We start from the raw sequence: 71130 nt of genomic DNA, 5'->3' as shown, positions 1-71130 counted from the left end.
GGGTGAGATTGGGAAGAAGCATTGTTCCCCTCCTGTTAAAGGCAAACGCCCAAGATATGCCCGTGTGCATGGCCAGGGAATTCCCTGCTGGAGAAACACAGCCCTCTATCTGGATCCCACCTCCCAGCTGAGGTGTGGGTGCCCCCGGCAGGGCTCTGGGGTGGCTCAGGAGCAGCAAAGGCGTAAAGTCTAGCTCTGCACCCACTGGCAAGCTCACCAGCACTCTGCTCATCAAACAAAGGAATCGAGGAAAATTCGTAGAGGGAAGAGGGAGATGGTGGGGGAAAGACATGCAAAAAAGGACATGCCCGTACCATTCTTGCCCAGAGGTGCCACCATGCAAAGCCTCACCAGCTCCAGAGGAACAGACCTGACTCAGAAGACACAACACAAAGCTGCAATCCTCAGGATGATGTGACGACCTCTGTGCTGATTGTTCCTGGGAAGGACGATCAAGCTGAGGTCTCAGCTCCTGTCTCTTCCCCACCGTGTCCTTCTCTTCCTTGAGCTCTCTGCAAACCTTGTCCCAGGGCTCAGGCATTGCTCTGCCCTTGCCATCTTCTTCTAGCAGCTCCTTGGCATGTGTCCAGCAGCACATGAATGCCCCCTGCTCTCCACACTGTCCTGGGGTTAATAGCACTAAGGAGTCTCTGAAGGATAAAGCTGCAGCTCGTCTCTCCCCAGGGACTGCAGAGAAAGAACAGTGCTTAATTGGCAGGAGAATGAAACCTCTGAGCTCCTGGAAACTTTGAAAACTCCTCTGGCATGTGGCTCTCCCCATAACTCTCATTCGCTCTAAACCTGGGACATGCCCCTTTGAAAAGGAAACTGAGGCAGAGAAATCATCAGGACTCCTCCAAACTCCTGAGGAAAAGTCAGGAGGAGAGATCCCATGCATGGGCTTCCCCTCACCTCCCTGCAGATGACTGTCTGTTCACTGACTCTCTCAGGTTTAGAGAGCCCTAATGGCCTGAGCTGGTCCCCCAGCCTCCCATGATGGTCAGTGGGAAGGGAGAGGCCGAGTCACAGGCACTTCCTCCCAGGCATGCAGACTTGTGCTGTGGGACAGGATGAGCCCCCCCCCCTTCCCTTGGGTGCCAGGCTCTGCGCCCTGAGATGCAGGGGCCTGGCAGGTTGGGGGCTGAATGGAGCGGAGCTATGGATATGTCCCCCCCGGTTTGTGTCCATCTCTTGTGTTTGGGAGATGCCCATGAGCCTCCATGGCTTCCAGCATGTTACAGGGACCAGTAATGGGAATCACATTTGCACTGTGTCTCAACTGTATATTGCAATTGCAATGTTCTGCTAAGTTTAAGTTAGACGTGTGTTGTGATTTCAGTATATAGCTGTATCATTCTGCTAAATTCAAATCACATGTAATGTCAAATGTCTTTGGATATGTACATTTGATATTAAGCATTACATCCTCTCTGCATGGGAAAAGTAAGAGACCCTGGTCATAGAGTATTGGGCTCTGGGAGTGGGGCAGGGTGGAAACAGAGCGTCCCAGGCCCTGCCGGCATCCCCATCTGGCAGAGCCCACTTGAGCTCTCGCCAGACAGCCAGCAGCATCGGGAGGGAGCCTTCTCCTTCCGACCCCTCCACGAAGTGCTTGATAGAGGCCCTGGTGGGGGAAGAGCTGGCGGGCCCCAACAGCCCCCCAACGCCACGCTGCTGGCCACACTGCCTGCCTGCCTTGGGGCAGCACAGCTCACCTGCACACGTCTGTGCCTGCACAGCGGGGAACACCCCACGCGCCTACAGGGCTGCCCAGTGCCCCGGCACCTCTGGACACCAGTCCTGTGGGGTCCACAGTCCCCACATTGGCCAGGCAGAGCTGCTGCTGACCACAGGGGAAAGGGGGACAGTGGGGCAGGGTGAGCAGTCCTTCTCAGGGCCCTGTGGCTGGGCCAGGGAGGGCTGATGGCTCTGGGGCTGGCTGGGCTCTGGATGCTGCTTTGGCGTCAGCTCCGTGTTGGGAATGTCAGGGTTTCACCCTTTGCAGGGAGCAACCTGCGCTGGGGCCATGAGCGGGGCCCTATCTGGACCCAGGCGATGTCCTGCTCAGAGGCAGAGGAGGACAAGGAAGCATGGGGATGGCCAAGGGCTCTGCCTCTCACCCACTGGCAGAGCAGCCTGGGGGAACAGGCAGAGCCTGTCTCTGTGCCCATGGTCCTTCCATTCATTGAGTGGCAGAGGAGTTTTGGTGGGAAGGGACCTCTGGAGGTCTCCAGTCCAACCTCCCATGCCAAGCAGGGCTGGTTGGAGCCCTGTGGTCTTTTCTGGTGATCACTGGACCATGCCTGATGCTGGTTACCATCCCCAAACCTGCTCTGTTCCTCTTGCCTGGGCACTGCAGGACGGCACCTCTCGCCAGTGGGTCACTGCCCTGCCTGCCTTGCTGCCACACTCGGCTCCCAGATCCCCTTCCCGTACGCAGCAGCTCCGCTCTTGCTGCTCCTGACAGCATACACTTTGTAGCAGCAACCCAGTCACAAACGGTGCATAAACACTTGAGCTGTGATACAGAAAGCCCTGCTCTCCTAACTGCCCATCGTAAAACCAGACCCAAGGGGCTGCCTTCACTTTTTCATCCAGATAACACGCTGTGCAGTGGTACCTGCATAGCGGTTCAAACCAAATAACTCCTTTTGACTGCAGTGCACAGGTATGTCCGAGGTAGAGATGGGGAGTCAGGCCAGCAGGATGGGGACTGCGTTGGGTGAGGGCCTGAGAGGGGCAGGGCCAGGCACAGGCATGTCCACAGCGTAACTCAGGCCAGGCCCAAGGACAAGGGCAGCAGCTCCCCGGCAAGGGGGAGGAGGCCCCGCAATGACACCCATCACTCTCTGTCTCCCCTGCTCTTGTCTCCAGCAGATCCCCCTCCCTGTCTGCCTGCAGACCCTCCATGCCCACCCCGCTGACCAGCACAGCACGAGAGCCCTGGCCCTGCAGCCCCTCCGGCACCTCCTGCTGCCGCAGGGACAGAGCAGCCTGCCCTGAGCTGCGGCGCAGAGAAACCTGTTTCTCGTTCTCATTTTCCATCGCTGAATGCTGCCCTGCTTTTCTCCTGGGACATCCCTGCTCCCCACAGAGCCTTTCCCCACGTGCGAATGTCCACGCTGGCCTGTCCAGCCCTGCCTGCACCCTTCCCTGGTGCTCCCCGCAGGGCCCCACGCTGACACTGCTGCTCTGCAGCGTGAGCGAACTGTGGGACCATGGGACCACAGGGGAACTCCTGACTCGGCACTGGCCATGCTGCTCAGGTGGCAAGCGGGCCCAACCACACAGGCATCACCACCACTGACACTGCTGGCACGTGCCTGTGCTCATGGACAGTGCTCAGAGTGACCCCAAGGTGTTTGCAATGGCAGGAGATGTGTTTGGGTGGGCACTAACTCCAGCCTATGGTGTTTCACGGAGGGTGCATGAATCCCTCTCCAGGCCCCCTTCCCGGTGCCTCCTGGCTCCCCACTGCCTCTCCGCAGGTTGCAGAGCCTTCCTTTCCCTGTGCATACCTGGATTTAGTGCTGTACATTCTGGTTACTCCACCATGGACTGTCTCTCACTTTGTGAGGCTCCACTCACTGCCCACCCCCAGGCACACATTGTCCCTGGAGATCCCCTGAGCTCTCCTGGGGGCTCAGATTCCCCTCCAGAAGAATGGCCATCTGTCAGTGGCACTGTCACCTGTGCGATAGCCCTGGGTAGGCAACTCAGAGACCATTCTCCATCTCCACTGGCACTGGTCACTGGGGAATGAGCCCCAAATCCAATCTGTGGTTCCTAACAGATCACTTGGAGACTCTGAGCTTGTCCTCCAGAGCCCATGGAGTTCACAAGCAGAACAGCAGCCCTTTTGTGGTGCAATCCCTTGGGAGTATTCTTGACTCCCCCTTCTGAAGAAAGGCCAGACTTCAGGCACATCACAGAGGAGATCCCCTTTTATTATAGAAATGTTGCTCTGGAGACCAGCTCTGGCATAAAGGTGCTCAAAGCCTGCTCCTGCCTGTCTTCACAGGAATGCACAGGGAAGCACAATGCTACCACCACCACGTTAGGAGAGCGCTTAGCCCATATAGCCACACTAGAGCACAGCAGGATCAGGTGGAAATAGGGAGACTAGCCCTGAAAGGAGAAAGTCCTGCTGGCTTTGCTGGATGTGTCTCCAGGAAAGTTGCTGGTCCCATGCAAAGGCTGCAACCCAGAAATTCCTGCTGTGGCAGTGGGGGGATGGTTGTGAGGAGCACAGGGTCTGTCCCCACAAGCTGTGTCCAGACTCTCCTCCCCTCCCCTCCTCTCTGCTCCTGCTCTGCTTTGAGTGTTGCTCTCCTAATGGACACGGGACCCATGGTCTCAGCCCACCTGTGCTCATCCGAGCCTGACTCTGTTCCCCCGAACTCCCTCAGTGTCAGTGCTGAAAGCGACACTGCAAAGGGAAACTCCCCTCATTGCACTGGGGGCATCTGAGGGAGCTCAGACTAGCGGCCTCCGAGGTTCCCCCATCTCTGCTGATGAAGGGGGAAGCCTGGCTTCCTGCTTCAACACGGTCTCTGCGTCAGATTCAAATGAGAGTTTCCTGAGGAAAGTGGTATGAAGCAAAACAATTGTTCTTTTAACAATGATGTAAAAAAGTAGGAAAGAAAGACCAGAACACAGAGCCTTGATGCCAGATACCCTGTGAACGATGAGTGGATGCATGTGGGACAGTTATGGGTGCTGACATTGTCCCAGTGGAATCAATTTCTTCAGTGCCTCCTTGAGCTCCTTGTTCCTCAAGCTGTAGAGGAGCGGGTTCAGTGTTGGAGGCACCACCACGTACAGAACTCCAAACACCAGATCCTGAGCTGGGGAGGACATGGAGGGGGTCTTCAGATGGGAAAACATGATAGTGCTGACAAACACGGAGACGACAGCAAGGTGAGGGAGGCACATGGAAAAGGCTTTGTGCCGACCCTGCTCAGAGGGGATCCTCAGCACGACTGTGAGGATCTGCACATAGGACAGAAGAATGAAAACAAAACACCCAAAGAATAGACAGGCAGTAATGACAATAAGCCCAGCTTCCCTGAGGTAGGAGTCTGAGCAGGAGAACTTGAGGATCTGGGGAATTTCACAGAAGAACTGCTCCACGACGTTGCCTTGGCAGAGTGGTAGTGAAAATGTGTTTCCAGTGTGCAGCACAGCATGGAGAAAACCACTGGCCCAGGCAGCTGCTGCCATTTTGACACAAGCTCTGCTGCCCATGAGGGTCTCGTAGTGCAGGGGTTTGCAGATAGCAACAAAGCGATCATAGGCCATGACTGTGAGAACAGAATATTGTGCTGAGACCAAAAAGACAAGCAGAAAGATCTGAGCAGCACATCCTGAGTAGGAAATGGCCCTGGTGTCCCTCAGGGAATTGGCCATGGATTTGGGCACAGTGGTGGAGATGGAGCAAAGGTCCAGAACAGAGAGGTTGAGGAGGAAGAAGTACATGGGGGTGTGGAGGCGACGGTCGCAGGCTACAGCAGTGATGATGAGGCCATTGCCCATGAGGGCAGCCAGGTAGATGCCCAGGAAGAGCGAGAAGTGCAAGAGCTGCAGCTCCCGTGTGTCCGCAAATGCCAGAAGGAGGAACTCAGTGGGGGAGCTGCTGTTGGGCATTTGCTCCCTCAGGGCCCACTGTGACTATCCAAGGAAGAGGAGACACTGAGAAGACAGGAGACAGTTTTGTATGAGCAATAGTTTTGCACAGAACCCCCAAACATACACATTATCTCTCCTCATCTTGCCAGGACCGTCACTGAGCTCCATGGCTTGAGCTCCCCTCTGTGCTGCCTGAGTTTGCCGGGAGGAGCAGGGGCCTCTTCCCATGGGCTCCGGAGGAGGCAGTCCTGACCCACAGCAGTGGGAACATGGGAGCACAGGTGACTAAACTTTCAAAGTCACAGTTTTAGTCAGATTTCATCCACTCACAATGTTGAAGGGCTTTCCAGCATCTTCACTCTCCGTTCTAGACAATGTGTGCTCTTCAATAGCTTTAAGGATTCTTTTGTTTTCTTTTAGATTCCCCTGTCATCCCTGAGGAGGATTCTTGGAGACAGAGATCCTCAGCACTGCAGCTGCACTTCGAGTGAATAGCTGTGATTCCTGAGAGGCCAAAGGCTTCACTCTGTCTTTAGTGCAGAGCGAGGAGAGCTGGCGTGTCCATCAGTCTTGTTCCCAGCTGCCCTGTGCGTGCACCTCTGAGGCGGAGGACTTCTGAACTCATGTTACCATAAAAAGAAAAGACTCTGCTGAGAGCAGAGGAATCTGGTTTCAAAATGCAGATCACCAAGCCCAGGAGCCTTTCTCAGAGGATCCGAGGAAGGTCTCAGTACTCCCCTTTTAGCCAGGAAGACATCGGGGTCATGCCAGTTGCCCACATGCAGTATTTTCACGGCCTTAGCATCTAGGTGGCTTCTGCATGGGGCACCTAGATAACACACAGATGCAATGGGAGAACTGTGCCCTTCTGGAGGGCAGCTTGAAGCTCAGCCAGACACCCCCAAGAAACAGTCAGACATCCTAAAGATGGGGTGTCCTGAAGAGAGAGTTGGCTCCTTCCCAGCCCCCAAACGGCATTGCCCGGAGCCCCACAGTTTAGAGGGGCACTTGGGCACTTCAATGCCAAGGACATGTCTGCATGGCAGCACCTGCAGGATTGGTGTCTGAATTGCCTCTGAAATGCCCCTGCCCAGAGAGTCCAAGGGGAAGGACAAGGGCAGCATGGACAGGTGGGGAAACACACAGCAATAGCATGATATTTCTTCTAAAGGAAGAAGGGACATGGAGAGACAGGGGACACTCTGGAGTTTCTCCTCTCCGGATGTCCATCTGCGAGGAAACAGCCCATGCCCTGGACCCCACAGCCTTGAGGGCTGTGCTGGGAGAGGAGATGAGACATTGGAGCTTGTAGTTTCCTCTCACACTTTGAACGAGACTCTTATGCCTGGAGCTATCCCTGCAGGCAGCTCTTTCTCTGTGCCACATGTCATGTCAGTGCTCACAGACCCCATTCCACCCACTGGGTGCTCAGCTCTGCCCTGCAGAAACCTCCCGGGAGCAGGGCACTGCCCAGGGGCACCTCGGTGTTTGCAGGGGCTAAGGAGCATCTGAGAGAAACCTTGATGAAGCTGTAAAGGTGATGCTGGTTTTGTCTGTAGGCTGAGGGGTGCATGAAGGCATTTGTTCCTCTCTCACTGTCACTATTTTGCAGTCTCAATCCCCTGTTTAAACCTGACAGATCCCAACAAAGTGAATAAAACTGAAAGCAGAGACTCCTGATTCCCTTTCAGGTATGCCTGTCTTGACCTTGCTTTTGGAAAGCCCCCTCCAGAAATGTTCTCAGGGTGAGCCGGAGCTGAGAGCAGCCCTGACCCATGCAGCACCCTCTCAACAGGAAAATGAACATGTCCTGCTGGCAGTCAATCATCCCACCCAGAACTTCTCCCCACAGCACCCTGGGGAGTTCCCCGGGCAGGCTGAGTGCTGACCCTCGCAGGAGGCAGAGTCACTGTCCCGGACACACAGCACTCTGGGGTGCAGGGACACTGCTCTGAATTACAGCCCTGAGCAGATCTGTGTGCACACCCCTGCTTCACACCCCTGCAGCATCCCTGGGAGAAGGTAGCAGGACGCCGTTTCCCTCTGACGGAGTGGCTGGGAATCCCTGCTCTAAAGCATCTCCTGCCCCACACAGGAGGGACTGGGATACCCATCCTGACAGACCCTATCAGCCATGGGATGTGCTAGCTTTAGAGAAAACCTCAGGATGCCTCAGCTGCACTTCCCTGCAGCCAGAGACTTACTGTGTTAGGGGCTGTGAAGATTTCTCCTCCAGTGAGCTCTCAGCCGTCTACCCACTCCTGATTGCCTTGAACTTCTGTCTCACTCATCTTGCTCATCTTCTTCATCTCATCTTGGCACTTGCAGGTAGTGCCTGGAGCCCTGCTGCTCTTTGCAGAAGAGCTGCTCCTGCACGCAGCTGTCTCTCAGCAGTGCTGCCAGGTTGCCAGGAGCTCCCTCTGTCCCAGGAGCCTGGCCCCCCTTGGGAACAGCGGCCCAGCTGAAGATGTGACTTAATTTGTCCTTTGTACTCCCTCCTCCTGGGAAATGTTTATTGAGGAAGACTAAAATAAGCACTGATGATCTCTCTAAACACTGAAGACAGACCAATTTCAGCATTTCAGTTTGTCTCATCAGAGGACGTTTATCTGCAAGAGGTCGCAGTGTCTCACTCTGGAAGCCCCTATTCCCATCTCTTAACTGGGCAGGACACCTGGCCGGGGACAAGAAGGGAATTCATTTTCCCTAAGGAAGTCTGGACATGTAGGAAAAGCAGCATCCTTCATGTGAGACGTTTACGGCCAACCTTCCTCCTCACCTCCCCAGCCCTGCCATTTCCCTCATCAGCCACTGGGGGCTTAGAGCGCACCTTTTCCACCCAAGTCTGTAGCTGAATGCTACAGCTCCTATGTACTGATTCCCACCTACTTTCCTTAGAGAACTAGTTGCAGACACAGGAGGATTTTTCTTAACTGCAAATAAACAAATACAACAGGTGATAGAGTTTAGTAAAAAAATAAAATACACTCCCCAACTGTATGTTAAGGCCAAGCTGCCTCCAGTGAGGTGCACTTTCCACAAGAAAAACTTTTCCTGAGATGTTTTTGACAGATGATAGATAGGAAAGGAGAGACGGAAACACAGCTAAGGAGTTGGCTAAAGAGACAATACGACTCCTGAAAGACGAGGCAAGCTTCAGACCCTCTGAAGCTCAGAGCAGCAACCAGAGAGTTGAGAGGTATCTGAATGGCTAAAGAGTAAAGGGGGGAGGAGGAAAACTGGGCAGCTATGGAAAGTGCCTAAGTCCAGACAGTCTGATGCAAAGATGCCTTTAGAAATGATCAGTTGAATCAAGACATGTGCAACTATGTGAAAGATTACTAATACCACATCCACAGCATAACGGACAGAGCAGTGGTAACGCAGGTTGAGAGGGACAGATCAACATTTCTTCTCCTGAGATTAATACTCTTCCTGAAAATTTCCACTATTTCATCGTGGGAAAACATTGACGTTGACATTAGTCAATCATTTTTGCTGATGAAAGTGTGTTCATATTTTTGGAATGTTGAAAACAGTTCTTCACCTTTCCAGGCCTGGCTCAGGTGTCTACCCAAAAAACACCCAGCAGCACTTGGAGAGGCCCCGGTGTCTCTGAGGTACCTGCCTGGGCCTGGCAACTCTCACAGGGGACCTGTGGGAGACCAGAGCCCCTCAGGGCTGCAGAAGGAGGCTGGGCAGGGGGGACCAGGGCACCTACAATGGCACCAGACGTCCATGACCCTGTGACGGCATCCCACCCCAATTCTGAAAATCACTTTCCTTAACAAAGACCACCAAAATCACCTCTAAAGACCAGTATATTAAGAAACAAAATACACCACCAGCAACAACAACAACACAAAAACATAATCAAGGAGGGCTATAAGAACAAAGAATGTTAAAAACTGAAAAGTGTGACTAAACATTTCCTTGTTTACATCCTTTTTAAAATTTCTTTCTTGTTTCATTTTTATTGACATTTTCTAAACATTTTTGTTATAATCAGGCCCACATCATTAAAAAGAAATACTTTTATGTCTCGCACAGAGCTTAGTGGCCCAAACCACTGCCTGCCTGGGACAGTCCATGCAACTCCTTACTCTTTGGGCAGAGCCATTCCTGCTCTGAGGTGTCGAGCTCTCTCGCCTGATAGGGGGAAGCAGGGCAACCAGCTTCAATGAAACACTCTGTTTTTGGATGGCCAAATTTGCACAAATCTCAGCACACCTGTGTTGTGGTGATGTCTTAAAGGAGTCCCTAAACATCGAGGTGCACTCCCTTTGCATTCCCTGCACAGTAAATGAAGTGCAACTCCATTTGAGGTGACAACAGGGATGAGACAGGTCTCACCCGATGCCAGAGCCCTTCAGTGCAGCTGTCTCTGTCTAATGCAGTTGTCTGGACTTCCCTTTTAGTCAAGGGAGAGAAAGAAGGTTTCTTCCTGAGAGGTCTTGAGAGACTTCTCTTGGTGACCAGCTAACGCTTCAGAAAGGTTCCTGCAGGTCCTGGGTCACATTTCCCAGCACTACATGGGAACACAGGTACCCCTGGGCATTTCAGGCAGCAATAGCCCCTCTATGTGGGCAAAGGAATAAAGGCCTGAAAACCTATCCAAAAAATATCTCCATACAAAAATGGAAAAGAAATTATATATTCCTTTCCAGAAGTTCAGATATTTTTTTCAGTTCTAATGAAGCTTTTCTTTCTTTTTTAGTGGCAAGACCATGTGCATGAATTATAGTATTTGCTCCCTGTATTTGCATATATATATATGCAGGTACAGTCAGTCATGCCGAGACCTTTCTTCCCAACACTCTGAATGGAGAAACTTTGTTCTGAGGAAGTACTATTTTTAAACTGACATATTTCCTATCCCTTCTTCTGCCTCTCTGTCCTTTCTTCTTCCTCTGCCTATGCTGTCTTTACCGAGATCTCCCGGGAAAGATTCACAGAATCACAGCACTTAGGGTGGATGAGACCTCTGGAGGTCACCTAGTCCCACCCCACGCTCAAAGCAGAGGGAACTGGACGAGGTTGCTCTGGGGCTCCCCTCAATTGCGCATTGTCTACAAACGTGCTGAGAGTGTGCTCCATCCTATGGCATTAATGTAGAAGTTAGAGAGCGTTGCCCTAGGCGTTGATCACCGAGGGATGTTGCTAGTAACTGGCCACCATTGGACCTTGTGCCACCGATCACAGCATTTTTGCCAGAACACAGGGCATGGGTTTTCTCCTCCTGGCTTGCTCCCATGCCACATGGGCTCTTCTTCTGGAATTTCTCATGGCCTATGAGCTTCTGAAACACAACTGATCTCACAAAAATGTCCCCACCCATCAGCCTCCTGTTGGCCTTTCAGCTGACCAGACACAACAGACCTCATAAGCACCTGCCAAGCCAAGGGGCCTGCTGCTCATCTTTCTCCTTCTCTTAGGGAAATGACATCAGCATGCTCTTGCTTCCATCCAGTCACATACTCAGAAATGACCTCACAGTCACCATGTGAGCCATGTGCCTGCTGCTGGCCTGTCAGCGGCGGAGATAGAAGTGATCTCACAGTCACCATCCAAGCCCTGCAACTGTTTCTGGCCTCTCAGCTACTCAGTTCTAAATGACCTCACCATCAACATCCCAGCCCTGTGCCTCTTGGTGGTTTATCAGGTCCTCAGGCAGAAGTGACCTCACAACCAATTGCCCCAAGCATTAGCCAAGTGCTGGCCTATCAGCTGCTCAGCCAGAGGAGATCATCTTACAATCATCTCCCAAGCCCACACGGCTGCTGATGGCCTTTCAGCTTCTCTGATGGAGAAGGTTTGTGTTCTTCCTTGGGAGGTCACTTCTGTCTCAGCCTCCAATAGGCTAGCAGCAGGCTCCTGGCTGGGGCATGTGCATGCAAGGTCACTCCTGCCTTAGCAGCTGATAGACCAGCAGCAGGCCCATGGCTTGGGTGCTGGTGGTGCTACTTGTCTCTGAGCAGCTGAACCTGGGGGTTTAGTTAGGTCATCCTGGCAGGAGATCCTGGCAAGAGTTTCACAAACTGCAGGCCTCAGCCAACCTACTGACACATTGCGAAATGTGCTCAGCTGAGATGGACAGCTGACCTGCCAGGTTAGAAACAACTCCCTCAGAGAAGAGAGGAGCATGTGCGAAGGTGAGGACCATAACTCTGGGGGGCCTTGCAGAGTTATTTGCATAAAACCGCTTCAACTTTGCAAGCTGATCCTCAGCTATGACCCTACAAGTATTTCTTGCTGACTTAGAGGAAAGTGCTTGAGCATCAGGCGAGTATTTTCAGGGTCCAAAAGCAATGCTGGGATTTGCTTCGTTTTCAGCATAACAATAAGCTCTGAGGCCTTGCAACCTCACTCACTGTAGTATGCGCATCTGGGAGAAGTGGTTGTAAGAGGCCAATTCTTTTCTGAAGAAATACTTTGTCTTGGGAAGTTTTCCTTATTTGCCCATTTGGAAAGGTAACAACCGTGGCATTGCCACTCACAAGAGTTCCTCTGAGCGCTCCATCATGACAAGACCGTTTCCTTGTTAACTATGTTAGAGAAAAATATCTCACTGTGTCAAGACTTTTCTCTGTGGTCTCCTCCTGGATGTCAGCCCCTGGCTGTCTTGTGTTGGTGCCCGGGGCAGTGCGCAGTGTGCAGGTTGCAGCAGAGATGCCCAAGGAGCGAGCCCTTTGGCAGGGAGAGATCAGGACCCTGTCTGCCCACCCTGCCCCCCCAGCCCCTTATTTCACTGCACTGGGGAGTTACTTGGATGGTTAATTAAGTGCTAAGTGGGGGATACTACTGCATTACAAGGAAAGAGTTTCTAGAATACTGCCATATTAGAAGAAAAGAGTGTCCACACCAATCATGTTTATTGCTACTACCCCCCAATAAGCCTTTATTAACAGGAGAGAGAGGCAACTGCTATGCCTCTCGTCCAAGAAAACTTGGGATTTGACAGGTCTCAGAAGTGTTATCTTCAATAAACTCCTCCAAGGAACCCTTCCTGAAAGGTGACCTATTATGATCTAAATCATTTAAGCTGCATATTTATATGTGTTTCACAAGACATCTGGAATGTCTTCTATCTTTGGTTAAGCATCAGCTCACGGGACAGGAAGGCCCAAATCAAATACGGGCTGGAAATCATGGAGAATATATATTAAAAAAAAAAAAAAGACAAAGCATTCTGTAAACACTAAAATGTATTTTGTTGCTCTTTGCATTTCCCACCACCTGTGAATTACCTTTGATATTAGCTTCCATGTGTTTTCTTTCTTGGATAGACTATATTTCAGATGCAGAAGATGGTACTTCTGAGTGCTTGTTTTTATGCTCTCCAGTTTTAGTTGTGTAAAGGAGTTACCATTAAAGAGAAATGCATGGTTTGTTTTGTTTTTTTCCTTCATACGCTGTCATTCTAAAAGTAGTACAGACTTACACTAACTTTGGTTCAGTATACCATAGTAATCAGAGATGTAGCCTTTCCATTTTTTCATTTCTTTTCATCAATGAATACTTTGGAAATATGAATATGAATACTTTGGAAAAGACCCGTCTGTTTCCTTTCTGAAGTATATTTGAAAAATTAGAAGTGGTGAATGAATATTTGGGATGGCAATATCTGGGACTGTGATGACCTCCCTGGTTTGGAGTCAGACCCAGAGCATGAGGGGGAGGCAGCTGCCCGGCCGGTGGCAGAGCAGCGGCTTAGCGGACTGCATGCAGTCAGTTTGAAGGGACCACAACTGCTGGTGATTTTAAAGCATCGGAGCTGCAGGATAAGCAGGGGCGCTACAGGCAGCAGCCCCGTGAAGGGTTACTAGAGTGGCTGTTAAGGTTGTGGGATGCTGGGTCAGATGTGGTTTATTTTACTAGAGGGGAACTGGATAAGACGGGGGCTTTGTGCCAGGATGCCAGATGTGCAACACCCTCCGCACCCTGCAGCAGCAAAACCAAAGCGTTTCCCCCTCCCTAATGGAGTGGGTGCTGAGCATGGTGCGGTTAACCTGGCCAACTGCCGTGGACATTGATGACGGGCTCACCAGGTGGGCTACTATCACAGCAGGAATAAACCAACTGCGGCAATTAGCAATGCTGTCCAGAATTTATTCCTCCGAGTTTACCAGACCGGATCAGATGCCCAGGAGCAAAAGCATCTGGACTAGGATGCTGCGAACTGTCTTTCCACATCTCCTGCTGTGAGTCTTTAGCAGCACCTGAATGTCACCTGCTCTGCAGTGTCTCTGGTGTTTATGGCACAAGTGAGTCTCCTGAAGGTCCTTGCTGCAGCTCAGCTTCTCTTTGTGCTGCAGAAAGTGAGCCCTGGGTAACTGTAGCCCTGTGGGGATGAAAGCTCTGATCTGCCCTCGCCCACACCTCTATGGCCTTTCAGCATGCTCTTAGGAAGAGTGAGCACGAGCCAGGGGAATGAGCACTGGTCTCTTCAAACTCATGGGGCAGAACTAGAGTGAGACAGGTGCCACAGCTTCTCCTTGCACACTCCATGAGTGGTCAGTGGGCAGAAAAGCAGAGTCAGCAGGTGTTTGGAGACTTGCAATGGGGGATGCCATGCCTCACCCTCAGAGGTGCCAGGCTCTGCCCTCTGAGGAGAGAGGAAACCCACACCTTTCCCAGAGGCAAAGGTACCTGACTTGCTGGGAGCCAGAGGAAGCCAAGTTACTGCTACAGACTCACACACAGGATTCCTCTTTCCTACACGGGAGGTGCACAGCGTTCTCCTCTGCCCCTGCTTTAGGTCAAGGGGAGCAGGAGGGCATGATTCCTCTCAGCTCTCTTTGACTTGCGCCTCATGACAAGGAGACTCCTCTGCCTCTCCACTGAGTGTGAAAGGGAGAGAGGAACCCTGGGAGGTCATCCAGGCTGCGCAGCTGCTCAGAGCATGGTGTGCAGTGAAGTCAGACCAGGAGGCTCTGGGCTTGTCCTGTGGTGTCTTGAAAACCTCCAAGAGGGGACACTCCATAGCCTGTCTGGGCAATGTGTTCCAACACCTGACTCTCCTCGTGGTCATTTTTTCCTTTATGTCCAGTCAGAATGGAGTGGCTTCACTGCTCTCTGATTCTGCCACCTGAAAGTCTGCGGAAGGATCTCTCTTGCCCAAGTATAGATGTCTTTAATGTAATAGCTACATCTGACCTTATCATCGAGCCTCTCTTCTGATTCCCCAGGAAGAAAAGGCAGAATTTAGGAGGCATGACTTATCCTACTTCATGTGGGCAGCTGAAACCACTCCAGCAGTATCTGCTCCCATTGTGGACCATCATCTTTCCTCCAGATGAAGACATGGTCCCCTTGGCCAACAGGAAACATTATGAAGAGAGTGATTTACCAGAAGCGCTCTGCACAAATGAATGGGAAAGCAATGGATTTCCTTAAGGAAGGCTCTCTCCATGGACCCCAGAGGAAGTACAGAAGAGCAGCTTAGACTTTGCAGCTTTCTCCAAGGTGTATACAATTGTCTGAGACTGATTGCACCTCCTCCATTCTTTAGCTATTTGCAGTTATCACTTCTGTTTCTCATTCCCCATCACAGCTGCCATTCTAGCTGTAGAAATGGGGCTTAACATGCATTCACCCAGGACAAATCAGGTCCAGTTTGCCTTCACGCAGTGCTTGGATAGAGCAAAGAAATATACATAAGAACTCAATTTTGCAAAAGCAAAAGCTTCTGCCAAATTGTTCCTTTCTTGCTCAGAAATGCCCCAGCTCCCGTCTCATCCTGGACATCATCTTATTCTAGATCCATATCTGGTTAACATAGTGCAAACTGCCTACAAAAAAGAGACAGTTTGGTACTCTTCCTCAGTGTGTCATTGGGAGTTTGATTTCATTGCACTTCCGTGCTCGTGTTAGAACTCCATATTGCTCTCTGTTCATACAGGACACTTGAAGAACCAGGATGCAACTCCAGAAGTGGCTGATAGGTCCTGCCTCTGCCTTCTGCCTGCTCCACAGTGTAAGCCTTGGCAAGTAACTCAGTGCTCTCTCAGGTGTCAGCTGTGTGGCATTCAGAGAAGGCCTGAAATGGCTGCACTGCAAAAGACTGGGAGTATCAAGTATCTGGGTGTGGGATATTAAGGTCCTACTACCCCAGGAATAAGGAAATACAAATATGGAGATATGCAGGTGAATTTTTTCCACCTAATTTCAGTTGTCAGAGCATCTAGTGCAAGCTCAGGTCTAAATCTTAGCTCTGAGCTTAAGCTAAGCTAAGATCCGAGCTGAGACCTAAACTCTAAATCAGGCAGCTAATTGCCCTGCACTAGCCCCCGGCTGTACAAAAGCTTTGAAGATTTCATCTATTTTAAGCTTTGTTTTCTTAATTATACCATGTAGACCAGGATTATGGCTGGCAAGTCAATCATTGAAGCTTTGCTGTGGGGTGAGTAAGATTGTTCCTGCTATCCACCAGGATGGAGAGGGGCAGTGAACAGCCTCTCTGTGAAGGATAGTGCCATGCCATACCCAGCAGCGCAGTTCCAAAGGTAGTTTATCTTTGGTGTTAATCCAGCTGTGCAGGTACTGTACTTCTGCCAGCCCCAGCTCTCACTTGCCTGAGTGCTCCAGGGTCCTCACCTGCCCTATGGCAAAGTCTGAGTCGGGTTTGGTGGCAAACCCTGGTGCTGGCATTGCTAGGCAGTCCGATGTAAAAAGCACTGTCCTCTATCCTCTTTTTTCCCCCACTCCATTCCCCAAAATTAGGTGTGCACACTTGGGAGGCTTCTATGCAACTGTTCAATTTATGGACCAGCCACACCATTTTACCAGCAGCTGTTTCTTTCTTCCTTTACAGCAATTATCGTCTCAATTTTGTAGATTTTGTTCTCTTCAGGGTTCATTTTTGAAGTTCTTCAGGGTAAAATGTCCCCTTGATTGCTTCCTGACTGTAGTCTATTAAACAGTACACTGCTATCCGACCCCTTCTCACAGCTCTTGCCATACAGCTCACAAGCTACGTTTCCTTACTGTACCCCATCCCTGCCCTTCCCTGCTAGCTGGGGAGGGGGCTCCGTGGGAGGAAGTTCCTGTGCCTATGGCAGAATCTGAAACCCTCACAGCAAAGCATTTTCTCCAGCTCTCAAGTCTTGTTTCTTTTGCTTTGCTTCTTTAGGGAGGGAGGTGTGGGGTAGGGTGGGGTGGGGAGAGGGTTTGGATGTAAAAAGTGTTCTCTATCCTTGAGAAATGAAGACCCCAGGAAGAGATTCTGCCTTGGCTAAACGGAGATATTTTAAGTGCAGACAGCCACAGCTTGATGTACCCTGGCCATCAATGAAGAGAACAAGTTGATTTTCCAATGGGATGCAAATCATCCTAAGGAAGATGCCTCGGAGGAGATTCAGTTCAGAGAGTTAGACACCTGACTGTGGGTGTTCTTGCGCAGGTACCTCCACTTGAGCTGCGTAGTTGATCTCACATGGAAATGTACTCAGTTCATAGGGCTGGGGAGTAACTCCACCGACCAGCCTTCAATTGCTTAAGCAGCTGTCTAGTGCCATTTTACATGTCCTAGGATATCCAGCCTGTTATCTAGCTGTTGCAGCAGGTGGCTGCCAGTCTCTTGCATGCCCTGGTTTCATTTACCAGCCCTTTACACACTACAGAGCATCCCAAGTGCCCACTTTATGAGCTGGGAGAAGGAGGAGCTGAAGACTAAAACTTCTGGTGGTGAGTGGAAGTTCAGGGATAAAAAGGGCAGGTGCTACATAGCGTGGCTTGTGATTTCTGATTGAGAGGCACCACTCAAACAGTGGGATCTGGGGGATGCGGAGCAGTTTTCGGATACCATGAGGTTCCTTGTGAAGACATTGGGTACCAACAGATGGGGTCATATTGCAGGGGGCCTGCAGTCTAGGACTGAGGAATATCAGGAAGATTGAAGTTGCAAGGATTACATTTCATCCCTGAGAGGCACTGCTTGAGGACGGAGGATGATGTGGGGAGAGTTACACAGGGCTGGGGCTGCAGGGATGTGCAGACTGCATTGAAGCAAAGCATTAAAACACTGTGAGTGCACGTGTGTCAAAAATGGAAGAGGCACCCCACATCAAAGGTGCTACTTGAGGGAAGAACCTCTGTCCCTTTCCTTTGTCTTCCTGCAAGTGGTGCCTCTGATGGTCTGGTCTAATCAGTGCCTGGTGAAAGACATGGACTTCTGGCAGCAGCTCTATCTCTAACAGCCCTCAGCAAGCCCCATTAAACCTCCAAGGCACTTTAGTCCTGTGATTTCACTTCATGCTGGGAGACTTTCCCCTGGGAGTTTGTAAGACTGTGGGAACCCTAATGAGCTTGTCACTGCCTCTAATCCACAGGGTGCCTAGTAGGAGAAATTAAGAGTTTTGTTAAGCACAAAAGTTTTGAATGAGCACATGATGTATTCTGGTTTCATCTGTTTCTCATGTTTAAGCCTAACAAAGAAACACTAACGTGTTTTTTAAAATGAACTTCATGAATGTCCATTTCCAGTGGCCATCTAGTGCTATCCCATGGAATAGATGTGGGACGGTGGGATGTCTGTTACCAAAAGCAGCCTTCTAGGGTGCACTAATGTCCCAGAATTTCAGACCTTCCTCTTCCCACTGGTTCTAGTTATCTGCATTACGACTCTCCTTGGGAATATCCACTTTGTTATGCTGGTGATTGCTGAGCAGCATTCCCATGCCTTTCAATTCTGCCAGGCATGGGATGTGTTAGTACCCTATTCACTATTTTGGGAACCCCTTCTACCAGAGACAGACAGAGGGCTTTCTCAGCCACCTCCTTCCACCTCCCTGTAGTAAAAATTTCTACAGCACCCTAATCATTGTGTATCTCTTACCAAAACCCAACACCCTGCCAACCCCTAGCAAAGGTCTTTCTGTCTTTTACACAGCCCTCACTCTTCTAATCAAGATGCTCAGGTTGCCATTGATAATCCCATCCCCAACCAGTTCTTTTTATCTTTCATATCATGACAGAAAAGATGCATTTAACCATGCATGCATGCATCTCTCTGAATGTGCGCCTTCAGCCCAAGAGAGATGATTAAGTGATCTGCATGAAGTAGACGTATTCAGGAGATAGATTCCAAAACTGAGCAGACTGTTGTCACCTGATCCGAGAAAGAACAAACTGAGTTTTAATACTTTCCTGTTCTAATATAGCTTTGGAACAACTCCTGTGTTTAGGATAGCTGGGAAGCAGGTACATGAATTATATTCACAATTATGGCAAAAAAAAATCAGTGCCAGATGTGTAGTAATGTTTACGGGATTAAAGAAGTAGCTATCATGGCATGAAGAGGTAGTTTTGAAAATTTTAATTCTATCTTCCTCTTTCAACAGTTGTCCCTTCATGACCATTCCCTTTCCACCCCTTCGTTCCTTTTCCAGAAGACACTTCCGTCTTGAACTTGCGTAGTGCTTGAAATATGCAGCCAGGTCCATATCTTCCAGGGAGCAGAAAGGGAAGAGGGCACCCATGCAGCTACAAGCTGCTTATCCGTAGATTGTTCTTTTGTGCTTATCACACAACAAACTGGGGGGGGGCTGGAATCATACTGACACAGGGGAAACTCTCTTCCCAAGCTTGTAGGGTGCATTATCAAAAGATCATAGGGAGTCCCTCTGTGAAAACAGTGACTTAGCAGAAGTCTGGTAGGGTGGCCTTTGCACACATAGAGTTGAGCTGTCTTAGTTTGTGTTAATCATTTGGCCTCCCTTCATACTTGGGAACAGAAATAGGCAGCTGTAGAAAATTATTTATCTCTCTTGAGCTGATTTATAATTTAGGATGAAACTGAAGAGGAATATCATCATATTTCTGTTAGAAGGAAGCAAAAATGTTTGAAAGTTTTGTGCAGAAAGAAGACCTACTCTGTTGGATGGCAGCATGGGCAGAGTCTTTTGGGAAGAAAGTATTGGAATGTAAATGATTTCTGGCCTACGTTCTCTCATGCAGATCTTAGAAACTTACTTTGGGCACTTACTTTCTCCTGTCACATTCATGGAGCGTGGTACTGATGCCTTTACAGGAGTAGGCAACACAAGAGCTTCAGGGCCACCCTCTCGCTGGCTGGGGTGAATGCAATTTCTGTTGTCAGTACTTTCAGAAGGAACATAACATTTTAGATCTAAGAAAGGGTTTGCAGTGGACTAGAATATTTCTGTGTTCATTTAGCAAAGTCCTCAGAGTCCACCTTTTTTTTTTTAATTTACTTATTTTATTTTCAATTCACCTATTAAAAAAACCAATCCACTATTTATCCAGCTCAGGTATCAAGGAAGTGGGTAGCTATTTAGGGGACCTTTATCCACAGAAGAAAGTCTGTTATTTATTGTGCACATTTATTACACAAGCAGACCCTGTTGTCAGGAAATGCTGCTCATATTGCTTAACTTCTGGGCCTCCTGGGTGTCTGCTGGCCCACGTAGTGCCCCTGCAGCCCAGAGACACAGGCATGTCGTTTTGTGTGTGCTTCCTCCATTCAAGGTACATGAAATCAAGTGAGGGCTGTTGATCACCGCTGACAAAAGGTGTGCTTTGTTTTGTTTTGTAGTGTGGCAGTGAGGATATGTGCTGCATGCCTTAGGGCATAAAATACAGTTTGACATCTGCACAGAGCAGAGGAAGCAACACCCAGCACAGTCTTGTTTGTACCCCTTGCAAGGGGCAGCTCTTGCAGTGACCTGTTCCTTCAATGGAAGAAGCAAATTCCTGAATGAACTATCCCCACAACTGCACCTGGACTTTTCCCTGGTGTAAATAAGGTGAACAGTCTGGAGGCCATGCCATCAGAGCAAAGCAAGCACCTAAGATATTGGTGTAGAGGTAGCAGTGGACAAACAGTGAGGTTCTGTTATTTCTATGCTGTAACCAGAGGTGTGGCTCTCACGCAGATAGTCAAACTGTAGCTATCTACCCAGAAATATCAGAGCCATTAGTGCCACAGTGACTTTGAGGGGGATTTTTCACAATAAGATGCCTAAGATAACTAAGTTAAAGCATTGCTTTTGATTCCAAAGTCTCTTCACTGAAGATGTCTTAGTGGGATTCTTTGCCAACTTAAAGGGGATGGGAGTCATCCAACTAACTACCTTCAAAATTTCCATGCTAGGCATTTAAGACTAAACTCATCCATCTTGTGTTTCTGTACTATTGGGAGTGAGTGATTTAAATAATAAAAAAGTCTCTCAGAATGATAATGTCATATTTTTATTTAAAATGGATAAACAAATACTGCTTTTGATTCTCATTCCAAAACAACATATTTCTCTTGCAAATCATGAATGAAAATGAATCCATGAAAATTACAAAATGGCAATACCATGACAAGGATTAGAGAAAAGGAATTTTTTGTTTGCTTTTGTTTGGTGAAGGGGTTGGAGAGAACTTAAGGCCTAGATCTAATCCTTGGGGCTGCAGAGGATGCACCTCACTGAGCTAGAGTCCCTCACCTGTGCAAATTATAACACATTGCCCAGTGTGTGGTTCAGCGCACCTGGCATTTCCTATGAAAAAGTTGAGCTTCCAATTCTATGCTCAGTATAGTTCCTCTGAAGTGCTATGGAAAATTAACGCAAGAGGAGGTGGTATAATCCTCTAGACTGCTGATTCTTCCCCATGATCAAAGGAGGGCAGGCAATGCACTCAGCTTAGGGCATTTAAGTTACAAATGTTTATAAGTGGACAAACTAATTCTACTGCGTGAATCTGTTCTATCAGATGAAGTATTGACTCTAACAGTATTGTATTATAAACGCTGGGCATTTATTTTATTGGCTTGATCTGAGAATAATTGCATTATTCTTGAGAATTTGGTGTGCCAAGGAAGGAGGAAGTCCTCAGCTTGCTGCTTTCTGTCTCAGTTTCCACTCTTAGAAAACACCATCACCAGGGTATTCACCAGGGTTTGTAAAGTGCTTTTAGACCATTTGAAAGGCATCCCTATCTGAGGATTAGGTCTTATCATGGTGATATGTTTCAGGAGAGAAACTGGTGTGATTTCATGAAACTTCACACTGCTAAGAAAGAAAGATGGAATTTCAGCAAATGATTCCTAATCATTTGTACCATCCCCCTCCCTTTCCCTTCCACTTACAAAATCTTTCCTCAGAAGGAAAAACATTTTCTGGAGATTATCACATTTCTCTTCAAGCCCACCTTGAGAGCTTTCTTCATCTGCTCGTTCCTCAGGCTGAAAATGAAGGGGCTCATCAGAGGAGTTACCATTGTGTTGAGCAGGGACACTATTTTGTTATAGGAAATTTTGTGAGTTGAAGGCTGCACATACAGGAAGATGCAGCTACCATAGGCCAAGATGACAAAGGTGAAATGAGAGGAGCAGGTGGAGAATGCCTTGTTCTGCGAGGAAGCTGAGGGTAACCTAAGGATGGTGTTAATGATGTATATGTAGGACATTGCTGACATGATCAGTGATCCAAAGAGGATGAGTGAAGCGTTCATGAAACTTACCAGCTCCACAGTCCGTGTGTCTGCACAGGACAACTTGATCAAAAGCACGATGTCACAGAAGAAGTGGTCAATACGATTGGCATTGCAGAAGGGCAGCCTGACAACTAGGACAGCGGGGACAATGGTGGCCAGGAAGCCTGCAGTCCATGACCCCAACAGGAGCTGAACACAAAACTGGCTGTTCATGAGCATGGGGTACCGAAGAGGGTAGCATATGGCCACATAACGGTCGTAGGACATGACAGCCAGAAGGACAAACTCAATGTTGCCCAAGAGGGAGTAGAAGTAGCACTGAGTTAAGCAAAATGGGTAGGAGATGGTTTTGTTGCCCATCAACAAGCTTGCTACTGTTTTGGGTATGATGGATGTAGTGATGAAGATCTCCAAAGAGGAGAGGTTGCAGAGGAAAAAGTACATAGGTCTGTGGAGGTCTCGGTCAGAAAGAATGAGGGCAATGATCAGCAGGTTTCCAACTAAGATCACCAGGTAGGAAGCCAGGAAAGTGATTGCTACTAGGTACTCCTGATGGTGGAGGGAGGGGAAGCCCAAGAGAAGGAACTCTGTGACAGTCGTATGGTTCAACATATCTGCAACTGAGCTGCGGTGAGTAAGAGAAGATGGTGAGTGGAGGAAACGATTCCTCAGAAGATTAGAGAGAGCGGAGACAGGTAGAGAAATGTACTGTAATGAAAGAGATGCATGCGGTTACTCACAAAAAGTCTAAGGAAACAGAGAAGAGAGGAGAGGCAAGGAGAAACAACACAGAGCAAGGAGACACCATTTCAAACAGTAACAGCAAACTTGGTTTCTAGGTTAGAGTAGGAATCCACTATTAACAACTTGTAAGTTTTTGCATTTGAGCTCCTCACTCAAGTGTCCTTTTATAGCCAATGGAGAAAAAAATAGACATTTCTCAGTCATTCTTTCTCTAGTCTATCTTAAATCTGTATTTTAGGATGAGAGAAAATCCATCCTGGAGAAAGATAAATGCATCTCTTTAAAGCGACATTAACTTTTTGTTTAGGTAAGGAATGGAGAGAAAGCAGAAAGAGGATGGTGATAAAGGAGGAGGCCACTGGGAAATAAAGGTAATGGGAGGGACAAAGCCAAAAAAAGGGAAGACAAATATTCTATGATTAAAACTGTGGTCTTTCCCTCCAAGCTTGAACTATTCCCTATAGAGCAGAAATCTTTGTAACCAGATTTTTCTTCAGTTGCAGCAATCTTTCTTGCTGAGAAATGGTTTTGATAAAACATGCTGGCCACCAGAAGGAAAAATAAAAATGAGTACAAGCAATAGAAAGGAGAGAGAAAAAAAAGAAAATCCTGGGAGACAAAATGATATGTAGAGAAATTCATCAGTTGGGGATAAGACAAAAAAAGCCCTACCTTACAAAACAAATAAACAAGCAAACAAACAGAACTGCAGAAGACTTTTTTTTTGTGTGTGTGTGTGAACACTGGAAAGATGAAGCTTGGTTTGATATGGAGTCGGTCCTGAATTCATTACCTGAGGTCTTGAAGATGTTGAATTCTCTATGCAGTCCTCTCAGGACAGTCTACCCCTATGTAGACCATCTCCTTTCCATCCTGCTGCTTTTGCTCACAAAACTTGTATAAGCCCAAAAGAGAGAACAATACTACTCTGTGCAGCTTAGCTGGACCTGGCCAACAAGCTAAAGCAGAGGAAGGGGCAGAGACTCAGGCACATAGACACAAACTGTTCAGCAAGGTCTCATTGCCTGAGAAATATCACAGGCAAAGGAGGACAGTCACAGGCAGGCAGGCAGTCTAGGAACTCAACAACAACAACAACAACAACAACAACAACAACAACAATAAGAATCAAAGAAAAATGAGGTGAAATGCAGCAAAGCAGTTACTTACATTAATCTATGTGCAGGAAACACTGTCAAGGGGAAATAGAAGGCCAGCAGAATTTCTGCAGACCATCATCTCCTTCCCTCTCCTCCCACAACCTTGAGAGAACAATCTGGCATGTCTCATTTCAAGGTTCTTGCAGAGCCTCTTTGAGTCAGCTGCTAATGCCGTTTGTTCTGATGCACTGTGCTGCCAGACAGAAGTAAGCTCTGAATTTTTTTTCCTTTCAAGTAAAACCACCCAAAGCCCTTTGGTATTCCCTGAAGAATCACGGTCCCCTGTGCTTTCCTGAGATGCTCCTCAGCAGAGTCGGTCTGAGAGGGTGACAGGACATTAATTAAAATGATAGCTGGTACCCAGGTGACCTAATCCCTGCAGAACTGTAGATCCATTTTGTGAGGCAGCCTAAGAGAGAGAAACACCAAATCTTTAAAAGTGCTATCAAGAAATGTAATTTGTGAAAGCAGCTTCTGTGGAGCTACTGTCACACTCCCTGCCTTGTCTTTCTAATGTTGGACATCGAAAGGATAGATTTTAAATGTTCAAGAGGTAGACACCTTAGGTTGCCTTAGGTTAGTCAGTGGAGTTTAGGACATGATTCAACTTTTCGCAAAATGGATTTCTAAAGAAGATGAGAGGAACAGATTCCTCCTCTCTAAGGGCAGAGGGAGGCTGGAGTGACAGACTGACATGTAGGCATCTTCATTGCAGACCTCTGGGAGCTCTTCAGGGGTGAGACATTGGTTCCTAAGGGCCACCTGACTATCTTCTACCCCTCCAAAAGGAAGTGTGAACCTGAGAGTTCAGAGTTATAACTGCCAACATAATGCAGACCTCTCTTACCATCTTAATGCATCTAAGTTAGGACTAGGCACCTCTGTTCTGACCTCTGAATTGTTCACCTAAAGTTCAATGAGAGCAATCTCATCCGTGGTGGCACTGAGCAAGGCTTTCCCTTTCCCTGAGTATAGGCAGGCTCTTAGTCCACTTCCTTTGTACTCAGTGTGGACAGCCCCAGCAGAGCACAAGCCTCTGCCCATAGGCTTGTTACTGAACTCCAGTGTTCCCAGGGGACTATTGGACCCTGTCTTTGTCTAAGCTGGGCTCCAGATCTCTTCTTGTTTCAACCCATTTCTTCATTTTCCAATACATCCAGGGGGTGCAGAGCAGTGGCTGGTGTAGCCCAGTGTCCCCTCAATTTCCTCACCAGTCTTTCAGGAAGCATGTCCCCATGTCATTGTGCTTCCAGCTGATGTATCACCTCGTGTGGGGTTGATGCACAGAGACATTTGGCCAATCTTCCTGCATCTTGGGGTCCATTTTGACCACAGCATTTGCTTGCAAAGGGTTTGCGTGAAGGAATTCTGAAGAATGTGTGCTATGAGTGATTGTCCATATGAACTATATCCACCTGTCTCTAGTGAGTGTGGTCATGTACACCAGTCAGGGTGGCATTTTATCCACATTCAGCATTCTTCTATAATTGCAAGGTTGAACAGAGAGCAGCTGTTCCTGGTGGGGGTCTCTGCTGGACCAGTTTCCAGCCACACCTGGAGCAATGCTCCAGATGTGACCCCAGCTGTGGGAGCATTTGGCACCACCACAGCCATCCCCTGGGGTCAGGGCTGGTGCTGCTGGGTGGGGGGAAGCACCATCCACCGCAGCTCACAGCTCTGGGTGCACAGGGGTGCACACAAGTGATGCTGGGACCCCTCCTTCCCCATGGGACCAAACCAGGGGGACAAGGGGTCCAAAGGGCTCTAGGGAACGTGATGGGGAGACAGAAAGAGTGGAGGAGGCTTGGGAGAGCTTTTGGTAGACAGAAGTGGGTGAGGAGCGGGAGGAGGGCCTGTGACACCCAAGGAAGTGACCAAGAGGTGGAGCTCAGTACTGAACTGATCAGCTAGGGTTTTCTTCATTGCTTTCACTGCCTGTAGAGCAAGTGTGAAGCCTTCATCACTGAGGCAACTGCTGTCCTTGGGCTTCAAATGGTTCCTGGAAACACGCCTGTTAGCTTTGAGCATGAACTGGCTTTCAAGCAGAAGCTGGAAGCTTGACTTCCTGCTGCTCTGTGTACCTGGAGGCTGGCTCTAAGGTCTTCCAGGCCATGTGTCTCTGCAGCAGGGGCTGGGGCTTGACCCAGAGAAAGTCATGGCATCTCCCTGGTCCCGCTTGGGAGAAGGAAACTACAGAGACACTGGCCTTCTAACAAGACTTTGCTGCCCAACCAGAAGACCATTTCCTGGAGGAGGAGAACCCTGTCAGGAGCTTACAAAGCTCTGTCCCATGCCCTTGGCTTCAGGAGTGCACCCTCAGCAAGTTTGCTGATGATACAGCACTGGGAGGAGTGGCTGATACACCAGATGGCTGCCCTGCCATTCAGTGATCTTGACAGGCTGGAGAAAAGGGCAGAGAGGAACCTCATGGAGTTCAGGAAAGGAAAATGCCAAGTCCTTCACCTAGGGAAGAATGACCCCATGCACCAGTACAGGCTGGGTGCTCCCCAGCTGGAGAGCAGCTCTGCAGAGAAGGACCTGGGGGTCCTGGTGAACACCAAGTTGACCGTGAGCCAGCAATGTGCCCTTGCAGCAAAAGCCAATGGTATCCTGGGCTACCTTAGGAAGAACGTTGGCAGCAGGTCGAGGGAGGTGATCCTCCCCCTCTACTCAGCACTGGTGAGACCACTTCTGGACTGGTGTGTCTAGTTCAGGGCTCCCCAGTACAGGAGACATGTGGACATATTGGAGCAAGTCCAGCAAAGGGCCACAAAGATGATTAAGGTTCTGGAGCATCTCATACATGGAAAGTCTGTGAGACCTGGAACTGTTTAGCCTGGAGAAGAAAAGGCTCAGAAAAGGCTCTTATCAAGGTTTATAAGCATCTGATGGGAGGGAGTAAAGAAGGTGGAGCCAGAATCTTCTCCGTGGTGCCCTTGGCAGGACGAGAGGCCCTTGGAAGGAGATGCTCCATTCTCGGAGGGTACACCTCTGAGATACTGTGGTCTAAAGGCAACCTGCGCCAGAGCAGGGACACCCTGAGGAACAGCAGCCCACAGGTGAGCCATGCTGGGTCAGGGACACCATGGAGGGACTTGACCCATTGGTGAAAAAGCCCCAACACAGTGTCACAGATACTCAACTCCTGCAGGGAGAGACAACACCTAAGTGCTGTGTGCCCACTTTGGGAGGGGAGCGGGGGTTCACTTGAGAGCTGCTGGTAGACCCTGCCAGGAAGTGGGGGAACAAACAGGAGGAGTCAGAAATCTGTGTGCATTTACAGGGCTGCAATCTCATTGGGATCATGGAGACGTGGTGAGAGAGCTCACACAACTGTAATGCTGGGAGGGATGGACAGAGGCTCTTTAGGAGGCACAGGCTGGGATGGCAAGGAGGGGCAGTTGTCCTTTATGTGAGAGAGCAGCGGGAAGGCATGGAGCTCTGCCTGGGGATGGAGGATAAGCTGGTCGAGACCTGATGGGTTAGGATTAATGGGCAGATCATGGGCAATGTTTGTGTGGGTGTCTGCTCTAGACCGCCTGGTCAGGAAGGAGTAGATGAGGCCTTCCTCGGACAACCAGCAGAAGCCTCCTGTTCACAGGCCCTGGTGCTCAGGCAGGCTTGACCTACCCCGAGATCTGCCAGAGGGACAACACAGAAGGGAGATACCTCCACCTTTCCCCTCTGCTTTGTCACCAAGGCCCCTACCCCAATTAGCAGCAGGGCCACATTTTCCCTAGCCTTCCTCTTGCTGCTGATGGATCTGTAGAAGCCTTCCTTGTTGCCCTTCACTTCCCTCACCAGATTCAACTCCAGGTGGGCTCTGGCTTTCCTGACCCCATCCCTCCATGCTTGGACAGTGTCTCTCTATTCCTCCTAGGTCACTTGTATCTGCTTTCACCTCTTGTAGACTTCCTTTTTACGTCTGAGTTTTGTCAGCAGCTCCTGGTTCATACCTGCAGGCCTCCTGATGCTTCTTCTTGATTTTCAGTTTGTCAGGATAGTTCATTCCTGAGCTTGGGGGAGGTGATCCCTCTTCCCTCCAGGACTGTACTGCTTGGGATTCTTCTAGAGCAGATCCTGAAGAGGCTTTGGGGCAGGCACCTCGTGCCAGGCCACCTTGTCCAGGGACAGGTCTCCAGCCTGGCCTTCAGCAGCACCTTGAGAAATACACAAGTCCCTGCATGCTGCACTGTCTGCCGTCCCACTGTGCAGATGTCCTGAGGCACATCCAGGGCCTTTCACTGTGCTGGCCTGGCATCATGCAGGGTCGGTGGGCTGGTGCGAGAGCCTGTGGCTCTCCCCACACCCTGGGCTCTCCAGGGCAGCTGGAGGCCTCAGCACCCCTCGGAGCTACTCATGGGATGCTACGGGGGTGGGCCTCAGGGGCAGAGGGGGGGTCCCCTCTGATGCAGGCGTGAGGCTCAGCTCCCCCACAACACCTGATGACTCACAGCCTGGGATGGGGAGGACACATCCCTCCTTGAATGGTCCTGCAGCCTTTCTAGGAGCCATAGAAAATTGTTGCCACCAAGAAGTAAGAGGAGCAGGTGGGAAGCCTTTTGTCTCCCAAGGGTGGAAGGAATCCTCAGGATGGTGGGGATGACACATGCCCAGCTGACTGGGGTTAAGGGAAATGGAGGGAGGGTTACAATGGAGGAGGGGAACAAGTTCACAAAAATGGTTAGGTTGGAGTTCGGTGCAAGATAGTTTACCAGGGTGGAGGGGGAAGGTGTAACTACAAAGATGTGGTTAATTACACTGAAGCCTCAAAAACCATCTCTAGCCTCTAAAACAAAGTGATGTTGTATCTGTCTATCTATATGCAAGTGATATTGCATTACTCTAATGTTTTCCTTGCTTCTTGCATGCTCATTTGTATCGAACTGAGTCACTATGGGGGGAAAAGTCTGGCAGTGCTCAGGCAGCACTCGACTCTCAGGGCCTGTTTCACATTCCCACACTTAAGCTTGCAGAAGGAGGATTCAGGGAGGGCTCATGACAATGGTCACTCTCACCGAACTGCCAAGCTCAGAGAGTTGTGATCAGCCTCATGGAGGGCAGCTGGAGGCCAGGCACCAGCAACGTACCCCAGGGGTGGATTCTGGACCCAATACAAGTTCAACAGGAGCCAGGAATGTGCCCTTGCAGCAAAGCAAAGCACCGCATCTTGGACTGCATTAGGAAGAGTGCTGCCAGCAGGACAGAGGAGGTGATCTTTCCCCTCTACTCAGCACTGGTGAGACCGCATCTGGAGTGCTGTGTCCAGTCCTGGGCTCCCCAGGGTAAGAGAGACACGCACATACTGGAGCAAGTCCAGGTAAGAGCCACAAAGATCATGAGGGGACTGGAGCATCTGTCACAGGAGGAGAGGCTGAGAGAGCTGGGACTCTTCATCCTGCAGAACGGAAGGCTCCGGGGGGATCTCATCAAAGTGTATAAATACCTAATGGGGGGCAGTAAAGAAGATGGAGCCAGGCTCTTCTCAGTGGTATCCAGGGGCAGAAAAAGAGGCAATAGGCACAGACCAAAGTACAAGAAATTCCATTTAAACTTGAGAAAAAAAAAACTTTTTTGCGGTAAGGGTGATTGAACACTGGAACAGGCTGCCCAGAGAGGTTGTGGAGTCTCCATCTCAGGAGATATTCAAAACCCAACTGGGAATGGTCCTGAGCAAGCTGCTCTAGCTGACTCTGCTTTGAGCAGGGTGGTTGAACTGGTCAGTCTCCAGAGGTCTCTTTCCACCCTCAACCATTCTATGTTTCTGCAAATCCTCCCCCAGGTACTTTTAGGCACAGCTGTGTGGAAGCAGGCCTGTCTAGCACAAAACATCTGCAACAGCCTTGCTGAAGTCAGTGTGACCCAGTTATTGAAGGAATATATTGTTTGTAAAAGAATGCGCTATCTTTACTGTTAGAGATTCCTTTTCTGAAGTAATTCCGTCCCTGGTGTCACATCCTGCTTATCCACATAGCTGTAGTTCTGTGAAGGACAAGACATATAACCCAAAGATATGTAAACTCTGTAACTGCCTCATTTGGGCAGAGTTCTTATCAGCAGAGTTTGGCACTCTGGTTAAATATCAGTTCATGAGGCAGGAAAGTCAAATAAGGAATGGAAACTAAGGAGAACAACAACAACAACAACAACAACAACAGCAACAGCAAAAAGACAAAACGTTCAGCAGGCATTGAAATTCCTTTCACTACTCTTTGCATTTCCCAGCACCTGTCAATTATATTTAATATTAGCAAATACACCTTTCTTGTGTTTTCCTTCTTGAATAGCCTATATTTCAACTGGACAAGATGGTACTTCTGAGTGCTATTGCTTTTATATTCTCCAATCCTTAGTTGTATAAAGGAGTTACCATGAAAGAAAAAGGTATGGGTTTTTTTGCTTCACACACTGTCATTCTAAAAGTAGGACAGACTTACATTAACTGTGGTTCAGTACACCACAGTAATCACAGACCTGACTTCTCCGTTTTTCATTTCTTTTCATCACAGAGGGTGTACTCAATATTATATAGTGCATTTATGAATACTTTGGAAAAGACCTCGTTCTTCCTCTCTGTTTCCTTTCTGAAGGATATTTGGAAAATTAGAAGGAGTGAAGGAATATTCTGCTTCTTAACAGCTTTTGGAATAGACCCAAAGCCCAGAGTCATGGAGGTAGTTCAATACATACAACATGAAGAGCTGAAAGTCACTGAACAGCATACCACTTGTTCAGCACACTGCCACTTAACCAGAACTCACATTTCATTTCCTCGTAAGAGCAGAGGAGTTGTTTCTGTGCTTCTTGGCCAGGGTAAGTCTATTATAGACAGGGAAGTCTATTGACAGACATGTAAAGATGCAATGACAGCTTTTAACCTAGAGTTGAAAAACTGGAGTTCAGACAATCACAGTTTCCCACTGGCAAAGTAGTACAACCTCGTTATAGTCTTTGGGTGCTTCAGTTGCTTCTGGGTCTTTCTGTGTGAGGAAAATACAGAAAATAGAGTAAACAAAATACTAACAACCGCCAATGAGAAACACTGGGGGCCATTTGGGGAGTGCAGTGTTTCATTCCTGGTATCAAAACAAGTCAAAAAAGACAGACTGAAACTGAACGCCTTGCAGTTGTCTGATCAAAATAATTTCTCTTTTTTAAGAAAGAAAATAGTTCTTCTTGGTTTTCATCTTTATCAGCTCTATCCAGTGCTTTTCTGTGCATGTTTTCCAAACGCTAGAGAGGAATCAATACACAAGAGAAAAGCAAGCCATGTTTTTACCAGTGTGCGCAATGGTTTCCAATGATTGTTAGACTATTTTTCTGGTATCCTGAGATCAGAAAGAAGAAAATAGTCAGAGGGTTTTCTCTGGACAAATTAAACTTGTATCTGTGTCTCTTGATGCCAGATGGACTCTCTTTTTTGCAGAGAGGTTTCTTCTTGCCATCATTTCCAATTAAGACACATTTAAGAGGAGTGCCCTGGTGTAAAAGGGAGATACTTCTTCCTCTGCTCTTCCGACATGGCTAGGAATCCCTTCTAGCTGACTTTCACTAGAGTCACGTCATTTTCTGTTGTGCTTAGTTTCCTTTTCCACAAACTACATCTCTCTTGTGAATTAGTAAAATCCCCATGCTGTTGAAGCCAATGGGAATTTTAATCCTGGCCACCATTGCCTCCTGAGGTCTTGTCTTAGAAGGACATAGCCAATGACATATTGCAACTTTCTTCTTCATTAGAATGAAAGCGATTATGGTTTAGGACATGTAAAAGCTTTCTTTGCACTTTCATGGACCTACTGCAATCGTCTGGTGCCTCTAGCGCTCCCTTCTAGACCCTTCCATCTCACTTTTTCCTCCTACATCCTGTTCTTTTCAGGGACACCTTGAAAGCTGCAGTCAGAATAGCACCACATGTACAATGATGACGGCATGGCAGTGAATTTGAGGACAGAGGCCCTCATGTTGTCTTTTACATGAATGTAAAAAGCCCTAAGTGCTGTGATTCAATGAATCTGCCCCTGGAGAGCTCTGTAAGGGAAGAAGAGGCAGAAGAAGAGATGGGAAATCTGCCTATATAGACATAGCAGTTCCTCAGATCTTCTCCATTCGGAGTGTCGGTAGGAAATGCATTCTGATGACAAACTGTATATACAGATCCATGTCTCTCTATCTTTCTGCCTCTGTATACTCACATAGGGCAAGTAATTGCTGCAGTGCATCACATAGTGCTTGGCACTAAAAAAGAAAGAACAAAGTAATTCAGATAGATTGATAAAAAATTATTGAAATTGTGGAAATGTGGATATTTTTCTGTTCTTGCATAGAGTTACTTTAAAATAGCTTTCACCTTATATCTAAATGTTTGCATTTAGGCCTTCATTCATTTGCCAACATATAGAGGCTATTGCTTCTCGAGGTGCCCTGTGGTTCCCATATGGTGCTGGGAAATGTGACCTAGGAGTTATGGGAGGCTTTCAGGAGCATTAGCTTGTCACCAGAAGTCTCTCAAGACCTCTCAGGGAGACACCTTCTTTCTCTCCCTTGACTAGAAAGGGAAGTCTGGACAGCTGGACTGGACAGAGGCCTCTGCACTGAAGGGATCTGGCACTGGGTGAGATCAGTCTCATCGCTGTTGTCGTCTAAACTGGCGTCGCACTTCAGTTACCATGCAGGGATTGAAAGGGGAGTGTGGCTAGATTTATTGGGACACCTTTAAGATATCACAACAAGACGGGTCTGTTGAGACTTGTGCAAATTTGGCCATCCCAAAAGAGAGCGTTTCACTGAAGCTGGTCACCCTGCTTTCCTCTGTCAGTCGAGAAAGCTCGACAGCCCAGGATGCGACTTGCTCTGTGCAAAGAGTTAGGAGTGGCGTGGACAGCCCTGGGCAGGGGGTATTTGCAGAGGCACCGGGCTTTGCAGGAGTGTCAGAGTCCAGTACTCTCTGACCAGGTTCTTTTAGATATCCCCCCCACACGGGGAGTGCAATGTTTAATCTAAAAGTTTCCTTTGAAGATATTTGATGTTACACGGGATTCCTGATTTAGCAGAGTGATCCAGCAATATACTGAAATCACAGTACACTCATGCAGTTCAATCACAATACCAATGTGATTCCCATTACCGGTCTCTATAATATGCTCACTGTCACGACGCTGGGTGTCCCCAGTTGCCGGGAAGGAATACGTGGATTGAAGCCAGCTCAAGCCCGTTGCTCTCTTTGAAATTCCTTTGTTAGTTGTTGAGGTTTTATACTCGATGTTGGGCTGAGCCACGTATACACTTCCTCCATGCTGGTCTGGCTAATTCAGGGAGACGTTCACATGCTTTTGATCAGCTCAGGAAGAAACAGTTACATCTGGTCCAATTAATGGCTATGGCTACTTACCTAAAACAAAGGTCACCCTCTGGTCCCCTCTATGTTGAGATAAAGTCAGTCTTCTGTGCAACAGTAAGGATTAACGAGCCGCATCCTACACTGTTGCTGAACTTCATGGGCACCTCACCCTCTGAACCTTCTCCCATTGCAGGGGTTATTGGTCAGTCACAATGAGAGACAGAACAGCTGTGTAATGGTGGAGTCCTGATTATAACAGACATTTTTAGAAAATGTCAATACAAAAGGAAAAAGAAAGAAATTAAGAACATGATCTCATGCAAAGAAAATTGTTTGTTGTATTTTTCAACTTTTTCAGTACTTTGACATCTTTTTGCCCTTCTGGGTTATGTTTCCTTTTTATATACTGGTCTTTTGGGGGGAATTTGTACGATCTGTTGTTTTTTTTTTTTTTTTGAAAAGGAAAGTGACTTTTAGAATTGGGGTGTCATGCAGTGACAGGGTCACAGGCATCTGGTGCCATTGCAGGTGCCCCGGTCCTCTCTGCCCAGCCTCCATCTGCAGCTCCGAGGGGCTCTGGTCTCCCGCAGGTCCCCTGTGAGAGCTGCCAGGCCCTGGCAGGTACCTCACATGATACACTGGGGCCTCTCCAAGTGCCACTGCATGCTTGTGCTTAGACACCTGAGCCTGGAAAGCCAAAGAACTTTTTTCAACATTTAAAACATAAGAGCACATTTGCATCAGCTGCAATAATTGGATACTTTCTATAAAATGTGAGTGTTTTCCTGTGATGCCAGAAGTTTTCAGGAAGGGTATGAATCTCAGGAGAAGAAATATTCCCCCGGACTTGCATTACCACTGCTACAGAGGTCTGTACTATTGTGTATTTCATCTCATTAATATTTCACAAATTTACACGTCTCCTTCTTAACTTGTACTTTTCCAAAGTAGCCTTTTCAGCACACCATTTGGACATATTCACTTGGCAGAGTTTTCCTCCACCTGTCACTATTTGTTCATTCAGATACCTGTCAGCTACCTTATTTGTGCTTTGAGCTTCAGGGAGTTGAAAACTTACCCTGTCTTCCAGTAGTCTGTATAATTGTCTTTTTAGCCAACTGCTTAATTATGTTTCCATCTAGCCTTTCCTATCCCTCTGTCTAAAGCATTTCTAGGGAGGTTATCCCTTATGGAAAGCAGACCTCACGGGAGGAAGCTTGGACTTAACATAGAGTTGAGGAGTGTGTTTTTTGTTATTTTTTTCAGCTGTATCACATTCTACTTTTGTTTGATTGTCATTAAGAGAAATCCTTCCATGTCTCTTTGCAGCTAGTTGTCTAAGGAAAGCAGGTGGGAATTGGTGCCTATGAGTTGTAATATTCAGCTGCAGACTTCAGTGGAAAAAGCTAAGAATGATTTAAGTGCCAGGTGGCTGATGGGAAAAGATGGGGTTGGGCAGCTGGGGAGGAAGATTGTCCATGCATGTCTGACTTGAAGAACAGTGTTTCTCCTACATGTCCAGATTTCATTAAGAGACCCTGTAGATCAATATCAATTGGAGAATGTTGATATCAATTATTCTGTAAGCCAAAAAAAAAAAGAAGAAAAAGTGGGTGGCCACTCTCTTCCTAATGCAGCCCCATATGCAGCTGGTCCCATTTGTGGTGAGTCCTCACCACTGGGTCATATGGCATATCTCATAACATCCAGGCCCTTCTCCTCAGGGTCACTCCTCTGCTGGTCAGGTCCCAGCCTGATGCGCGGGTTGTTCTGCCCCCCGATACAGGACTTGCCACTTCTCCTTGTACAACTTTATGAGGCTTTTGTTGGCCAAATCTCCAAGTTTCTCAAGGCCCCAAGATTTATCATGGGGAAACCTGTTACCTCATGTATGCAAAGACTTTGATTCAGAGCAGAGACATGCTGGCATAGGTAGCCATAGGTAGTAATGGTGAAACAAGGTTCCCACTAAAAGAGCAAACCCTGCAGTACCCTAAGCCAGGGAGAAACAGAGCTGGTCCGTGCAGGAATGGGAGGAGAGAAGTTTGCTGCCTGAGCTGACTCTGCAGCATCTTGGAGCCTTTGACAGAGGTGAGCCAATGTCCAGGAAGGACAAGGTGCTTTGAGAAGTTCCTGGGCCTGCAGAGCCTGTGATCCAGCCACCCTTGGACATCAATAGCACAGTCCCTGTTCATATCATCTGGGGGGTGAGAAGACGTTTCGGGAGAGGAGAATTAGCAGGGTTCAAGAGTGTAGGTTTACAGTGGAGACCTTGGTGTGATGTGCCTCCCATTTATGCAGCACTCTTGGATGTAGGTTGGATGGACTTTGCCTGAAGGCAGTGGTAGGATTTAGCTTTTTGGGCACAGGTAGGAAAGCTAAGATGCCCTGGGGCATTTGCCCAGCAACCTCTCCAAAAGGGCGTGGTTTTCCTGTAGGTCCCATGCTGTATCTCCTGGAGACATGTGGTTGTGTTGCACACCCCAGGCACCTGCCATGGCCCTGCCTATGGCCTATTTTTATGTCATTAAATCAAGGGTCTGCACTGAATTATATCAGTGGGCTACAGCGTAGGGATCTGCATGTGTCTCAGCTTCCTAGTGAGTGGAGCTCTCCTCATAGCAGGCACCTAGTGCCATTTCAGATGACCAAGGAAATTCCCCAGCTGGCCTCCACCTGATGCTCTAGAAGGATGCTGGTCTCCCAGCTGCTCCATCAGAGCAAGCAGACACTGGCACATGCCTCAGACCACCTCTGTCTCTTCAAATAGCACAAGGTGTTTGTGTGTGAGCAACTGACTCCCACCCTCCATCTCCACTGATAATAATGGGAGCTTAGACACGGAGCTCGCGTGCAGACATCTCTGTTGTTCACACTTCAGCTTGGGCAAGGGGAATCCCACGTCCTGTGAGTTGTGGAGTTCACGGGAGGGATCTGAATCCCCCTGCAGGCCAGGGGCTTCTAAACCAGCATGAGATGCCTGGATTGACTCATCTGAGGAGTACTTGAACCATGGGAAAATGAACTGCCTTCTTGTCCCTGTCTAGGTGTCCTGCCCAGTTAAGAGATGGGAATAGGGTCTTCCAGAGTGAGACATTGCCACCTCTCTTAGAAAAGCACCCTCTGATGTGACAAATTGCAATGCTGGAATGGGTCTCTCTTCAGCATTTAGAGAGAGACAAAAGAAGATTATTTTAGTCTATTTTAGTGAATATTTCCCCGGAGGAGGGAGTTGGGCAGCAGGGCAGCAGGGCTCCAGGCACTACCTGCAAGTGCCAAGATGAGATGAAGAAGATGAGCAAGATGAGTGAGACAGAAGTTCAAGGCAATCAGGAGTGGGTAGACGGCTGAGAGCTCACTGGAGGAGAAATCTTCACAGCCCCTAACACAGTAAGTCTCTGGCTGCAGGGCAATGCAGCTGAGGCATCCTGAGGTTTTCTCTAAAGCTAGCACATCCCATGGCTGATTGGGTCTGTCAGGATGGGTATCCCAGTCCCTCTTGTGTGGGGCAGGAGGTGCTTTAGAGCAGGGATTCCCAGCCACTCTGTCAGAGGGAAACGGCGTCCTCCTACCTTCTCCCAGGGATGCTGGCAGGGTGTGAAGCAGAGGTGTGCACACAGGTCTGCTCAGGGCTGTAACTCAGAGCAGTGTCTCTGCATCCCAGAGTGCTGTGTGTCCGGGACAGTGACTCTGCCGCCTGTGAAGGTCAGTACTCAGCCTGCCCAGGGAACTCCTCACAGTGCTGTGGGGAGAAGCTCTGGGTGTGATGATTGACTGCCAGCAGGACATGTTCATTCTCCTGTTGAGAGGGTGCTGCATGGGTCAGGGCTGCTCTCAGCTCTGGCTCACCCTGAGAACATTTCTGGAGGGGGCTTTCCAAAAGGAAGGTCAAGACAGGCATACCTGAAAGGGAAGGAGCTGTCATGAGTCTCTGCTTTCAGTGTTATTCTCTTTGTTGGGATGAAATGTTAGTGGAGCTGTCAGGTTTAAATAGGGGCTTGAGATTCCAAAATAGTGACAGTGAGAGAGGAACAGTTCTGGAAGGAACTCAAGAAATCCCTTCATGCACCCCTCAGCCTACAGACAGAACCAGCATCACCTTTGCAGCTTCATCAAGGTTTCTCTCAGATGCTCCTTAGCCCCTGCAAACACCGAGGTGCCCCTGGGCAGTGCCCTGCTCCCGGGAGGTTTCTGCAGGGCAGAGCTGAGCACCCAGCAGGTGGGATGGGGTCTGTAAGCACTGACATGCCATGTGGGACAAAGAAAGAGCTGCCTGCAGGCACAGCTCCAGGCATAAGAGTCTCGTTCAAAGTGTGAGAGGAAACTACAAGCTCCAATGTCTCATCTCCTCTCCCAGCACAGCCCTCAAGGCTGTGGGGTCCAGGGCATGGGCTGTTTCCTCGCAGATGGACATCCGGAGAGGAGAAACTCCAGAGTGTCCCCTGTCTCTCCATGTCCCTTCTTCCTTTAGAAGAAATATCATGCTATTGCTGTGTGTTTCCCCACCTGTCCATGCTGCCCTTGTCCTTCCCCTTGGACTCTCTGGGCAGGGGCATTTCAGAGGCAATTCAGACACCAATCCTGCAGGTGCTGCCATGCAGACATGTCCTTGGCATTGAAGTGCCCAAGTGCCCCTCTAAACTGTGGGGCTCCGGGCAATGCCGTTTGGGGGCTGGGAAGGAGCCAACTCTCTCTTCAGGACACCCCATCTTTAGGATGTCTGACTGTTTCTTGGGGGTGTCTGGCTGAGCTTCAAGCTGCCCTCCAGAAGGGCACAGTTCTCCCATTGCATCTGTGTGTTATCTAGGTGCCCCATGCAGAAGCCACCTAGATGCTAAGGCCGTGAAAATACTGCATGTGGGCAACTGGCATGACCCCGATGTCTTCCTGGCTAAAAGGGGAGTACTGAGACCTTCCTCGGATCCTCTGAGAAAGGCTCCTGGGCTTGGTGATCTGCATTTTGAAACCAGATTCCTCTGCTCTCAGCAGAGTCTTTTCTTTTTATGGTAACATGAGTTCAGAAGTCCTCCGCCTCAGAGGTGCACGCACAGGGCAGCTGGGAACAAGACTGATGGACACGCCAGCTCTCCTCGCTCTGCACTAAAGACAGAGTGAAGCCTTTGGCCTCTCAGGAATCACAGCTATTCACTCGAAGTGCAGCTGCAGTGCTGAGGATCTCTGTCTCCAAGAATCCTCCTCAGGGATGACAGGGGAATCTAAAAGAAAACAAAAGAATCCTTAAAGCTATTGAAGAGCACACATTGTCTAGAACGGAGAGTGAAGATGCTGGAAAGCCCTTCAACATTGTGAGTGGATGAAATCTGACTAAAACTGTGACTTTGAAAGTTTAGTCACCCGTGCTCCCATGTTCCCACTGCTGTGGGTCAGGAGTGCCTCTTCTGGAGCCCATGGGAAGAGGCCCCTGCTCCTCCTGGCAAACTCAGGCAGCACAAAGGGGAGCTCAAGCCATGGAGCTCAGTGATGGTCCTGGCAAGATGAGGAGAGATAATGTGTATGTTGGGGGGGGGGGTGTTGTATGCAAAAGTTTTGCTCATACAAAACTGTCTCCTGTCTTCTCAGTGTCTCCTCTTCCTTGGATAGTCACAGTGGGCCCTGAGGGAGCAAATGTCCAACAGCAGCTCCCCCACTGAGTTCCTGCTCCGGGCGTTTGCGGACACATGGGAGCTGCAGCTCTTGCACTTCTCGCTCTTCCTGGGCATCTACCTGGCTGCCCTCATGGGCAATGGCCTCATCATCACTGCTGTAGCCTGCGACCGTCGCCTCCACACCCCCATGTACTTCTTCCTCCTCAACCTCTCTGTTCTGGACCTTTGCTCCATCTCCACCACTGTCCCCAAATCCATGGCCAATTCCCTGAGGAACACCAGGGCCATTTCCTACTTGGGATGTGCTGCCCAGGTCTTTCTGCTTCTCTTTTTGTTCTCAGCAGAAAATTATCTTCTCACAGTCATGGCCTATGATCACTTTGTCGCCATCTGCAAACCCCTGCACTATGAGACCCTCATGGGCAGCAGAGCTTGTGTCAAAATGGCAGCAGCTGCCTGGGCCGGTGGTTTTCTCATTGCTGTTCTACACACTGGGAACACATTTTCCATACCACTCTGCCAAGGCAATGTCGTGGAGCAGTTCTTCTGTGAAATTCCCCAGATCCTCAAGCTCTCCTGCTCAGACTCCTACCTCAGGGAAATTGGACTTCTTGTGTTTAGTGTTTGTTTAACCTTTGGATGTTTTGTTTTCATTCTTCTGTCCTATCTGCAGATCCTCACAGTCGTGCTGAGGATCCCCTCTGAGCAGGGACGGCACAAAGCCTTTTCCATGTGCCTCCCTCACCTGGCTGTCATCTCCCTGTTTGTCAGCACTGTTGTGTTTGACCATCTGAAGCCCCCTTCCATGTCTTCCCCAACTCATGATCTGGTGGTTGGAGTTCTGTACGTGGTGGTGCCTCCAACACTGAACCCTCTCATCTACAGCTTGAGGAACAAGGAGCTTAAGGGTGCACTGAAGAAACTGATTCAACCGGGACAATGTCAGCACCCATAACTGTCCCACGTGCATCCACTCATCATTCGCAGGGTATCTGACATCAAGGCTCTGTGTTCTGGTCTTTCTTTCCTACTTTTCTCTTTTACATCATTGTTAAAAGAATAATTGTTTGCTTCATGCCACCTCTCCTCCGGAAACTCTCATCTGAATCTGACGCAGAGACCGTGTTGAAGCAGGAAGCCAGGCTTCCCCCTTCATCAGCAGAGATGGGGGAACCTCAGAGCCCGCTAGTCTGAGCTCCCTCAGATGCCCCCAGTGCAATGAGGGGAGTTTCCCTTTGCAGTGTCGCTTTCGGCACTGATACTGAGGGAGTTCAGGGGAAGAGAGTCAGGCTCGGATGAGCACAGGTGGGCTGAGACCATGGGTCCCATGTCCATTAGGAGAGCTCAGCTCCCCTGGCCACAGTCGGACTGTGATTCCACCGTCCTCTTCTGCAAGGCTGGCAGCCAGCTGTCACTGTGGGTTGGTCCCTTGCCTCTACACTGCTCCAACACTCAAAGCAGAGCAGGAGCGGAGAGGAGGGGAGGGGAGGAGAGTCCAGACACAGCTTGTGGGGACAGAGCCTGTGCTCCTCACAACCATCCCCCCACTGCCACAGCAGGAATTTCTGGGTTGCAGCCTTTGCATGGGACCAGCAGCTTTCCTGGAGACACATCCAGCAAAGCCAGCAGGACTTTCTCCTTCCAGGGCTATTCTCCCTATTTCCACCTGGTCCTGCTGTGCTCTAGTGTGGCTATATGGGCTAAGCGCTCTCCTAACGTGGTGGTGGTAGCATTGTGCTTCCCTGTGCATTCCTGTGAAGACAGGCAGGAGCAGGCTTTGAGCACCTTTATGCCAGAGCTGGTCTCCAGAGCAACATTTCTATAATAAAAGGGGATCTCCTCTGTGATGTGCCTGAAGTCTGGCCTTTCTTCAGAAGGGGGAGTCAAGAATACTCCCAAGGGATTGCACCACAAAAGGGCTTGCTGTTCTGCTTGTGAACTCCGTGGGCTCTGGAGAACAAGCTCAGAGTCTCCAAGTGATCTGTTAGGGACCACGGATTGGATTTGGGGCTCATTCCCCAGTGACCAGTGCCAGTGGAGATGGAGAATGGTCTCTGAGTTGCCCACCCAGGGCTATCGCACAGGTGACAGTGCTGATGGCAGATGGCCACACTTCTGGAGGGGAATCTGAACCCCCAGGAGAGCTCAGGGGACAATGTGTGCCTGTGGGTGGGCAGTGAGTGGAGCCTCACAAAGTGAGAGACAGTCCATGGTGGAGTAACCAGAATGTACAGCACTAAATCCAGGTATGCCCAGGGAAAGGAAGGCTCTGCAACCCGCGGAGAGGCAGTGGGGACCCTGGAGGACCGGGAAGGGGGACTGGAGAGGGATTCGTGCACCCTCCGTGAAACACCACAGGCTGGAGTTAGTGCCCACCCAAACACATCTCCTGCCATTGCAGACACCTGGGGGTCACTCTGAGCACTGTCCATGATCACAGGCAAGTGCCAGCAATGTCAGTGGTGGTGATGCCTGTGTGGCTGGGCCCTCTTGCCACCTGAGCAGCATGGCCAGTGCCGAGTCAGGAGTTCCCCTGTGGCCCCACAGTTCGCTCACGCTGCAGAGCAGCAGTGTCAGCGTGGGGCCCTGCGGGGAGCACCAGGGAAGGGTGCAGGCAGGGCTGGACAGGCCAGCGTGGACATTCGCACGTGGGGAAAAGCTCTGTGGGGAGCAGGGATGTCCCAGGAGAAAAGCAGGGCAGCATTCAGCGATGGAAAATGAGAACGAGAAACAGGTTTCTCTGCGCCGCAGCTCGGGGCAGGCTGCTCTGTCCCTGCGGCAGCAGGAGGTGCCGGAGGGGCTGCAGGGCCAGGGCTCTCGTGCTGTGCTGGTCAGCGGGGTGGGCATGGAGGGTCTGCAGGCAGACAGGGAGGGGGATCTGCTGGACACAAGAGCAGGGGAGACAGAGAGTGATGGGTGTCATTGCGGGGCCTCCTCCCCCTTGCCGGGGAGCTGCTGCCCTTGTCCTTGGGCCTGGCCTGAGTTACGCTGTGGACATGCCTGTGCCTGGCCCTGCACCTCTCAGGCCCTCACCCAACGCAGTCCCCGTCCTGCTGACCTGACTCCCCATCTCTACCTCAGACATACCTATGCACTGCAGTCAAAAGGAGTTATTTGGTTTGAACCGCTATGCAGGTACCACTGCACAGAGTGTTATCTGGATGAAAAAGTGAAGGCAGCCCCTTGGGTCTGGTTTTACGATGGGCAGTTAGGAGAGCAGGGCTTTCTGTATCACAGCTCAAGTGTTTATGCACCGTTTGTGACTGGGTTGCTGCTACCAAGAGTGTGCTGTCAGGAGCAGCAAGAGCGGAGCTGCTGCGTATGGGAAGGGGATCTGGGAGCCAAGTGTGGCGGCAAGGCAGGCAGGGCAGTGACCCACTGGCGAGAGGTTCTGTCCTGCAGTGCCCAGACAAGAGGAACAGAGCAAGTTTGGGGATGGTAACCGGCATCAGGCACAGCCCAGTGATCACCAGGCAAGACCGTAGGGCTCCAGCCAGCCCTGCTTGGCATGGGAGGTTGGACGGGAGACCTCCAGAGGTCCCTTCCCACCAAAACTCCTCTGCCACTCCATGAATGGAAGGACCATGGGCACAGAGACAGGCTCTGTACTTGCTCTTCTTCCAGGATCTAGCCCCACGCATTTGTCCTGCTTATAGCACCAGGTTTGTTCTCTGGGGATGTGCTCACAGTGTATGAGCCTGAAGCTTCTGCTCGAGTCGTTGTGGGGTGAGGGCTTCTGTGTAGAAGGGCCTTTGCCAGATCCCCCAGGGCCTCGCTGTAGCCCAAAGAGGAGGTAAGGCCCAGTACTATAAGCATCCTTTGCAAGGCACACACCTTTAACAAAAGTGCCTTCTGCCCATGCTGGGCTTCAGCTTTCAAGTGACGAAAGCCAAGAAGAGAAATTTACCACCTTCTTCCTCTCTCACTCCCTTACACCCCAAATACTTACTGTTGGGTGCAGAGGAGGACATTACACAGAGCTGGTCATGTGTACAAGCGCATGCAGCTCTCACAGGGAAGGGATAATGTTGAGATTTTGGTGCATGTTATCTCTACACAACACTATACGTTTAGTTTCCAATCAAATTGGATCATGTTCTTTGTGGCTTTCCAGTCTGGGAAAAGGCCCAGGGCACCGAGATTTAAAAGAGAGAGACCTTTGGGTGGCAAACCCTCACCGCTTCCTCTGTCCTCTTCCTCTCCTTCCTGCATGCAATCTGGGCAGCAGAGGTGTCCAGCATGCTCCACTGTGGGTTCTGCCCGACTCTGGCCATGAACTGCTTTTCCCAGTCCCCTCCCAAGCTGGAGGAGGCAGGGTAGTGGCAGGAGCGGAAATGGATCCTCTCGCTCTGACAGGAACACCTTGGAGACTCAGTCTCTGGGCTGCAGTTGAGCTCTCCATATGCCACCCTGACCTCCTTTATTTTCTGGGTGGTTTCTTCTAGGACTGTCCGGAGGCTGTTAAACACACCCCTGTCGGTGAGGAAGTCGATGAAGTTGGCGAATTCCTCCGCAGCCAGGTGGGAGGGGGAAAGGGGAGCATGCTGCTCCTCTTTGGCCTCCTGCACGGTGTTCCTCTTATGAACACTCCCAGAGGAAAGGTCTCTGTCCCAGCATGACTCCTGTGGGTCCTGGCATCCCCCATGGGCCGGCAGTCTAAACTGGGCTCTCCAGGCACTGGCCTTGTGGCAGGACATGTCTCGCCGTGAAGGAGCAAAGCAGAGGGTCATTCAGGAGGAGACTGGAAAGGCTGGAAAACCCATCGCTTGGAGCCCCTGCAAAGTCGATCACTGACTACAGCCCTCAGGTTGGGATTGGTGCTATGGCTCCGTTGTGAAGCTGCTGCAGGGAGTAACCATGCTCTGGGAAAGGGCTAGATTCACGGTATCACAGTCAGTACAATGAAGACCCTTCCCATTCCCTTCTTGCCTTCCACTTGCAGATTTCTACCTTGCAGATGTATGGATGCACTGCCCCACATGGGATAGAACAGTTGTTTGGTCCCCTTTTGAAGACATGGGAAATACGATGGGTCCCAGGCCACAGTGTGAGGTGCAGCCAACTCCAAGCTTTATTTGCAAGACTCTCCTTTCCCCTCTCCGATTTTGGTCAATTGACTGAGAGAAGAGATGCAAGGCAGACAGAATCTCATGCTCTCTTGCCTGGTAGGGATTCATGGTCCTGCATAAACACATGCGTGTGTGGTAGAGGCCGTGCAGAAAGAGGTGCAGAGAGTGCACAGAGCGGGGAGGGGTGAGGAGAGGCACGGTGGTGTGTGTCTGTGCCAGGCTGAGGTATATGGTGTGCACCTCTCAGGGGAAGGTAGCAGGTGGGGGAGGCTGCAAGAGATGGTGAGGACCCAAAATAATGGGTTCTGAGGTTGGGGGGGATTATCTGCACCTGAGGAGCACCTCAGTGAAGCCACAACTTATAAGTACCATCCAAGGCCACCTCCTCTGCCAGCTTAGAGATGCTGCTGGGCAAGACGTGAAGCTGCTCAGGTTTCTGTGTGAAATTTACCTTCCACAAAGATTGTAGTGTTTCCCACAGGAAAACCATTGCTGCACCAAGCAGCAGCCCCAGGAAATGTGTCCCAGGAGGACTGTGAAGAGCATTTCACCCTCCAAGCACGCTGCAAATATGAAAATGCCCTCCAGTCTCAAACAGCTACAGGTATCCCCAGTGTCAAGACTTTCCCTTTGCAACCATCTGTGCTACTTACAGCTATTTGCACAGCAGCTGACGTCTCCAGATAACAGGGACTTTGCCTTCTTCAGATTGCTTTCCGTACCAGAGGCTGCTCAGATGGGGTTCTTCCCAGTACACCTTGCAGGCAATGCACTAAAGCAAGCCTGACTTGAAAGGTGGAGGGAAGGCAGACAACTGAGCCCGTCAGAACCTGACCATCTCCTCCGGTGGTCACCAGCCACTGTGACATCAGAGACTGGGACATCATAACTAGGCAACCAGGCGAGCGCATGAGGTGGGGCAGCACAGGCACAAGCACCTTGGAGGCCAATGGGCACCGACGTGCTTGGCTTTGCTCTAGCAGGGGTGATGGCCAGAAGAATTGGTTCAAAGCAGTTTCCTGATAGAACAAGGAAACCTGCTTTTGTGTCTCAGCCAAGGCTGGAGCTGGTCCCTTCTGCTGAATTTCATGACATCTGGCCACCTGCAGTCCTGCTCTTGGATCGCCTGAGGCTGGAGACGGCTCCTCTGGCTTGTCTCTTGAGGAGCAGGAGGGACTGCATTTTGTGTCCGTTCTGCTGGTGGAGGCAGCGGGTGCCTGGGATGTGTCCTGGCTCCCAGAGCTCTGCCCTGGACACACTGGTCAGCGTGTTCATTGCAGTTGCTTTACTAAAGGGGAGAGACTGGCCTGACCGCCCCGCTCCCCTGCCCCCCCCAGCGCACGCGCGCACACACACACACACACACACACACTGCCGCTGCCTTGCTCTCCAGCTTTGGGCTGGATGATGGAGACGCTTCACTCTGGCCATTTTGGGGGCAGCTGCAAGGGCTGTTTTGGCAGCCAGCCAGGGTATGGAGGCTGCGGTGGGAAATTTCTCCTGGAAAACACAGGGCATGTGGTAGCGTCAGGGAAAGATGGCAGCTTTGGGGGGTCAGAGCACCACTGGGGGAAGCTGACAGCAGTGGGGGCTGAGGGCACTCTCTGCGGAAGCTCACAGCAGCTGTGCTGGGGGGAGGTCAGGCACTGTGGGGAAGCTAGCAGCTGTGATCTTTATTGCTAGCAGATCACCTCTCCTCATCAGCTCCTCGGTGACCTTTGTCAGGACATTGTCATCAATGCACTCCAGAAACCTCCCGGATTCCTTGTGCCCTGCTGTGTTGTCCCTCCAGCAGATATCGGGGTGGTTAAGGTCCCCCCTTATGAGGACCAGGGCTTGCAAATGCGAGACTTCTTCCAGATGTCTGAAGAAGGCCTCGTCTGTGTCTTCTTCCTGATCAGGTGTCTGAAGGTGACACCCAGCGCAATGTCACCCACGTTGCTCTGCCTGATAACCCTGACCCATAAGCTCTCCACTGGCTCATTCGAGCTGCTCTCTCACATGAAGGACAACTCCCCCTCCTTGCCTTGCCCACCGGTCCTTCTTAAAGAGCCTGTGTCTATCCATTGCAGCAATCCACTCCTGTGAGTGATCCCACCGTGTCTCTGGGATCCCAATGAGCTCAAAGTCCGCAGCTGCACACAGACCTCTCATGCCTGGTGTTTGCTCCCCATGCTGCAGGCATTAGTGTATGAGCACTTCAGAGAGGTGCCAGCTGTGCTGATTTCTCAGGAGGGGTGTGAGAGCTTCCCCCATAATGCTTTCCTGCAGGCATGTCCTTATTTATGTGGATATGCTCGAGGTGGGCTTCCTTCACCCCACAGCCTTTCCTTGCCAACCTGATCCACCACTTCCTCGCCTGATTATTGGTCATCCTCTCCCTCCTGTCGTTCCCAGTGTAAAGGTCTCCTTACCAGGTTTGCCAGGTGGTAGCAAAGATGCTTTTGCCCTACTTGGTCAGGCTGACCCAATGTCTTCCAAGCAATCCTTGATTCTCAGAGAAGGCCCCATGGTCATAACAACCACAACCCTGTTGCCAACACCAGCTGTGCAACCAGTTGTTGACCCACAGGATCTGTCCCTACCTCCTCCAGCCCTTCGCCCTTACTAGCAGGATCAAAGAGAAAACTGCCTGGGGCTCCCGGGTCCCCAGATCGTTGCCCACAGAGCAGGTAGTTGTGCTTGATGCTTTGCAGGTCTCCCCAGGCAGTGCCTTGGGTGCTCACATGGATGAGCAGCAGGGGATGATAGTGCAAGGGGCAGACAAGCCTCGGCAGTCTTCACCGATGGGCCTTACCACCACGACAAACACGTCCTCATGATCATTATCCCAGCCAAGTTGTCTTTGCCTCCTCTCCCTCTTTCGTCCCTCCAGGCCCTCATTGCTCCTGGCTGGGCTTTGTTTTTAGTTCCGGTCCTAGCAAAGCCTGGACATCTGCCTGTCTCCTCCCCATGGACCCCAGACCCCCACGGCCTCAGTGACACCCCTGCACTCCCTGCCACCTTCATGGCCTCAGGGACCCCCCCAGGAAACCCTGCACACCCAAGGACACTTCGACACCTTCCCATTGCCTCAGAGTCCCCCAAACCCTGCCCTCTCACTAGCGACAAGGCGCTCAGAGTGCCCCTCTGTGGGGCTCTTTCCCTGGGGCACAAAAGGGGTTCAGGACCCCCCAGTTGAAGTCAGGAAGGGTCCTAAGGGGAGAAAGAACTGCACCCCTTCTCCTGGCACGGGAGGGCCAACAGGGCTTCCTGAGTGGGTGGTGGTGAGCTTCCCCCAGCAGTGCCCTGACCCCCTTATAGCTCTGAGCTTCCCCCAGCAGTGACCTGAACATCCCCACAGCTCTGAGTTCCCCCCAGGGGTACCCTGACCCTCCATAGGTGTGAACTTCCCCCAGCAGTGCCCTGACCCCCTTATATCTCTGAGCTTCCCCCAGCAGTGACCTGAACATCCCCACAGCTTTGAGGTCCCCCCAGGGGTACCCTGACTCTCCATAGCTGTGAACTTCCCCCAGCAGTGCCCTGACTCCCAAATCTGTGAGCTTCCCCAGTGGTGCCATGACCTCCCATAGCTGTGAGCTTCCCCCAGCAGTCCCTTCCCTCCCCCAGAGCTGTATGCTTCTCCCAGCAGTGCCCTGCAGCCCATAGCTGTGAGCTTCCTTCAGGGGGGCCCTGCAGCCCATAGCTGGGAGCTTCCCCCAACAGGCATCTGGGACAATGGTCCTGGCGCAGCTTCCCCGGGGTGTCCATGCAACACAGGCAACACCCTGGGCTCTTCCCTTCTGCACCCTCCACGTCCTGGTGCCTTTCCCAGGAGACCTGCACTTGCCCTGCCAGCACACAGCTGTGTGCTCCCGCACTGCCCATGCATACACAGGAGCTGCCTGCTGCCCTTTTGCCTCTCCTGGGCCCTTTCCAGCCCAGCCCAGCCCCTCACAGGCTCTCCCCACCTCCCCTGCCCTCTCCCCAGCCCACCCCAGCTCAGCAGAGCAGCCCAGGCTGGAGGTAGCCCTGCAGCAGAGCCCGTCACAGGGTGCTGCAGAGTTCTCGGCACTCACACAACAGCCCCAGCCCCCTGAAGGGCACAGCAGCTCCTGGGGGCAGAGAGGGGTGTCAGCCTCCGCATCAGCCCCAGGGCTGGGGGCCAGCAATGGCACGAGGAAATTGAAGACGGTCAGTCCCTGTCTTCCCTACTCTTATTTCCAGAAGATCCTTAACCTGGACTGTCTGCAGCCACTCAGTGCCAGCCCCTCTCCTCAGGACGGCACAAGAGTCCTGGCCCTGAGACTCCTCAAGCAACTCCAGTGACAGAGCATCCTGCCCTCAGATGACAAACACAGAAAGAGCTTTTCATTTATTCCTCACCACGAGCACACAATTGCTCCTTTCCTCTTCTCCAGAGACAACTCTGCTCCCCAGAGAGCCTCTCCCCAAGTGGCGGGTGTCCATCCTGGCCTGGCCAGCCATCCTTGCTCCCCTCCCTTGTGCTCCCCACAGGGCCCCAGTTTGGCAGTGCTGCTTTGCAGTGCCAGCGGAGCAGACAGGGTTTGTGCTTCTGCAGAAATGGGATGAATTCAGATATTTGTGTAAAAACATGACTATCACAGATAAAACTCGCAAACCGCAAGAGTTGCCTGAGATAGATTGGAAATCACTGTGAGGAGAGGCAACTATTGCTGCTGAACTAGTACCAGCTGAATCAGTTTCCTCAGTGCCTCCTTGAGCTCCTTGTTCCTCAAGCTGTAGATGAGGGGGTTCACAGCTGGAGGCAGCACCGCGTACAGAACAGCCACCACCAGATCCAGAGCTGGGGAGGAGAGGGAGGAGGGCTTCAGGTAGGCAAATGCTGTAGTGCTGACAAAGAGGGAGACCACAGCCAGGTGCGGGAGGCACATGGAAAAGGCTTTGTGCCGGCCCTGCTCAGAGGGGATCCTCAGCACGACTGTGAAGACCTGCACATAGGACAGCAAAATAAAAACAAAACACCCAAAGCCTAACCAGGCGCTAATCACAAGAGCCGCAGTGTCCCTGATGTAGGAGTCTGAGCAGGAGAGCTTGAGGATCTGGGGGACTTCACAGAAGAACTGCTCCACGACATTGCCTTGGCAGAATGTAACTGAAAATGTGTTTGCAGTGTGCAGGAGAGCATTAAGAAAACCAGTGGCCCAGACAGCTGCTGCCATTTTGGCACAAGCGCTGCTGCCCATGAGGGTCCCGTAGTGCAGGGGTCTGCAGATGGCAACATAGCGGTCATATGCCATGATGGTGAGGAGATAAAACTCTGCTGAGCATAAGAAAAAGGAGAAAAAGACCTGGGCAGCACATCCTGAGTAGGAAATGGCCCTGGTGTTGCTCAGGGAATTGGCCATGGATTTGGGGACAGTGGCAGAGATGGTGCCAAGGTCGAGGAGGGAGAGGTTGAGGAGGAAGAAGTACATGGGGGTGTGGAGGTGGTGGTCGCAGGCTATGGCTGTGATGATGAGGCCGTTGCCCAGGAGGGCAGCCAGGTAGATGCCCAGGAAGAGTGAGAAGTGCAAGAGCTGCAGCTCCCGCGTGTTGGCGAACGCCCGGAGGAGGAACTCATTGAGGGAGCTGCTGTTGGACATTTGCTCACCCTGGGCATGAGGCACTGTCCAAGGAGAAAAAGACAGTGACAAGTTAGAGCAGGCTTCTCGGAGCCCAACCCCTTCCATTTCTCATAGAAACCCCCACATTTCCTCTCTCCTCTCTCTTCGTGCAGCTCCCTTTCTGGGGCTCTGGTTTGCACTGGCTGAGTGTGCCATGCGCAGCAGGGGCCTCTGCCCATGGTCTCCAGAGGAGTCAGTTCTGCTCTGCCAGAGGTGTAAATGGAGGCGTCAAACTGACCCTACTGTGTGGTGGGATTCCTGGGGATGGGCGCTATGAGCTGGGTGGAGGGGACTTGATCCAGTGACCCAGTGGGAATAATCTCTCTTCCCCATAATGAGAGCTGAGTACAGCCCTCATGCCAGCTGTTCCTGAAAGAGAAGATCCTTGTGAGGCATTCATCTCCCCCAGCCTTACCCTCTTGAGCAGAGGTGCCTGTACCTGAATCACTCACACCAGCTCCCACTCCAGCAAGGCAGAGAAACCCTCAAGTGAAGGCAAGGGGTGACCTGATCCTTTCTAGACGTCTCCATTCCAGGGAGATAGACCCTCTCCTCATGCCAATTTACCATCTGCACCCTTCCTCCAGGCACTGCACGGGGAATGGGAAGTGACTAGCTCTGATGTACACATCCTGCAGCAGATTACATCCACCCCTGATGTGGAAGGGTAGTTCAACATTTTGAAACCCATTTTTTCCAGAAAATGATCTTCAGTGGAGGAGTCTGACCATATATTTATTTAGTTTTTCAATACCTCCATCTCACTGTGGGAGCACAGTGTGTGACGGGGTGGAAATCTTTGCCATTGCAGTTGCTCTCAGCATGAGCACTTGTGCATCCCAAGAGGAAAAAAGGGCTCACTGTGACTTTGTACAGGGTCACAGCACCTGGTCTGTCAGTGAGTTTTTCCCCTCACTGCCCTGTGCTTGCACCTCACCAGCTAAAGGAGAAGCACACTCACAAGATCCTCTAAGAAAGAAAGTGGACTGAGCTGGGAGTGGAGGAGTTCAATTCCACAGTGGAGATTTGCAGATTCTGCTCTTTCAGCCCAGAGGTGGAGAGAGTGATGAAGAGTGTGACAAAGTTTCTCTCTCCCAGGATCAGACCAAGGACTCTCAGATATCACAGAAATGCTACCGTGAAGCTGTGCTCTTCTGGAGGGCAGCTTGCAGCTTGACAGGATACCCAAGAGAAACAGTCACAGGTCCTCTAAAGGGACTCTCCTTAAGAGAGAGTCAGCTCATTCCCCAGCCTGATGAAATGCATTGCCAGGAGCCTCACAGGTTGGAAGGGGATTGAGGCTTCTCACTGCCGTGAAGAAAGCACCATGGAGGACCCACAGGGCTGGCGCCTTAACTGCAGCTGAAATGGAAATGGAGCTGTGAGCTCTGGACGAGGGACTGAGACTCATTAACAGTTTCACTGAGCAGTCAAGGGGTCTGCTAAGACCTTCTGAAAGTGCCTTCACCCATCCCTTAGTCTACAGACAACACCAGCTTCCCTTCTGCTGGCCTCATCAGGGTTTGTCTGACCTGCTCCTTAGCACCTGCAAGCATGGAGATGCCTCTGGACAGTGCCCTGCCTGTGGGAGGTCTCTGTAGGGCAGAAGTGGGCACACAGAGGTTGGAATGGGGTCTGTGAGCAGCAACTGGGAAAAGACATTGGGACAGAGAAACAGCTCCCAGCAGGGACAGCTCTAGGCAGCAGAGGTGGGCAGTGAAGGAGAGGGAACTGCTAACAGAAACATCATAGGAGGATGGATTTGAGCAAGTCATGGTCAGTCCCTGCAACACCGACGCCTTCCTTGATTTTCTCAGTTTGGCCCTGCAGAAACCTCCCACAGGCAGGGCACTGTCCAGGGACATCCCCACATTTGCAGGTGCTAAGCAGCAGGTCAGACAAACCCTGATGAGGCCAGCAAAGGGGAAGCTGGTGCTATCTATAGACAAAGGGATGGGTGAAGGCACTTTCAGAAGGTCCTAGCAGACCCCTTGACTGCTCATTGAAACTGTTAATGAGTCTCAGTCCCTTGTGCAAAGCTCACAGCTCCCTTTCCATTTTTCCCTTGCCAGATAGCAGAAAACTGAAAGCACCATCTCAGGAAATTAGCTTCTCTTTCAGGAAAACCCTGCGTTTGCCTTCCTCTTGAAAAGTCCCCTCTGAAGGTCCTGTGCAAGAGCTGGAGCTGTGAGCAGTCCTGACCCACGCAGCACTCTCTCAACAGGAGAATGAACCTGCCCTGCTGGGGGTCCATCCTCCTACCCAGAGCTGCTCCCTGCAGCACTGTGGGGAGTTGTCCAGGCAGGCTGAGCGCTGACCCTTGCAAGTGGCAGAGTCACTGCCCCGGGCACACAGCACCCTGGGGCGCAGGGACACTGCTCTGAATTATAGCCCTGGGCAGACCTGTGTGCACACCCTGGCTTCACCCCCCTGCAGCGTCCCTGGGAGAAGGCAGCTGGATGCCATGTCCCGGTGATGGTGTGGGAGGGAATCCCTGCTCTGAATGATCTCCTCCTCCTCCTCCTCCACCCTGGAGAAACCAGGAGAGTGACCCTGCCAGGAACCTCAGGAGTGTTGTCCTTCAGCCAGAGACTTACCGTGTAAAGGGCTGTGAAGATTTCTCCCACAAATGAGCTCTCCTCTGTCTTCCCGCTCCAGACTGCCTTTCACATCTCTCGGTCTTGTCTCATCGCATGTCAGAAAGAGCAGGCAGTGCCCGGAGCCCTGCCGCTCTTTGCAGAGGAGCTGCTCCTGGATGCAGCTCTCTCTCGGCAGTGCTGCCCTGTTGCCATGAACTCCCTGCATCCAGGAGCCTGGGCCCGCTCAGGAGCTGAGGCCCAGCAGAAGGTGTGATTTTCTCTGTCCCTTGTGCTCCCTGCTCCTGGGAAATGTTCACTGAGGCAGACCCAAATAATCATCCATGATCCCTCTCTAAACAATGGAGAGAGACCAGTTAGAGTATTGCAGTTTGCCTCGTCAGAGGATGGTTATCTAGGAGAGTTGGAAATGTCCCACTCCAGATGCCCCTATTCCCATCTCTTAGCTAGGCAGGACACCTCGGCAGGGGCAAGACGGGAGTTCATTTTCCCACACTTCAGGTATTGATTCAGATGAGTCAATCTAGGCATCTCCTGCTGGTTTAAAGCCCCTGGGATGGAGTGGGACTCAGATCCCTCCCAAGAGCTCTGCAAAAACACTGGAGGTGGGATCCTCCTTGCCAAAGCTGAACTGAACAAAACAGAGATGTCTGCATGTGAGCTCCTTGGCTAAGCTCCCATTATAATCAGTGGAGATGAAGGGTGGGAGTCAGCTGGTGACCCACTAACACTTGGTGAAATTTTAAGAGACAGAGGTGGTCCAAGGCATGTTCCAGTGTCTGCTTGCTCTGATGGAGCAACTCTGAGACCTCTATCCTTCTAGAGCATCAGGTGGGGGCCAGGTGGGGAATTTCCTTGGTCATCTGAACAGTAGAAGCCTCACAGTGCTAGGTGTCCCCTCACTCTGAACCTGAGAAACATGCAGATCCCTCCATTATAAACAGCTGATGTATTTCAGTGCAGACACTCGATTCAGTGACATAATATTAGGCCTGCAGTGCCCTGTCCGATGCCTGGGGTGTCCAGCACAACCCCCTGTTTCTAGCAGATCCAGCATGGGACCTAGAGGAAAACCATGCCCCTTTGGAGTGTTTGCTCAGGAAGTGTCCCAGGGCACCTCGGGTTTCCTACCTGTGCCCGAATAACTGAATCCCACCACTGCATTTGGGCAAAGTCTGAACCATCTACATCCAAGCATGCTGCATAGATGGGAGGCACATCACACCAAGGCCTCCACTCATGTCGCTGCAGGCTGTCCCAGCTCAGGGACTTCTTCATTGGCACCTTGTCCTGCCTGGAGATTGGTTCACCTCTGCCACAGGCCTCAAGGTGCTGCAGATTCAGCTTGGGCAGCAAACCCCTCTCCTGCCATTCCTGCATGGCCCAGCCCTGTTTCGCCATGGCCTTGGGTACTAGACAGTTTGCCATCTCAGTGGGAACCTCCTTTCACCACTACATTGCCACCTGCTATCTATGCCAGCATGGCTCTTCTCTGAAGTGGGGCCATTGCACACACAGTGTCCTTGGCCCTTGGTCACAGGTTTCCCCATGACCAATCTGTGCTTTGTGCCACAGCTGAGGCTGCACAGCCCAAATAGACACAAGTGCATGCAGCCTGGGGCACAGCAGGAGGCACTGGAGACACACAAGCTGTCACAGGGCTGCCACATGGTTGGAATAACTGAGATGTGGTGGGTTCACTCGCACGACTGGAGGGCTGCGACAGTAGGGTACAAGTTCTTCAGGAGAGACCAAGGCAGCAGATGAGGAGGGGGATGCCCTTTGTGTGAAGGTGCAGCTCAGATGTATGGAGCTCTTCCATGGGTCAGACAAGGGGAGGCAACTCTGAAGGGCAGGGTAGCTCGGGAGAGCCAGCAGGTCTTTTAGGACAGCATCCACCAAGCACAAGAATGGTCCATCCTGATACTCAGTTAAACTACTAGACATCTCAGGAGACCAGCTTGGCTGAAGAGGGAACTCATGCCTGAGCTCCAGTGCAATAAGGCAGCATGTGGGAATGGGAAGGAGGGAGAAACTGCAAAGGAGGAATTCAGAAATCTTGTCCAGTGAAGTAGGGATGGTGTTAGGGAAGCCAAAGGTCCCGTAGGATTGACACTTGCAGGGATGTCAAGAGCATGAAGAAGAGCTGCTACTGCTTCAGCTGTAGTAAAAGAATGCAAAGGAAAATGTGGGCTCACTGCTGAACGGGGCAGGGAATCTAGTAGTAGCAGATGTAGATAGGTCTGAGGCACTCAATGCATTCTTGGCTTCAGTCTTCACCAAGAAGGTCTCCTGGGTCGTAGCACCTAGAGTCAGAACTCCAGAGGGGAAAAGTGACCAGCAGTGGATGAGGTCTGAGTGAGGGATTACTTGCAAGAACTCAGCCCACACAAGCCTAAGGGACTGGATGGGTGGCATCTGAGGGCACTGAGAAAGCTGGCTGCTGTCGTAGCAAGGCTGCTCTCTATCATTTCTGAAAGGTGGTGGAGATGAGGGGAGGTCCCAGTGAGCTGAAAAAGGGCTGTTGTGCCCATCCTCAGAAAAGGCCACAAGGACAACCCGGGGAGCTACAGGCTGTTCAGCCTCACTTTGGTGAGCAATGTGTCATGGAGCAAATGCTCTCGGACCATAGTTCTTGGCTCATGCAGGGTGTCCCTGCTTCAGCGCAGGTTGCCTTCAGATCACAATATCTCAGAGGTGTACCCTCTGGGAATGGAGCGCCTCCTTCCAAGGGCCTCTCATCCTGCCACGGGGCACCACGGAGAAGATTCTGGCTCCACCTTCTTTACTTCCTCCTGTCAGATGCTTATAAACCTTGATAAGAGCCTTTTCTGAGCCTTTTCTTCTCCAGGCTAAACAATTCCAGGTCTCGCAGGCTTTCCGCATATGAGACATGCTCCAGTCCCTTAATCATCTTTGTGGCCCTTGGCTGGACTTGCTCCAATGTGTCCATGTGTCTCCTGTACTGGGGAGCCCTGAACTAGACACACCAGTCCAGATGTGGTCTCACCAGTGCTGAGTAGAGGGGGAGGATCACCTCCCTCAACCTGCTGCCAATGCTCTTCCTAAGGTAGCCCAGGATGCCATTGGCTTTTGCTGCAAGGGCACATTGCTGGCTCACGGTCAACTTGGTGTTCACCAGGACCCCCAGGTCCTTCTCTGCAGAGCTGCTCTCCAGCTGGGGGGCACCCAGCCTGTACTGGTGCATGGGGTCATTCTTCCCTGGGTGAAGGACTTGGCATTTTCCTTTCCTGAACTCCATGAGGTTCCTCTCTGCCCTTTTCTCCAGCCTGTCAAGATCACTCTGAATGGCAGGGCAACCATCTGGTGTATCAGCCACTCCTCCCAGTGCTCTATCATCAGCAGACTTGCTGAGGGTGCACTCCTGAACTCAAGGGCATGGGACAGAGCTTTGTAAGCTCCTGATATGGTGATCCTCCTCTGGGAAATGGTCTTCTGGTTGGGCAGCAAAGTCCTCTTGGCAGGCCAGTGTCTCTGTAGTTTCCTTCTCCCAAGGGGGACCAGGGAGATGCCATGACTTTCTCTGGGTCAAGCCCCAGCCCCTGCTGCAGAGACACATGGCCTGGAAGACCTTAGAGTCAGCCTCCGGGTACACAGAGCAGCAGGAAGTCAAGCTTCCAGCTTCTGGTTGAAAGGCAGTTCATGTTCATAGCTAACAGGTGCGTTTCCAGGAATCATTTGAAGCACAAGGACAGCAGTTGCCTCAGTGATGAAAGCTTCACACTTGCTCTACAGGCAGTGAACAAAATGAAGAAAACCCTAGCTGATTAGTTCAGTACTGAGGTCCACCTCTTGGTCACTTCCCTGGGTGTCATGGGCCCTCCTCCTGCTCCTCACCCACTTCTGTCTACCAAAAGCTCTCCCAAGCCTCCTCCGCTCTTTCTGTCTCCCCATCACGTTCCCCAGAGCCCTTTGGACCCCTTGTCCCCCCTGGTTTGGTCCCATGGGGAAGGAGGGGTCCCAGCATCACTTGTGTGCACCCCTGTGCACCCAGAGCTGTTAGCTGCGGTGGCTGGTGCTTCCCCCCACCCAGCAGCACCAGCCCTGACCTCAGGGGATGGCTGTGGTGGTGCCAAATGCTGCCACAACTGGGGTCACATCTGGAGCATTGCTCCAGGTGTGGCTGGAAACTGGTCCAGCAGAGACCCCCACCAGGAACAGCTGCTCTCTCTTCAACCTTGCAATTATAGAAGAATGCTGAATGTGGATAAAATGCCACCCTGACTGGTGTACATGATCCCACTCACTAGAGACAGGTGGATATAGTTCATATGGACAATCACTCATAGCACACATTCTTCAGAATTCCTTCACGCAAACCCTTTGCAAGCAAATGCTGTGGTCAAAATGGACCCCAAGATGCAGGAAGACTGGCCAAATGTCTCTGTGCATCAGCCCTACACGAGGTGATACATCAGCTGGAAGCACAACGACATGGGGACATGCTTCCTGAAAGACTGGTGAGGAAATTGAGGGGACACTGGGCTACTCCAGCCACTCCTCTGCACCCCCTGGATGTATCGGAAAATGATGAAATGGGTTGAAACAAGAAGAGATCCAGAGCCCAGCTTAGACAAAGACAGGGTCCAATAGTCCCCTGGGAACACTGGAGTTCAGTAACAAGCCTATGGGCAGAGGCTTGTGCTCTGCTGGGGCTGTCCACTGAGTACAAAGGAGGTGGACTAAGAGCCTGCCTATACTCAGGGAAAGGGAAAGCCTTGCTCAGTGCCACCACGGATGAGATTGCTCTCACTGAACTTCAGGTGAACACTTCAGAGGTCAAAAGAGAGGTGCCTAGTCCTAACTTAGATGCATTAAGATGGTAAGAGAGGTCTGCATTATGTTGGCAGTTATAACTCTGAACCCTCAGGTTCACACTTCCTTTTGGAGGGGTAGAAGATAGTCAGGTGGCCCTTAGGAACCAATGTCTCACTGCTGAAGAGCTCCCAGAGGTCTGCAATGAAGATGCCTAGATGTCACTCTGTCACTCCAGCCTCCCTCTGCCCTTAGAGAGGAGGAATCTGTTCCTCTCCTCTCCTTTAGAAATCCATTTTGTGAAAAGTTGAATCATGTCCTAAACTCCACTGACTAACCTAAGGCAACCTAAGGTGTCTACCTCTTGAACATTTAAAATCTATCCTTTCGATGTCCAACATTAGAAAGACAAGGCAGGGAGTGTGACAGTAGCTCCACAGAAGCTGCTTTCACAAATTACATTTCTTGATAGCACTTTTAAAGATTTGGTGTTTCTCTCTCTTAGGCTGCCTCACAAAATGGATCTACAGTTCTGCAGGGATTAGGTCACCTGGGTACCAGCTATCATTTTAATTAATGTCCTGTCACCCTCTCAGACCGACTCTGCTGAGGAGCATCTCAGGAAAGCACAGGGGGCCATGATTCTTCAGGGAATACCAAAGGACTTTGGGTGGTTTTACTTGAAAGGAAAAAAAAATCAGAGCTTACTTCTGTCTGGCAGCACAGTGCATCAGAACAAACGGCATTAGCAGCTGACTCAAAGAGGCTCTACAAGAACCTTGAAATGAGACATGCCAGATTGTTCTCTCAAGGTTGCGGGAGGAGAGGGAAGGAGATGATGGTCTGCAGAAATTCTGCTGGCCTTCTATTTCCCCTTGATAGTGTTTCCTGCACATAGATTAATGTAAGTAACTGCTTTGCTGCATTTCACCTCATTTTTCTTTGATTCTTATTGTTGTTGTTGTTGAGTTCCTAGACTGCCTGCCTGCCTGCCTGCCTGTGATTGTCCCCCTTTGCCTGTGATATTTCTCAGGCAATGAGACCTTGCTGATCAATCTGTGTCTATTTGCCTGGGTCTCTGCCCCTTCTTCTGCTTTAGCTTGTTGGCCAGGTCCAGCTAAGCAGCACAGAGTAGTACTGTTCTCTCTTTTGGGCTTATACAAGTTTTGTGAGCAAAAGCGGCAGGATGGAAAGGAAATGGTCTACATAGGGGTAGACTGTTGGAGTGAGGGAGGGGACCCCGGAGTAACGATGAGTCTCAATATGAGTATGGTCGTTCTCCCTTTATTAGAGCTTACACAAAGTATATATATCGACAAGCAATACGCATGTGCTAGCAATAGTTACATGATTGGTTACAGTTTCTGTCCCTACGTATAAAGCGGATACATGATTGGTGCAAGGTTGCTGTCCGCGCTCCATCGACATTTATGGAACCTAGTTCCGTCCAGACTTGTTTACCAGTTTTGTGAATACCTTCTTTTGTAGTGCTCAAGGCCGCTGCAAGGCTTGCTCGCCTTGGCCTACATTCCTTCCCTTACCCTGAGAACAGGATTGCTCATCCCAATCAGATCATGCCCTCTCTCGCTTAACCATTCCTCCACAGTAGACTGTCCTGAGAGGACTGCATTGAGAATTCAACATCTTCAAGAGCTCGGGTAATGAATTCAGGACCGACTCCACATGAAACCAAGCTTCGTTTTTTCCAGTGTTCACAGAAAAAAAAAAAAAAAAAGTCTTCTGGGTTTCTGTTTGTTTGTTTGTTTATTTGTTTTACAAGATAGGACGCTTATTTTTTTTTATCCCCAGCTGATGAAATTCCCTACTTATCTTTTTATCTCCTAGGATTTTCTTTTTTTTTCTTTCTCTCTCCTTTGTATTACTTGTATTACTTTTTTATTTTTCCTTCTGATGGCCAGCATGTTTTATCAAAACCATTTCTCAGCAAGAAAGATTGCTGCAACTGAAGAAAAATCTGGTTACAAAGATTTCTGCTCTATAGGGAATAGTTCAAGCTTGGAGGGAAAGACCACAGTTTTAATCATAGAATATATGTCTTCCCTCTTTTTGGCTTTGTCCCTCCTATTACCTTTATTTCCCAGTGGCCTCCTCCTTTATCACCATCCTCTTTCTGCTTTCTCTCCATTCCTTACCTAATCAAAAGGTTAATGTCACTTTGAAGAGATGTTTTATCTTTCTCCAGGATGCATTTTATCTCATCCGAAAATATAGGTTTAAGATAGACTAGAGAAAGAATGACTGAGAAATGTCTATCTTTTTCTCCATTGGCTATAAAAGGACACTTGGGTGAGGAGCTCAAATGCAAAAACTTACATGTTGTTAATAGTGGATTCCTACTCTAACCTAGAAACCAAGTTTGCTGTTACTGTTTAAAATGGTGTCTCCTTGCTCTGTGTTGTTTCTCCACACCTCTTCTCTCTTCTCTGTTTTCCTTAGACTTTTTGTGAGTAACCGCATGCATCTCTTTCATTACACTACATTTCTCTACCTGTCTCCGCTCTCTCTAACCTTCTGAGGAATCGTTTCCTCCACTCACCATCTTCTCTTACTCACTGCAGCTCAGTTGCAGATATGTGGAACCATACGACTGTCACAGAGTTCCTTCTCTTGGGCTTCCCCTCCCTCCACCATCAGGAGTACCTAATAGCAATCACTTTCCTGGCTTCCTACCTGGTGATCTTAGTTGGAAACCTGCTGATCATTGCCCTCATTCTTTCTGACCGAGACCTCCACAGACCTATGTACTTTTTCCTCTGCAACCTCTCCTCTTTGGAGATCTTCATCACTACATCCATCATACCCAAAACAGTAGCAAGCTTGTTGATGGGCAACAAAATCATCTCCTACCCATTTTGCTTAACTCAGTGCTACTTCTACTCCCTCTTGGGCAACACTGAATTTGTCCTTCTTGCTGTCATGTCCTACGACCGTTATGTGGCCATATGCTACCCTCTTCAGTACCCCATGCTCATGAACAGTCAGCTTTGTGTTCAGCTCCTGTTGGGGTCATGGACTGCAGGCTTCCTGGCCACCATTGTCCCCACTGTCCTAGTTGTCAGGCTGCCCTTCTGCAATGACAATCGTATTGACCACTTCTTCTGTGAAGGCGTGCTTTTGATCAAGTTGGCCTGTGCAGAAACACAGATTGTGGAGCTGATAAATTTCATAACCTTTTCCATCATCATCCTTGGTTCACTGGTCATGACAGCAATGTCCTACCTATACATCATTAACACCATCCTTAGGTTGCCCTCAGCTTTGTCACGGAACAAGGCATTTTCTACATGCTCCTCTCACTTCACTTTTGTCATCTTGGGCTACGGTAGCTGCATCTTCCAGTATGTGCAGCCTTCAAGTCACCACACTTCCTATTACAAAATGGTGGCCCTGATCAACACAATGATAACTCCTCTGATGAGCCCCTTCATTTTCAGCCTGAGGAATGAGCAGATGAAGAAGGCTCTCAAGGTGGGCTTGAAGAGAAGTGTGATAATCTCCAGGAAATGTTTTTCCTTCTGAGAAGAGATTTTGTAAGTGGAGGGAAAAGGAAGGGGGGATGGAACAAATGATTAGGATTCATTTGCTGAAATTACACCTTTCTTTCTTAGCAGTGTGAAGTTTCACGAAATCACACCAGTTTCTCTCCTGAAACATATCACCATGACAAGACCTAAACCTTCGATAGAGAAGCCTTTCAAAAGGTCTAAAAGCACTTTACAAACCCTGGTGAATACCCTGGTGATGGTGTTTTCTAAGTGTGGAAACTGAGACAGAAAGCAGCAAGCTGAGGACTTCCTCCTTCCTTGGCACACCAAATTCTCAAGAATAATGCAATTATTCTCAGATCAAGCTAATAAAATAAATGCCCAGTGCTTATGATACAATACTGTTAGAGCCAATACTTCATCTGATAGAACAGATTCACGCAGTAGGATTAGTTTGTCCACATATAAACATTTGTAACTTAAATGCCCTAAGCTGAGTGCATTGCCTGCCCTCCTTTGATCATGGGGAAGAATCAGCAGTCTGGAGGGTTATATCATCTCCTCTTGCACTAATTGTCCATAGCATTTCAGAGGACCTATACTGAGCATAGAATTGGAAGCTCAACTTTTTCATAGGAAATGCCAGGTGCACCGAACCACACGCTAGGCAATGTGTTATAATTTGCACAGGTGAGGGACTCTAGCTCAGTGAGGTGCATCCTCTGCAGCCACAAGGATTAGATCTAGGCCTTAAGTTCTCTCCAACCCCTTCACCAAACAAAACCAAACAAAAAAAACCTTCTTCTCTAATCCTTGTCATGGTATTGCCATTTTGTCATTTTCATGGATTCATTTTCACTCATGATTTGCAAGACAAATATGTTGTTTTGGAATGAGAATCAAAAGCAGTATTTGTTTATCCGTTTTAAATAAAAATATGACATTATCATTCTATCTGAGAGACTTTTTTATTATTTAAATCACTCACTCTCAATAGTACAGAAACACAAGATGGATGAGTTTAGTCTTAAATGCCTAGCATGGAAATTTTGAAGGTAATTAGTTGGATGACTCCCATCCCCTTTAAGTTGGCAAAGAATCCCACCAAGACATCTTCAGTGAAGAGACTTTGGAATCACAGATAGTGCTTTAACTTAGTTATCTTAGACATCTTATTGTGAGAAATCCTCCCCAAAGTCACTCTGGCACTAATGTCTCTGATATTTCTGGATAGAAAGCTACAGTTTGACTATCTGTGGGAGCGCCACACCTCTGGTTACAGCATAGAAATAACAGAACCTCACTGTTTGTCCACTGCTGCCTCTACACCAATATCTTAGGTGCTTGCTTTGCTCTGATGGCCTGACCTCCAGACTGTTCACTTTATTCACACCAGGGAAAAGTCCAGGTGCAGTTGTGGGGACAGTTCGTTCAGGAATTTGCTTCTTCCATTGAAGGAGCAGGTCACTGCAAGAGCTGCCCCTTGCAAGGGGTACAAACAAGACCGTGCTGGGTGTTGCTTCCTCTGCTCTGTGCAGACGTCGAACTGTATTTTATGCCCTAAGGCATGCAGCACATATCCTCACTGCCACACTACAAAACAAAACAAAGCACACCTTTTGTCAGCAGTGATCAACAGCCCTCACTTGATTTCATGTGCCTTGAATGGAGGAAACGCACGCAAAATGACATGCCTGTGTCTCTGGGCTGCAGGGGCACTACGTGGGCCAGCAGACACCCAGGAGGCCCAGAAGTTAAGCAATATGAGCAGCATTTCCTGACAACAGGGTCTGCTTCCTGTAATAAATGTGCACAATAAATAACAGACTTTCTTCTGTGGATAAAGGTCCCCTAAATAGCTACCCACCTCCCTGACACCTGAGCTGGATAAATAATGGATTGTTTTTGTTTTTTTTTATTAGTGGGTAAATTGAAAATGAAATAAGTAAATAAAAAAAAAGGTGCACTTTGAGGACTTTGCTAAATGAACACAGAAATATTCTTGTCCACTGCAAACCCTTTCTTAGATCTAAAATGCTATGTTCCTTCTGAAAGTACTGACAACAGAAGTTGCATTCACCCTAGCCAGCAAGAGGGTGGCTCTGAAGCTCTTGTGTTGCCTACTCCTGTAAAGGCATCAGTACCATGCTCCATGAATGTGACAGGAGAAAGTAAGTGCCCAAAGTAAGTTTCTAAGATCTGCATGAGAGAACGTAGGCCAGAAATCATTTGTATTCCATTACTTTCTTTCCGGAAGACTCTGCCCATGCTGCCATCCAACAGAGTAGGTCTTCTTTCTGTGTAAAACTTTCAAACATTTTTGCTTCCTTCTAACAGAAATATGATGATATTCCTCTTTAGTTTCATCCGAAATTATAAACCGGCTCAAGTGAGATAAATAATTTTCTACAGCTGCCTATTCCTTTTCCCAGGTATAAAGGGAGGCCAAATGATTAACACAAACTAAGACAGCTCAACTCCACAAGTGCAAAGGCCACCCTACCAGACTTCTGCTAAGTCACTGTTTTCACAGAGGGACTCCATATGATCTTTTGATAATGCACCCTACAAGCTTGGGAAGAGAGTTTCCCCTGTGTCAGTATGATTCCAGTCCCCTCCCCCCACCAGTTTTTTTTGTGATAAGCACAAAAGAACAATCTATATCTGTGGATAAGCAGCTTGTAGCCGCTTGTAACCACTATGTAGCCGCCCTCTTCCGTTTCTGCTCCCTGGAAGGCATGGACCTGGCTGCATATTTCAAGCACTACGCAAGTTCAAGACAGAAGCGTATTCTGGAAAAGGAACTAAGGGGTGGAAAGAGAATGGTCATGAAGGGACAAATGTTGAGAGAGGAAGATAGAATTAAAATTTTCAAAACTACCTCTTCATGCCATGATAGCGACTTCGTTAATCCCATAAACATTACTACACATCTGGCACACCTGCTTCCCAGCTATCCTAAACACAGGAGTTGTTCCATAGCTATATTAGAACAGGAAAGTATTAAAACTCAGTTTGTTCTTTCTCAGATCAGGTGACAACAGTCTGCGCAGTTTGGGAATCTATCTCCTGAATACGTCTACTTCATGCAGATCACTAACCATCTCTCTTGGGCTGAAGACGCACATTCAGACAGATGCAGGCATGCATGGTTAAATGCATCTTTTCTGTCATGATATGAAAGATAAAAAAGAACTGCTTGGGGATGGGATTATCAATGGCAACCTGAGCATCTTGATTAGAAGAGTGAGGGTTGTGTAAAAGACAGAAAACCCTTTGCTAGGGGTTGGCAGGGTGTTGGGTTTTGGTAAGAGATACACAATGATTAGGGTGCTGTAGAAATTTTTACTACAGGGAGGTGGAAGGAGGTGGCTGAGAAAGCCCTCTGTCTTTCTCTGGTAGAAGGGGTCCTCAAAACAGTGAATAGGGTGCTAACACATCCCATGCCAGGCAGAATTGAAAGGTGTGGGAATGCTGCTCAGCAATCACCAGCATAACAAAGTGGATATTCCCAAGGAGAGTCATAATGCAGATAACCAGAACCAGTGGGAAGAGGAAGGTCTGAAATTCTGGGACATTAGTGCACCCTAGAAGGCTGCTTTTGGTAACAGATGTCCCACCGTCCCACATCTATTCCATGGGATAGCACTAGATGGCCACTGGAAATGGACATTCATGAAGTTCATTTGAAACACGCTAGTGTAACTTTGTTAGGCTTAAACATGAGAAACAGATGAAACCAGAATACATCATGTGCTCATTCAAAACTTTTGTGCTTAACAAAACTCTTAATTTCTCCTACTAGCCACCCTGTGGATTAGAGGCAATGAGAAGCTCATTAGGGTTCCCACAGTCTTACAAACTCCCAGGGAAAAGTCGCCCAGCGTGAAGTGAAATCACAGGACTAAAGTGCCTTGGAGGTTTAATGGGGCTTGCTGAGGGCTGTTAGAGATAGAGCTGCTGCCAGAAGTCCATGTCTTTCACCAGGCACTGATTAGACCAGACCATCAGAGGCACCACTTGCAGGAAGACAAAGGAAAGGGACAGAGGTTCTTCCCTCAAGAAGCACCTTTGATGTGGGGTGCCTCTTCCATTTTTGACACACGTGCACTCACAGAGTTTTAATGCTTTGCTTCAATGCAGTCTACAGATCCCTGCAGCCCCAGCCCTGCGTAACTCTCCCCACATCATCCTCCGTCCTCAAGCAATGCCTCTCAGGGCTGAAATATAATCCTTGCAACTTCAATCTTCCTGATATTCCTCAGGCCTAGCCTGCAGGCCCCCTGCAATATGACCCCATCTGTTGGTACCCAATGTCTTCACAAGGAACCTCATGGTATCCGAAAACTGCTCCGCATCCCCCAGATCCCACTGTTTGAGTGGTGCCTCTCAATCAGAAATCACAAGCCACGCTATGTAACACCTGCCCCTTTTATCCCTGAACTTCCACTCACCACCAAAAGTTTTAGTCTTCAGCTCCTTCTTCTCCCAGCTCATGAAGTGGGCACTTGGGATGCTCTGTAGTGTGTAAAGTTATCTGCATGGGGCTGGTAAATGAAACCAGGGCATGCAAGAAACTGGCAGCCACCTGCTGCAACAGCTAGATAACAGGCTGGATATCCTAGGACATGTAAAATGGCACTAGACAGCTGCTTAAGCAATTGAAGGCTGGTCGGTGGAATTACTCCCCAGCCCTATGAACTGAGTACATTTCCATGTGAGATCAACTACGCAGCTCATGTGGAGGTACCTGCACAAGAACACCCACAGTCAGGTGTCTAGCTCTCTGAACTGAATCTTCTCTGAGGCATCTTCCTTAGGATGATTTGCATCCCATTGGAAAATCAACTTATTCTCTTCATTAATGGCAAGGGTACATCAAGCTGTGGCTGTCTGCACTTAAAATATCTCCGTTTAGCCAAGGCAGAATCTCTTCCTGGGGTCTTCATTTCTCAAGGACAGAGAACACTATTTCCATCCAACCCTCTCCCCAACCCAGCCCACCGCTCCCCCTCAAAAAAAGGCAAAGCAAAAGAAACAAGACTTGAGAGCTGGAGAAAATGCTTTGCTGTGAGGTTTCAGATTCTGCCATAGGCACAGGAACTTCCTCCCACGGAGCCCCCTCCCCAGCTAGCAGGGAAGGGTAGGGATGGGGTGCAGTAAGGAAACGTAGCTTGCAAGCTGTATGGCAAGAGCTGTGAGAAGGGGTCGGATACCAGTGTACTGTTTAATAGACTACAGTCAGGAAGCAATCAAGGGGACATTTTTCCCTGAAGAACTTCCAAAAATGAACCCTGAAGAGAACAAAATCTACAAAATTGAGACATAGTTCTGCTCCATGAGTTTGAAGAGACCAGTGCTCATTCCCCTGGCTCCTTCACACTCTTCCTAAGAGCATGCTGAAAGGCCATAGAGGTGTGGGCGAGGGCAGCTCAGAGCTTTCATCCCCACAGGGCTACAGTTACCCAGGGCTCACTTTCTGCAGCACAAAGAGAAGCTGAGCTGCAGCAAGGACCTTCAGGAGACTCACTTGTGCCATAAACACCAGAGACACTGCAGAGCAGGTGACATTCAGGTGCTGCTGAAGACTCACAGCAGGAGATGTTGAAAGACGGTTCGCAGCATCCTAGTCCAGATGCTTTTGCTCCTGGGGATCTGATCCAGTCTGATAAACTCAGAGGAATAAATTCTGGACAGCATTGCTAATTGCCGCAGTTGGTTTATTCCTGCTGTGATAGTAGCCCACCTGGTGAGCCCGTCATCGATGTCCACGGCAGTCGGCCAGGTTCACCATGCTGCACCCAGCACCCACTCCATTAGGGAGGGAGAAATGTTTCGGTTTTGCTGCTGCAGGGTGCGGAGGGTGTTGCACATCTGGCATCCTGGCACAAAGCCCCCGTCTTATCCAGTTCCCCTCTAGTAAAATAAACCACATCTGACCCAGCATCCCACAACCTTAACAGCCACTCTAACCCTTCACGGGGCTGCTGCCTGTAGCGCCCCTGCTTATCCTGCAGCTCCGATGCTTTAAAATCACCAGCAGTTGTGGTCCCTTCAAACTGACTGCATGCAGTCTGGTAAGCCGCTGCTCTGCCACCGGCCAGGCAGCTGCCTCCCCCTCATGCTCTGGGTCTGACTCTGAACCAGGGAGGTCGTCACAATCCCAGATATTGCCATCCCAAATATTCATTCACCACTTCTAATTTTTCAAATATACTTCAGAAAGGAAACAGACGGGTCTTTTCCAAAGTAGTCATAAATGCACTCTGTAGTACTGAATGCACCTTTTTGATGAAAAGAAATGACAAATGGAAAGGCTGCATCTCTGATTACTATGGTATACTGAATGAAAGTTAGTGTAAGTCTGTACTACTTTTAGAATGACAGTGTATGAAGCAAAAAAAACCCCATGCATTTCTGTTTAATGGTAACTCCTTTATACAACTAAAACTGGAGACCATAAAAACAAGCACTCAGAAGCACCATCTTCTGCATCTGAAATATAGTCTATCCAAGAAAGAAAACACATGGAAGCTAATATCAAAGGTAATTCACAGGTGGTGGGAAATACAAAGAGCAGTGAAATAAATTTTAGTGTTTACAGAATGCTTTGTCTTTTTTTTCTTTTTTTAATATATCTTCTCCATGATTTCCATCCTCTATTTGATTTGGGCTTTCCTGTCCCATGAGCTGATGCTTAACCAAAGATAGAAGACATTCCAGGTCTTTTGTGAAACACATATAAATATGCAGCTTAAATGATTTAGATCATAATAGGTCACCTTTCAGGAAGGGTTCCTTGGAGGAGTTTACTGAAGATAACACTTCTGAGATCTGTCAAATCCCAAGTTTTCTTAGACGAGAGGCATAGCAGTTGCCTCTCTCCTGTTAATAAAGGCTTATTGGGGGGTACTAGCAATAAACATGATTGGTGTGGACACTCCTTTCTTCTAATATGGCAGTATTCTAGAAACTCTTTCCTTGTAATGCAGTAGTATCCCCCACTTAGCACTTAATTAACCATCCAAGTAACTCCCCAGTGCAGTGAAATAAGGGGCTGGGGGGGCGGGGTGGGCAGGCAGGGTCCTGATCTCTCCCTGCCAAAGGGCTCGCTCCTTGGGCATCTCTGCTGCAACCTGCACACTGCGCACTGCCCCAGGCACCAACACAAGACAGCCAGGGGCTGACATCCAGGAGCAGACCACAGAGAACAGTTTTGACACGGTGAGATATTTTTCTCTAACATAGTTAACAAGGAAATGGTCTTGTCATGATGGAGCGCTCAGAGGAACTCTTGCGAGCAGCAATGCCACAGTTGTTACCTTTCCAAATGGGTAAATAAGGAAAACTTCCCAAGACAAAGTATTTCTTCAGGAAAGAATTGGCCTCTTACAACCACTTCTCCCAGATGTGCATACTACAGTGAGTAAGGTTGCAAGGCCTCAGAGCTTATTGTTATGCTGAAAACGAAGCAAATCACAACATTGCTTTTGGACCCTGAAAATACTCGCCTGATGCTCAAGCACTTTCCTCTAAGTCAGCAAGAAATACTTGTAGGGTCATAGCTGAGGATCAGCTTGCAAAGTTGAAACGGTTTTATGCAAATAACTCTGCAAGGCTCCCCCCAAAGTTATGGTCCTCACCTTCGCACATGCTCCTCTCTTCTCTGAGGGAGTTGTTTCTAACCTGGCAGGTCAGCTGTCCATCTCAGCTGAGCACATTTCGCAATGTGTCACTAGGTTGGCTGAGGCCTGCAGTTTGTGAAACTCTTGCCAGGATCTCCTGCCAGGATGACCTAACTAAACCCCCAGGTTCAGCTGCTCGGAGACAAGTAGCACCACCAGCACCCAAGCCATGGGCCTGCTGCTGGTCTATCAGCTGCTAAGGCAGGCGTGACCTTGCATGCACATGCCCCAGCCAGGAGCCTGCTGCTAGCCTATTGGAGGCTGAGACAGAAGTGACCTCCCAAGCAAGAACACAAACCTTCTCCATCAGAGAAGCTGAAAGGCCATCAGCAGCCGTGTGGGCTTGGGAGATGATTGTAAGATGGTCGCCTCTAGCTGAGCAGCTGATAGGCCAGCACTTGGCTAATGCTTGGGGCAATTGGTTGTGAGGTCACTTCTGCCTGAGGACCTGATAAACCACCAAGAGGCACAGGGCTGGGATGTTGATGGTGAAGTCATTTAGAACTGAGCGGCTGAGAGGCCAGAAACAGTTGCAGGGCTTGGATGGTGACTGTGAGATCACTTCTATCTCCGCCGCTGACAGGCCAGCAGCAGGCACATGGCTCACATGGTGACTGTGAGGTCATTTCTGAGTATGTGACTGGATGGAAGCAAGAGCATGCTGATGTCATTTCCCTAAGAGAAGGAGAAAGATGAGCAGCAGGCCCCTTGGCTTGGCAGGTGCTTATGAGGTCCGTTGTGTCTGGTCAGCTGAAAGGCCAGCAGGAGGCTGATGGGTGGGGACGTTTTTATAAGATTAATAGTTTCACAGAAGCTCCTCAGATGGGAGGAGGTCCATGACTATAAAGGTGAGAGTGAGGGCACTTCTGCAGGTGATGGAGCAGGAGCAGGCATGTGGGTGGGAAAGTGACTGCGAGGTCATTTCTGTGGGTGAAGCTGATAGGCCAGCACTTGACTCCTGTCTGGGGTAAGTGGCTGGGAGGTCCTGTCTGCCTGAGCACCTGATGGGCACCAACAGGCACAGGGCTGGGATGCTGGTTTCCTGGTCGCTCCTGTCTCTGGTGGGTGCAACTCGCCCTGTACAGAGAGTGAGGAGTGGCATGGACAGCCCTGGGCTGGGAGCTGTTTGGGGCCACTCTGTGCGAGACGCAAAAATATCTTTTTTAATGGTGAAGGCCTGATTCTAAAAGTAATGTCTAGAAAATGTCTTTAAAAAGTGAAAGAAGAGAGAAATTAAGAAAATGATAGAAAGCAAAGAAATGTTTTGTTACACTTTTCAGCTTTTAAAACTCTTTGTGTTCTTACCATCCTTCTTTGCATTGCTGTCTTTTTTTAATATACTAGTCTTTTTTTTTTCTTTTTTTTTTAAGGAAAGCAATTTTTCAGAACTGGGGTGGGATGCAGTCATAGGGCCATGGGTGTCTGGTGCCACTGTAGGTGCCCTGGTCCCCTTTGCCCAGCCTCCATCCGCAGCTCCAAGGGGCTCCAGTCTCCTGCAGGTCCCCCAGGCAGGAACCTCAGATGCACATGCGCCTCTCCAAGTGCCACTGGATGCCTGAGCTCTGCCTGGAAAGGTGAAGAACTGTTTTCAACATTAAAAAAATATGAACACACTTTTGTCAGCTAAAATGATTGAATAATTGTAATACAAATGTCAGTGTTTTCCCATGATGAAATAATGGAAACTTTCAGGAAGGGGATGAATGTCAGGAGAAGAAATATTGATAGGCCCCTCAACTTGCGTTACCACTGCTCTGCCTATTATGCTGTGGATATGGTGTCAGTAATCTCTCACATGTTTTCACATATCCTGATTAAATCGATCATTTCTGAAGTTCCCTTTGCATCAGACTGTCTGGGCATATGCGCTTCCCATTGCTTTCCAGTCTTCCTCCTCCCCTTGCTCTTTAGCCATTCAGATCCTTCACAGCTCTCTAGTAGCTGCTCCGAGCTTCAGGGAGTCTGAAGCTTGCCTCAGCTTTCAGGAGTCGTATTGTCTCTTTAGCCAACTCCTTAGCTGTGCTTCTATCTATCCTTTTCTATCTATCTGTCCAAAACATTTCAGGGAATGTTATTCCTTGTAGAAAGTGGACCTCACTGGAGGCAGCTTGGACTTAACATACAGTTGGGGAGTGTATTCTACTTTTTATTAAACTGTATCATATTGTAATTTTGTTTGTTTGCCATTAAGAAAAATCCTCCTGTGCCTGCAACTAGTTCTCTAAGGAAAGCAGGTGGGAATTGGTGCCTAGGAGCTGTAACATTCAGCTATGGACTTGAGTGGGAAAAGGTTAGATTTTAACAGCAGTGCTCTAAGTCCCCAGTGGCTGACGAGGGAAATGGCAGGGCTGGGGAGGTGAGGAGGAAGGTTGTTCATACATGTCTCCTTTCAAAAATGCTGCTTTTCCTACATGTCCGCACTTCATTATGGTAGAGACACTCTGGATCAGTATGAATTGGAGAGTGTGGCTATCGGTTATTCTGAAAGCTGAAAAATAAAGCTTAAAAAGCAGAAATCCTTTCTTTTTCAGGAGCTCATTGAAATCTTCCTCCTGCAAACTCTCCAATTAGCCACACAAGGATTGAAGAACTGAAGAAAATTGTGGCGAGTGACATGGCTCCTCAGGGCTTTTGGCATTTTAATGACCCCTCGGGTGGGTTTGGTGCTGAGCCCATGAAGCTCGGATACTGAGAGGAGATTGAACAAACCACTCAAGAAGTTAAAGTCAGAAGTAAATCCTAAGGTTTCTTGGAGCGTTAATGGGTCCCACTGAGGGCCCTTACCAACAAAGTCTCCCCGGGGCTGATCAGAGCGGAAAGTTGGAGACATTGATTGCAGGTAGTCAAAAGAAATGTGCAGGTGGCTCTGATGCCAAGTAAACCGTGATGTGTTTTATCAAGCAGATGGGCCAGACACTGACAGCCAGCCCCTGGGTAGGGTGATCCTTTCCC

The 71130-nt window shown here is 49.6% G+C and overlaps 1 protein-coding gene across 1 annotated transcript; it reads right to left on the bottom strand.

The window, feature by feature from the left end:
• Positions 1–21735: 21735 nt before the first annotated feature.
• On the bottom strand, positions 21736–43615 carry LOC136996361 (olfactory receptor 6C70-like). Its single transcript, XM_067317287.1, has 2 exons — positions 43097–43615; positions 21736–22584 (listed from the first exon to the last, which is right to left on the bottom strand). The coding sequence occupies exons 1-2, from the start codon at positions 43613–43615 to the stop codon at positions 21736–21738; spliced, it is 1368 nt and encodes a 455-aa protein (XP_067173388.1).
• Positions 43616–71130: the final 27515 nt, after the last annotated feature.

This window comes from Apteryx mantelli, unplaced genomic scaffold (assembly GCF_036417845.1).
Source record: "Apteryx mantelli isolate bAptMan1 unplaced genomic scaffold, bAptMan1.hap1 HAP1_SCAFFOLD_34, whole genome shotgun sequence".
In the NCBI taxonomy this organism is placed as follows: Eukaryota; Metazoa; Chordata; class Aves; order Apterygiformes; family Apterygidae; genus Apteryx; species Apteryx mantelli.
Note: the sequence above shows the minus strand (reverse complement) of the source record. Positions and strands in the feature narration are given on the sequence as shown.

What these genes read in the sequence shown, in the direction of transcription:
- LOC136996361 (XM_067317287.1), bottom strand. Translation starts at nt 43,615, where the DNA reads ATGTCCTGCCACAAGGCCAGTGCCTGGAGAGCCCAGTTTAGACTGCCG. An exon ending in GGAAGAGGACAGAGGAAGCG is followed by an intron (nt 22,585 to 43,096) that starts GTGAGGGTTTGC and finishes CTGGCTTCCTAC; the next exon opens with CTGGTGATCTTAGTTGGAAA.